At 43.3% G+C, this 71,408-nt stretch overlaps 4 protein-coding genes and 1 pseudogene across 5 annotated transcripts in view; 3 read left to right on the forward strand and 2 right to left on the reverse strand.

Moving 5' to 3' along the window:
• Positions 1–6,561, reverse strand: part of Setd4 (SET domain containing 4) — a 23,792-nt gene extending 17,231 nt beyond the window's left edge. The window contains exons 1-2 of the mRNA XM_026393511.2: positions 5,329–6,561; positions 3,541–3,645 (exon numbers count right to left, since the gene is read on the reverse strand). Of these exons, the coding sequence (XP_026249296.2) occupies positions 3,541–3,645; positions 5,329–5,374 (151 nt within the window). The 5' untranslated portion in view covers positions 5,375–6,561. The remainder of the gene's footprint in view (positions 1–3,540; positions 3,646–5,328) is intronic.
• Positions 6,562–16,572: 10,011 nt separating this feature from the next.
• LOC113186194 (carbonyl reductase [NADPH] 1) lies at positions 16,573–21,524 on the forward strand. The gene is made up of 3 exons (XM_077795048.1): positions 16,573–16,981; positions 17,680–17,787; positions 19,207–21,524. The coding sequence occupies exons 1-3, from the start codon at positions 16,693–16,695 to the stop codon at positions 19,641–19,643; spliced, it is 834 nt and encodes a 277-aa protein (XP_077651174.1). The 5' UTR covers positions 16,573–16,692; the 3' UTR covers positions 19,644–21,524.
• Positions 21,525–35,929: 14,405 nt separating this feature from the next.
• On the forward strand, positions 35,930–39,270 carry LOC113178681 (carbonyl reductase [NADPH] 1-like). The gene is made up of 3 exons (XM_077795049.1): positions 35,930–36,325; positions 37,014–37,121; positions 38,563–39,270. The coding sequence occupies exons 1-3, from the start codon at positions 36,037–36,039 to the stop codon at positions 38,997–38,999; spliced, it is 834 nt and encodes a 277-aa protein (XP_077651175.1). The 5' UTR covers positions 35,930–36,036; the 3' UTR covers positions 39,000–39,270.
• Positions 39,271–46,877: 7,607 nt separating this feature from the next.
• Positions 46,878–50,809, reverse strand: LOC113178364 (nucleoside diphosphate kinase 6 pseudogene; annotated as a pseudogene). Its single transcript, XR_013343250.1, has 4 exons — positions 50,589–50,809; positions 49,355–49,437; positions 48,725–48,808; positions 46,878–47,774 (listed from the first exon to the last, which is right to left on the reverse strand). The product of XR_013343250.1 is annotated as a nucleoside diphosphate kinase 6 pseudogene (transcript).
• A 17,636-nt stretch (positions 50,810–68,445) lies between these two features.
• Positions 68,446–71,408, forward strand: part of LOC113177576 (carbonyl reductase [NADPH] 1-like) — a 4,420-nt gene continuing 1,457 nt past the window's right edge. Inside the window, exons 1-2 of the mRNA XM_077795050.1 lie at positions 68,446–68,858; positions 70,587–70,694. Of these exons, the coding sequence (XP_077651176.1) occupies positions 68,570–68,858; positions 70,587–70,694 (397 nt within the window). The 5' untranslated portion in view covers positions 68,446–68,569. The remainder of the gene's footprint in view (positions 68,859–70,586; positions 70,695–71,408) is intronic.

Here is a 71,408-nt window from a genome sequence, read left to right on the forward strand (position 1 = left end):
AATCCAGAACAACAAAATGAAAAAACAATAAAGAAATGAAAACAGTTCACTAGAAAATGCTGATTTCATACAAAAGAAAACAGTATAGAAGAAGTACTGGAACAAAAGCAAAGATAGGAGACACACAGAAAACAAAATGCAAAGTGGCAAATGTAAATCCACATCTATCAATAACACCAAATGTCAATGGATTAGGAAATTTGGGGAAAAGCAGAGTTTGGTAGGCTAGATAAAAACAAAATTCAAGTATATCCTGTCAACAGAGACATTCAGATAATGCAAGTAAAGGATAGAAAGCCCCAGAGGATGCACAGCACCTAGGAAGCAGAAGTGACTACTCCAACAAAAGACCAGAAAGACTTTCAAGCAAAAGTCAGTAGAGAGAGACATTTATAACAATGAAGGGGTTCATCCATCAGGAAGACATAACAATTACACACAGATAGAAACCAAACAGCAGAGCCCCAAATATTGAAGCAAAAACTGGAAGAATTAGAGGGAACAGTTGACAATTCTACAATAATCACTAGAGACTTGAAGATCCCGCTCTCAATAATGGGTAGTTAAGCAGAGGATCAACAAGGAAGGAGAGAGAGCACAAGGACCCAGCAGAATGGAAGGAGAGCTGCTAAACACATTACCCACAGCAGCAGAAAGTGCATTTCTCTTAAATGCACAAGAAGCATTCAGGATAGATCACATTACAGACCAACAAAAGTTGGCAAAACTGGGACTCTCCCAAACTGCTATGGGAGTATAAAATATACAATCACTTGAGAAACTCGCCCATGCTGCAGTTTCTTACAAGTTAGAAAGAAATTCCCACCTCCACTCCTGCCTATGTAGTTATTCAAGGAAACAAAGGCTTAAGTCCATGCAAAGACTTGCACACAAGTGTATGCAGCAACTTCACTTGCAATGGCCAAAACACAAATGACTCCAGTGCCCAGTTGGGGGAAGCAAAACATGAGCTCTACAGTAAGGGTCTGGGGGTCTGCAATTACTCTGGCAAAAGACACACTACCAAGAAAATAAAGACAGAATTTTATTCACCTGTACACACAGATATTCACAGAAAAATGCAACTCAAGGAGGTGGTTAAATTGTGGGGCTTCTGTACCATCTCATTAGGGTACTTTGGTGGGGGAGAAGGCACTTATGGGGATATGAATGGCCTTAGAAAGACACAGGCCCTCAGAAGAGATGAGAAATATGATAGTCTTATGATGATACTTATTAAGGTGACTTCTCATCCCAGTGCCAGGTTCTCATCTCTAGTGATAGGAATCAATCTTCTCAACTTCCAAAACTTCTGGGCAGAATCATGACCAGTGAACACCACTCAGAGGCTTTGATTTTAAATAACAAGTGAATGAACTCAAGGAAAAAAGAAAAACTTACACATATACAATATATTATACATCCTTCCATCATCAACAGGATGAACAAACAATAAAGGCATTCAACAATAAAAGAGAAAGAACGAATATAAATAACAATGTGAAATTATTTCAAAATAAAATAAACCACATTTTTAAGAACAGGACACACTGTGTGATTCTAGTTACACCCAACTCTATAAAATGCAAACTAATCCATTGTGACAGCAAGTATTTAAGAAGTTACTCAAGATGTGGGTTACAGAGGGTTCAGCCAGGGATGGTAGGAAGTGATTATTAAAAAAAAAAAAAAATGGAGGGCCGGGGTTGTAGCTCAGTGGTAGAACGTTTGCCTCTCATACGTGAGGCACTGGGTTTCATCCTCAGCACCACATAAATAAAGGTATTATGTCCATCTACAGCTAAGAATATTTTTTAAAAAATGGAAATTTTATAGCATAATGACTTCATTTATGATACACATACCAAATTATATACTTTAATTATACAATATTCATTATGAGAATTATACCTCAGTAAAATCTTTTTTAAAAATGCACAGGCATGGTTGGGGCTGTAGCTCAGTGGTAGAGCGCCTGCCTCGCATTGTGAGGAACAGGTTCGATCCTCAGTACCACATAAAAATAAAGATTATGTCCAACTACAGCTAAAAAAAAAAAATGCAAATGCTAAGCCTTCCAACGTACGTAATCAACAAACAAGGAAATAGATCTTGTGGTAAGAGCAATAAATTAACAAGCATAATCATTTTTTATGTGTTTATTTTGAAATGTGGTAGCACTGTGTTGCCTAAGTTGGCACTGAGCTCCTGGGCTCAAGTGGTTACCCACTCAGCCTCCCAACAGCTGGAACTATAGGTACCCACCAGTATGTCAGGTTAAATGAGAAATTTTTTATTTTTAAGTTATAGTTGGACACAATACCTTTATTTTATTTATTTTTATGTGGTGCTGAGACTCAAACCCAGAGCCTCACACTTGCTAGGAGAGCGCTCTACCGCTGAGCCACAACCCAGCCCTTAAATGAGAATTTAATGAGCAACTTTACACACATAAATACACACAGATAAAGACACAGCTTTATGGTAGCCTCTATGAAAAAAACATACACCATATTGCTGACCCTCAAAAACTAGTCCGGTTTGGAAACAAGAGTTTCAGGAGAAAGCTTGGAAAAATATTAGATCCTCAAAGAAGCGTACACCTAATAAGGATGATTGCAAAGACTAATGTCAATGACTAGTAGAAAGAGCATTTTCAAAAATATAGGACCTCAGCTCAGTTCTCAGCACAGGAGAGAAGGCAAACAAGCTGGGAGAAGGAGAGGAGACGTTCTAGGCTAAGGAGAGAGATCGGCAGAGCTGGAAGTGTGGGGCCCCAGAAGAGGTGAGCAGAGATGACGTAGTTCCAGGATATTGAGCAGCCAAATTGGAGCTCCACTGGTGAGAGACACGAGTGCCAGGCAGGAGGTGAGATCTCACACAAAAGGCATGAGGATCCCACGACACACCTAACCAAACAGGCAACACAGACATAATCCCTCAGGAAAGCTGCACCAACAGTGACAAGTAGACAGCAAAAGAGGATGGAGGCAAAGGAGCGGCGGAAATCATCCCGGGGGCAAAGGTAGAATGGGAACAAAGCTAAGAGAGATTTAGTTGGCCACAGGCTATGGAGGGCCAAGAAGCTTGAGGAGGCAGCGATTGCCTCAAAATGGTGCTGACATGCTTAGGGTCAACTAGGAAGAGTGTAACTAATTTTATACAGAAACGACTTACATTTAAACAGCACTTTTAAGTTGTCCAAGCACTTGCACATACTGTATCTCCTTCAGGCTGGTTACATAGATTGGGAGTGATGAATTTACACCCACACTTTTATACCCTACACATACCTAAGGTCATGGCAAGCCACAGATCCTGGGTCATCCCAGAGAAAACTACTGAAGCAATAACTGAAATATATTCATATAGTCCCCAGGGTTGGAAAGAATACAAGAGCACCATTTTAAAAAAATGCTCTTTAAGAAACAGTACTTTGGAACAATATCTATCTACATGGCTTTGAGAAAAGCTATGTACATCACTGGACGCTAGACAAAAAGGAGTTCTGTTTTACTAATAAAAAAACCAAAACCATACCTCCTCTTGATTCAGAACTTCTGAGGTGTTTTCGCCTCCTGATCCGGCTTGTTCTCCCTCTTCCCTTCTGCATACTAAACTGGAGTTTCTGTGTAGGTGCCCAGCCTAAAATACAAAGCCGGTCTTTGTCTTACTTTCCAGCTGCATGACAGTCACCACCCTTGCACTGCTGAATATGCGAACGTACATTTGGGTAAGCTGTTTCTCTAATGTGCTTTTTGTTCAGGAAATGTTTGTGCCATGAGCTAAATCAAGATCTCTTCCATAAAGGAGACCCCATCATATGGGTCCCTCTGAAACAGTTTCAGCTTGAGGCCTTAGTAAATGTTGATTAATGACAGAAAACTTCATAACTGATTTTTTTTTTTTTTTTTTTTTTGGTATTGAGGACTAAAGCCCTTTTTTGTATTTCATTAAGGCAGAGTCTCAGTAAGTTACTTAGCATCTTAACTGTTGCTGAGGCTGGCTCTGAACTAGAGATCCTCCTGCCCCAGCATCTGGAGCCACTGGGATTACAGGTGTGTGTCACCATGCCTGGCTCATAAACAGGTGCTTTGGTGACCTGTAAGATCTCTATTTTTTCTTACAACTGCTTATATTTTATCATTACCTCATTAAAAATTTCCATTGGAAAATCACCTTGAAAGGGCAACATAGTTAGAATCGGCTCTGTGCAAAAGACTTTCGGGCAATGATGCAAATACCTTATTTCTGGACTGCCCAATACAGTGGTCCCTGACACATGTGAATCTTGAGTACTTCCAATGTGGCTACTGAAACTGAAAACAGAATTTTTTTTTTTTCCTGGTACAGGGATTGAACCCAGGAGAACTTGACTACTGAGTGACATCCCAGCCCTATTTTGTATTTTATTTAGAGACAGAATCTGAGTTGCTTAGCTCCTCTCTATTGGTAAGGCTGGCTTTGAACTCCTATGATCCTCCTGCCTCAGCCTCCAGACATGCTGGGATTACACCATGTGCCACGGTGGGCTCATAACTGATTTTATAAACGAGTGCTTTGGTGACTTGCATATCGCAGTCGTAATCAACATTTACTAAAACACCAATTTGAATTAACCATACTTAGAACGCGCAGAGCTGTGAAACTCCTGTTCCATTAAAACTCTTCGACAAATCAAAAACTTCGCTTTCAGTGGCACAGTTCTGTAATCCCAGAAAATGAGAGGACACTGGCAAGAGAATCACTCATTTGTTCGAGGCCAGCCTCACCAACTGAACCCCATCTTAAAATTTAAAATAATAACAATAAAAAGCGCTGGGGGTGTAGCGCCATGGTAAAGAATCCCTAGGCTTATACCCAATACCAAAAAAAAAGTGTAAAGTAAAACATGCGGCTTGTCTTAGCTAACACAGTCTTGGAATAAACAACTTTAAAGAGGTGTTCGCAATAGATTAGGGAGAAAACACAAGTCAAAAAAGCAGACAAGCCAAGGTGGCAAGATGAAGAGTGGCTACTAGAATTTCTACAAGCTGCTTCCATACAAGCAGCGCTCCGCGCCCCGCAGGGCTTTCCTCTAGGGCTCGGGGTGGCTCGAAGGCCCCCTGCGCACCCGCGACGCCGGGCCACCCTCCGGTCCCCGACGCGTTCCACCAGGCCCGCCGCCTGCCAGGGACACCCAGGCCGCACGCCCAAGGGAACAGCCCGCGCGTGCGCACTGCTGGGACGGGCGGCGGCCACGCACGCGCGTCTCCGCCTACGCCCAACTCAAGAGAGACCTTCCTGCAAGCCCCAGCCGCCGCCACCCGGGCAACGCGCGGCTCTGACCGGAAGTCCCACGGCTCACCCGCAAGCTCGCCACGGCCTCTGACATTGCACGGGCCCGAGGGCGACCCAACCCTCACAGTCAGAGGCTGAGAGCCACCACGCCCGCCTCTGGCCCTCGGCCGCCCAGACGTCAGTCACTCGCGGAGCCCCGCCCCTTCCCGTCGCCGGTGTGCGCGCATGCGCAGCTCCCTCGATTCGCCGGTTGCGCCCAACCTTGACCGCTGGGTTGGGGCTCGGTGTTTCGGGGGCGGCTACGACCCTCCGAGGAGCCTAGCTGCCCAGGCTTGCCCTGTGCTCCACTAGGACGCAGCTCCTAGGACGCCCCTCGCCGCCCGCAGGCCCTACCGGGCTGACGCTACCTGCTCCCCACCCCGCTCCACTCCTCCCCTCCCACGGCCGGGACACGGTCTCCGTCTCCCCACCTGTCCCGCTCCACGTGGATACCAGTTCTAGGAGACGGAGCTCCGTTTCTACCCACCACCTTGGATGTGGGCTGTGCTCAGTAAGCGGATTCCTGAAAGTACAACGTGGAAGAGGGGCTGGGTGGGAACTAACCTGGCAAATACCGCCTTGGCCAGCTGGTCAAGGTGACAGCATCCGGAATAAGTCACATAGACAGCATTTCCCTCCTGTATTCCTCCCCAAACCCATAACTCGCGTTCTTCCTTGAAAAAAAAAAGAAAAAACCAACCCCAGGATTCCTAAAATATCTTTTCTGTCATGAAAACCAAACTCTGACAGGCTGTCATAAACAGAGAGACATGACCATTAAATGCAGTGTGGTATCCTGGAGAGAGCCATTGCCAAGTAGGAATGACGCAGCGAAATTTCCTTGCCAACGTACCCCATGTTGCTTAGAGGAAGGACTCTCCATTGTGGAAATGGGCTTGTCTTAGACTCAGGTCATTTGCAGTGACATTGCAATTATGCTTGAGTAAGGTGACCTTGCCCAAGGACCAGGGCGGATCCGGGTCAGGAGTATCCCGCTCCTTGGGTTTAGGGCGGTTCCAGGTTTAAGGTGTACCCTGCTGGGGATAGTGCATATCCTGCTGCCTCAGGCACACCCGATCCTAGAGTTCCTGTTGAGTTCTCGTGGGATTCAGAAAGTATTTGGGATTCAAAGCCTGGTGGAGTACGTGAATTTTGCGGCAGAACTTGGATTTCCCCAGAACTTGTTTGTAGAGGGCCGGTGTGAGTTCGGGAATAAAGAATTGCTGTTTGAATCTACAAGGCTGTGAGTGGCTCATGATTTTGTGCCCAGCCAGACTGCGGCACTGGAATAGAAAAGGGATATTAGGAGGAAAACAAGTGAAATCCAATAAAATGTGGAGCTTAGTTTTTGCAGCTGCTTCAGTATTGAGTTCTTGTGGCAAAAATACTACAGTGTTAGGTAATGTAGATATGAGCAAGGTCACTGGAAGGGACAGGGAAGATAAGCAGACCAAAGAGAGGGATCCCAAAATCTGCTATCAGAAAGGCTATAACCAGTTGTGGTCAGAATTATTGGGTCTCTTGGTAAACAGCACACCCACACTGTCAAACAGGTCTCAGGCATGCTCCCTAAACTGCAATATGTTCAAGATAACCCTAAACAAATTATCAAATAGCATTCTAATATAATTAGCATTGCAATCCCCTCCTTGCCATTGAATACATATTGTAAACCTAAGAAAACTCTATGGCAATGTAACATGGAAAAATTGACAAATAGGACAAATAGGATGGTGGGAACAAAGGGTTAAGAGAATATAAAATGAGCCTACTTTGCCAAAAAGCAATCTACCTGCAGCCTTGCCTATCCTGAGGGGTCAGGAAATGTCACATTCCTCAACAAACTGAGGCAGGGGGCCAAAAGCCTGGCAGTCAGTGTAGATAATGAATGATGGGGTTTGAGGAGATGAAGACTGGTTATCCCTGGGTTTCTAACAGCTAACCTCCTTGACAGCACTTCCCAACACAAGGCATTACCTTCTGTGCTGCTCCTTCCTGCCCTTAGGTGCTTGCTGCGCCCCTCCCCTGACTCAGGCAATGGCAAGGCCCTACTGAGGTGGATGGCGCAAGGCGTCCATCCTCTGGAGGAGCGCAGTATGTTTCTGGGAATGGGCTGATTTGTTTTTGTATTCCTTTAATAAGTATAGTTGCGATTTCTCATATGACCATTAAGTATGAAGGAAAAATCATGACTTTCCCAATTAATGCAACTACTTCTAAAGCATAGATCTGTTTGCTCTAAATGCAATGATTCAGCTGTGGAGTGTAAATTGTTAATGTCTAATGAAAAACTCCCTGTATTCCTGTCAAGGAAGTTTTTGAGAAATTAAATTAAAATCTAGAGAAGAAAAATTAATGTTAAGAAGATAGATTAGTGCTTAGTACTGGGCAACTTGTTCTTGTTCCTGTGCACAATGGTTTGTGCTCTTACTTTTGTTTGATTAAAAGTAATAACAAATCAACCACTTGCTGTAACCATGGCACCGGTTCCAGTCAGTAAGTCAAGAAAGAATAGTCAAGGTATAGGCCAATAGTTTGGGACATTTGTAACTATTATTAAAAGTTAACTAAGCAGAGACAGCTCAAAACAAAACGAGAACTGAAAGTACAAATGCTTGCTTATGCATAAGCCAAGATACATTCTTCTATTCTAATTGTAGCTAGGTAATATTTTGTTTCTTTGAATAATGATTCCTGTTTTGTAACCACAAAGTACTGTGAGCCTGCCAAAATGAAAAGTATATATGATCAACTTCACAAGTAAAGATTGGGATCAACACCTTCACTTTGGTGTCTGTGTTGTTTCTCCACCCCCTCTTTCGCCGACTCCTCACCATCCGTTCATCTCCTGAGACCCCCTGTTGGAGCTGGTCTCCGACAGGTGCTTATATGGAGAAGAGAAGGTGGTGGGATTCTGGGGGTCTATAAAAGAGCAAGATACATCCACTCCTACTGGCACCCAGCTTTGGGCCCCATTTTCAGGAAGGAGATGCCTGCTGAGGATCTGGGAAATGAATATCTCCTAAATCAACAAATTAATCCTAACACACCATCAGGGCACCCTGGGACTCCTTACCAGAACACACCTGGAAAGTAACCCTTGAATTTCCTTTAAAACTAACTCCCTGTCCCTCCTGATCTGGAGAGTCACAGCCTTTGGGATAGTCCCCTGTGTTTCTCCTTTGCTAGTAAAGCAATAAACATTTACCTTTTTCTCAAAACCATGTCCTCATTATTAAATTGGCATTGATTGGCACTGGGGACAGAGACCAACCTTTGCTCAGTTACAGAGTTTCCTGGGGCAGCATATGAGCTCTTTGCCTGTCAATCACTTGCCAATCTTGTGGCATAGGGACAGGGGAGGAACCAAACTCAAACCAGATTGAACAGGAAAACAGACAACCCAAATCCAGGGCTTCCTGCTCTCTTGAGACAGATCAATCACTCCATGTTCTCTGGACTGTACTTTTTGTATTGTAAGATAAAACTGTTGTGCTTATTTACTCTATGTGCTCTGTGTCTCCTGACTGAAATCCAGGGTGGATCTCCTCTCTGATCCAACATACGCTGCTCTGAGAGTGTATTCTTAAATTTTTAAATAAACTTTGCTATACTTTTCTTTATTTTTTTTTTTGTACTGGGGTTAGAACCCAGGGGTGCTTTACCACTGAGCTATATATCCCCAGCCCTTTCCCCTTTTGTTTTGTGACAGTATCCCACAAAGTTGCTGACTCTGGCTTTGAATTGCGATCCTCCTGCCTCCTTCAGCCTCCTGAGTACCCAGCTATTTTTGCTACTTTTCAAGTCTTGCCTTAAGTCTTCTCTGGTGGGAACGCATAACAGAGGAATAAAACTGGATTACCAGTAACAATAGTGGTAAGATATTAATAGAAGAAGCCAAGTTAGAGGTATACTTTAATTCTCTGTATTACACTTGCAATTTTACTCTACATTAAACAATTATAAACTTAAAACTTAAAAAAAAAAAAAGATGTGTGGGCTAGAAATAGATGTTTCCAAGCATGGAACTGTTAAAATAAACTGGTAAAGTTTTTAAGGAACTAACTTTATTTGAGCAGGGATTCATGAGTGGGGCAGGATGCAACTGGAATTCCTTTTGATCTCTACTTGGAAAGAGTACCAGGAGGTAGCTTTTATAGGGTGAACATGAAAGTGTAATGCCAGATTCGTGGGGCCCCAATAGACCTCCAGGAACCGAATCCGATGCAATCACACAAGAGTCTTTATTACAAGCTTGAGCCTGGAGTAACAACCGTTTCCGATGCAGCTGTCCCGAGGAGTGAGTCCCGGTCTTCTGTCCAGTGAGATTTTATAGGTTTTGGGGGGATACTCTATGCGTCACAATATCACACAGCAAATCATTCCAAATAACTCTTAACATTGATTAACACATTCACTGGCGGGAACAAGTTGGGTAGGGGTGATTGGTTAGTACAAGAGGGGGATTCCTTTGAACTGATTGGTTTAGGCCATGAGGGGTGTACGTGCTAAACTACATGGTTTCCCAACGTGTTATCAACCACCATAAACTACTGAGGGGTCATCTGGCATCCCTGGTATTTTCCCTGTCTCATGCTGATTGGTGGTTGCCAGGTGGGTTGCTATGGGTCTTCACCTAGCCTAACTGAGTCAGGAACACCTGGTGCTGCAGATCTCTCCTGTTATTTACAGACAAACAACTCAGCAGGGTGGGTATCTGCCTAGAAAGGCTCTGTGGGTTTTTCTAAGGACAAGGGTCACGCCCCCTTCCTTAGGACAGGCCTTGAGGTAGAAGCTGCTGTTATTTATTTATTTTCAAAAATGGAGTCACATCAGTTTCTCAAAAGCAAAGCAACAAAATTGAATTTGAACCACAAAAAAAGCCTTATTTGAACTGTTTCCATGGGAAGTTCAAGGAAATACAACTAAAGCCCAGTTGACCACCTGTCATTGGCTAGCCTGAGTTTCATTTTCTTTTAAAGTGTGTGTGTGTGTGTGTGTGTGTGTGTGTGTGTGGCACCCACACGCATGCACATGTTTTGCTGGTAATCTCCCCAGGGGCTTGCACATGCTCTTGTTAACCACTAGCCAATGTCCAGTCCTCATGTTCTTTTACATCTCAGTCAGATTTGGGTTTATATAGGAATCTAGGGCATTAGAACTATTTCAATCTAATGGTCTTTCATGTCTTTTCTTTGTTAGTTGGTTGGCCCACTTAATTACTGTATTTAACAGATTGAGACATGGTGATGTCTTTAAAGTTCAACCCTTTTTCTAGCTTTCCATATTACCATCCCTGATGTAATTGGCTATTCAATACACTTTTTGGTTTGTTCTCTCATGATCTCAAGGCAATTGCTACAGCTCTGGGTATCACATACACCTGCCCTCTAGACAACAAGAAAAGCAGCATTGAGCCAGGCGCAGTAGCGCACAACTGTAATCCCAGGGGCTCAGGAGGCTGAGATAGGAGGATCATGAGATCAAAGCCAACCTTAGCAAAAAGCAAGGCACTAAACAACTCAGTGAGACCCTGTCTCTAAATAAAATACAAAATAGGATTGGAGATTTGGCTCAGTGGTCGAGTACCTCTGAGTTCAATCCTCAGTACCAAAACAAAAAAGAAAAGAAAAGCAGCATTTAAATAAGAACTTTCTTGTTATGAAGGTCAAAAATAATGTATGATCTCACTTGCTGCATAGGAACTGATAAAGGTTCTCTCCTCGACAGAACTATAGCCAGATTCCTGAGTTAAAACTTGTTCTATGAAAACTACAGACCCTCAGCACAAACAATTTTGTCCATCTATGTCCCCACCTCAAACAACTTAAACAGTAACATAGTTTCTTTTTTTTGAGAGAGAGAAAGAATTTTTTTAATATTTATTTTTCAGTTTTCAGTGGACACAACATCTTTATTTTACTTTTATGTGGTGCGAGCATGCTACTGCTTGAGCCACATCCCCAGCCCCTAACATAGTTTCTAACAGCTCAAGACTCTATCCCAAGAATAAGCCTAGCCCCTATCCCTTTAAGCACCTTCTTGATAATGTTCAAAGCTGCAAAAAAATTTACTATTGATTCTAGACAACACTTGACATTAGGCCCCTGACCACCCTTTAAAGAATGTACTAAAAAGGGGCTGGGGTTGTGGCTCAGCGGTAGAGCACTCGCCTAGCACGTGCGAGGGCCTGGGTTTGATCCTCAGCACCACATAAAAATAAATAATTAAAATAAAGATATTGTCTCCAACTATAACTAAAAAATAAAATATTTTAAAAAAGAATGTACTAAAAAGATCTTAGTACTATGAATTCGTCTCCTGTTCCTCTGAGATATATCTCCCGCAAGGCAGGAATGTACTCCTCAGCAATCATGCTGCATGTGGTTTAAATGAGATGATCAAAGGGTAAGTAAGTCCATGAATCAAACACATATTGCCATAGAGAAGTTTTCTAGTTTTACAATACTTAAGGAGAGGGGGTGGGGACAATGTGAACAAACCAGAAAGACAAGTTATGTTAACCGCACAGCAAGGTCCAAAATTATTCAAGTCCATATGCTCAGGATGGAGGCAGGCCTCCTTGCAAAGAAATATCTAATTAAAGTTTGAGATGAAACTGAGTGACACTATGCAAAAGCTGGCCTGACCACCACACATGGATCCTCTGTGACACACAGGGCACTCCCAAGAAAGATGTTGGTGCTGGTGTGGACAAGTCAGGCAAGGAAAGGCCCGAGGGCTTCATGATTTAGGATTCAGCAATAGTCTTTTCCAGCATGTTTTCACAGACACCATGAAAGTGTGTTCTTTAAGAAAATTAAAAATTTGTTTTAAACCAATAGATAGTAAAGATGTCAATTTACTCCACAAGTTGACAGATGGGATGAAAGTCTCTCTCCAAGATCCCACAACTCTGACTCTCACCACCCATGCCAGTCTCCCAACTTAGCCAACGGCAGGAAGAAGGAAGATCCAGAACCTCACCCTGCTCCTTGGGTTTATTTCTCAGACGTTTGGAACCCAGACAAAGTGCTTTGTGCTGGGGTAGCCCAACAAACAAATCAGAACCCAGACCCAGAGCTGGGGACATAGCTCAGGGGTGGGACAGACCCTGGGTTCCAACCACAGCACGGGAAAAAGAAAAACAAAGCAAAAGAAAAACATGATAATAATAAAATACAGGGGTGGGGATATGGCTCAAGTGGTAGCACGCTCGCCTGGCACGCATGAGGTACTGGGTTCAATCCTCAGCACCACATTAAAAAAATAAAAAATAAAGATGTTGTGTCCACCCAAAATGAAAAAATAAATATTATAATAATAATATACATAACCAAAATTTGAAAGAAAAAAATATATAAAAATAATTGAGAGGAAAAAAAGATCCAAGATTCAAATACCACAAAGGAAAAAAAATCCTTCAAATAGAGATCATTTTTCAGGTTTTTAAATACCATGCTTTCTAAAAACAAATGCTTGAAGTTTTCCATAGGTAGCTCTGTCAGTCCTTCATGAGTCCTCTCCTATAATTATCCTTATAAAGTGCTTTTCCCAGGTTGAAGGGACAAATGTTATGTATTTCTATAGTTATTTTATGGCTGCATTAATAAATCAGTTCCGTTCTCTGTCTTTGGAAATTATTTAGTGTATGTTTCAGGGTCTACTTTTCCCCCCTCAATCATTACTTCCTTGCCTTAGCACTGATTTTGAATGATCCTTCCAGTGCCCCACTAACTCTTGATGCAACCTTTTTCATATACTGATGAAACCAAAAAGAAAACCCACATAAAATCTCCACCTTCACGCACTTTTAGTTTCTTGCTTTTAGTAGACCTTGAACATCATGAGTTTTGCCAGGCTCGGTATGCCTGTATTCCCAGCAATGGGGGAGGCTCAGACAGGAGAATCACAAGTTCAAAACCAGCCTAGGCAAATTAAGGAGCCCTTGCCTCAAAATAAAATATAAACACGGCTGGAGATGTAGTCAGTGGTACTGTGCCCCTGGGCTAAGTCCTCGGTGTGGCACAAAAAAGGGGGGAATCATTTCGGAGGTCACACAGCTCGGCATATGTTATTAGTCTCCCACTTTGCAGTAGCGGGGACCTTTTAAGAGCAACCTATAATGAAAACAGTGGCTGAGGTTTCCCTCCAGGGACTTAAAGGCTGCCTTTGTAAAAGCATTGGCTCTTCACTTGGGCCTCTGCAAGGGTCCATTGGGGATTTTTTCTTTCTTTTTTCTTCTTGCACTGGAGATTGATCCCAGGGGTGCTTTATCACAGAGCTATATACCTAGCCCTTCTTATTTTTTTTTTTTATCATGAGACAACTTCTTGCTAAGTTGCTGAGGCCAGCCTGGAACTTGCCATGCTCCTGCTTCAGCACCTCAGCTTCTGGATTCACAAGGATTACAGGACTGTACCACCTCTCCTAATTTTATTTTGACAATGGGAAGTCCACACTGCACCCTCCACTCCTGCTAATGCCATTATCTGAACATACATCCCATGAAGAGACATAAAGGTTGATAATGCATGCTCAGATCACGGATTACTTCAACTCCAGCCATATATGCCCTTTTGCCGAACCACCCTCTTGTTTGTCTCATAAACTTCCCTAAGCCCTACTGCGGGAGTGGTAGGACTTAAGACTGGGTCAACCCTGCACCACACCCAAGTAAACAAGCTCATTCTCTTTTACCAAAGTTGCCCCAGCAATTGGCAATGAGAAAAACAGGGCTGATGTAACAGCAACGTCTTATTAATACTTGATGGTTCCTATACTGCATTTCCTGGAGCGTTTAGCCCCATTGAACTGTCAATGTCGTGTAGGGACCAGATCTGAAAGCATAAACAAACCAGCCTGAAAATCGTGATCCAGGGCCCTCTCTCAGGCACTGCCTTTTTAATCAGCAGGTGCTCTCATGTTCCAAGCTCCTGCACCACCAGACATCAATGAGTGGCCCTCCTACCCAATCTAACTCAGCCCACGTCCTTAACCCACGTCCTCCTGCACTGGCTCACCACACCTACAGAAGAAACCAGGAGAGGAGAGGCCACCCAACCACAGACCAAACCTACACTCGGGTGAAGGAGAACACACAAAGCCACTTCCTTAGTCAAGTGAAAAAGACAACCCAGAGGGTTACATTTCCTAGGCTTCATCTGTGTAACAAGTATCCAACAACAACCTGGAGAAAAGGGGAGCAGATGCCTGATTGACAGGGGATAGACTGGGTTTGAGAGCAAGAGCAGAGAATTTGGTTATACAACAGCAACAACAAATGCCCTTCTGCTCCTGGAAATGCTGTGTCTTCGGCAGGACCCCTATACAATCTGCACATGTGATGAAATCATACAGAAGTAACTGTACACCCATGAGTAAGGTCACAAAACAGAAGAACTCCAAAAATGACTTGTACATCCTTGTGTGATATCATACTAGAGACTGAGGGAAACTGGGGGACCCGTAAGATCTCTCTTGTTTTTTTACCACTGCTTGGGATTTTATTATTACCTTAATTTTAAAAATCCATTGAAAAAAGCAAGGTTCTTCAACTTATTGTTAAATCAACTGCCAGGAAAGTCACTTTGAAATGGCAACACAATTAGAATCTGTGTAAAGCAGCTTTGTACAAAACTCTTTTGCAATGATGAAAATACCTTACAGTTGCACTGCTCAATACCATGGTCACAGACGTGTGAATCTTGAGCACTTCAAATGTGGTAATTGAAGTTGAAAAAAAAATTTTTTTTCTTTACATTTTTTTGTATCCAGGATTGAATTCAGGGGCACTTGATCACTGAGCCACATCCCCAGCCCTGTTTTTGAGACCCTATCTCACTGAGTTGCTTAGCATCTTGCTTTTTACCGAGGCTAGCATTAAACTCATGATCTTCCTGTCTCAGCCTGTTGCGCCGCTGGGATTACAGGCCTGGCGCACAGCTAAAAAATCAGAATTTTTTCTTTAATATTTATTTTTTTAGTTATAGGTGGACACAATATCTTTATTTTATTTTTATGTGGTGCTGAGGATCGAACCCAGTGCCTAATACATGGTGGGCAAGTGCTGTACCCCTGAGTCACAACTCCAGCCCCAAACAGAAATTTCACATTAATTGCAAAATTAAGTTTGCATTAATTATAACTTGCATTAATTGTACATCAATTTCAATTTAGATTTAAATAAACACTGTGGATACCTATGGGACAGGACAGAAATGAAACTTGATCTAGACCCCTCTTCCCTAGTTGTAAGTTCCAAGGAATGAAGAAAATTCATTCAAATCACGGAACCAACTTATAAACCTTCTCAGCAGGAGTCCATTCCTTCATCTTAAAATGGGGAAAGAAAAGTACATCCTGACATGTGATTTGTGTGTGTGTGCTTGTGTGTGTGTGTGTGTGTATGTGAATGAGAACACTGCAGCTCTCAGAGCCAGGTAGGATGGTATTTTTGCAAATACAAAGTGAAATAACAGCTGATTTAGTAAATACTTCTCCATTCTCTAAAAGGACAGGCGAGTAGCTTTGCTTTTATATACTTAGGGTGAAATGAACAGAAATTTGATGCCCTGGACTGTTCTTTCAGTTCATTCCACAACTCTAGTTTGAAAGACTTCAATTGCATAGATAAAGGACAGGGAAGTTCATACACAAGCCACATGTCTTTCAAGCACAATTGTGCATAACTGGATACTTGGGGGTACAGAAAGCAAACCTTAGAAGACCAGCCCTGGGAGTCAGTCCAGATGTAGTCACATGACCAATCCCAATGGTTCTTCCCTACCAGGTAGGCACCTGCCAGCACCCACCAGCTCCCACTGGCCTGTGTGGCAAGGTAAGGGCCTTTCTTCTTGAATCCTTTCCTTTCCCAGGGCTCTGCACAAAGTCTACTTGGCAAACCGCTCCAAAAATCCTTCAGCAGAAAGTCCAAGCCCTCAGCGTGGTTCCCAAGGATGCCAGTGATCTGCCCCAGCCAACCTCCAGGTTCACTCTGACTCCCCCAAAACATTCCTCATGTTCCTCTACAAAAAGCTACTCGATTTCACTGTTTATTCCTCCAATCGCGAAAGGAAACAACAGTTGAACAATTCATTAAGTACACACCAATAAAACCAGGAAGCGAGTTTTCCAAAGATTACATTGCGAAGCACAACTTTAATCTCCACCTCCCGGTCTTTGACCCCCTAAGGCGACTCCAGGGGACTCCAGGCGGGCTACGCCTTGCGTGGGGCGGGGCTGCGCCTGCGCCTGCGTGGTGGGCGGGCGGTCCCGGGCCAGCAAACTGCGGGTGCTCCACTATTGCGCTCCAGCGGTGCAGAGGTTCTAAGGTCCGCTCTCCGCGCAGGTGTTCCGCGCAGCCCACCAGCCATGTCGTCCTGTCGCCGCGTGGCGCTGGTCACTGGAGGCAACAAGGGCATTGGCTTTGCCATCGTGCGCGACCTCTGTCGCCAGTTCTCTGGGGACGTGGTGCTCACCGCGCGCAGCGAGGCGCGGGGCCAGGCAGCGGTGCAGCAGCTGCAGGCAGAGGGCCTGAGCCCGCTCTTCCACCAGCTGGACATCGACGACCAGCAGAGCATCCGCGCACTGCGCGACTTCCTGCGCAAGGAGTACGGGGGACTAGATGTGCTGGTCAACAACGCGGGCATCGCCTTTAAGAGTAAGCGGTCGGTCGGGGTGCAAAGCTTGTACCCCTGGGGGACCACCTTCTGCAAGCGGCTCAGGGGCGGGTGCCCTCTGCTTTGTGGGATCCAGAAAGTCTCCCTAGAAAGAAACAGAACAGCACAGACAGAAGTCATAGGGAAAGCAGAGACCGAGAAGTTCCAAGCCAAAGGGACATTGTGTTTGGGCAGCTGGGACTCATTGGGACCTTTCCAGGTATTCTTTATAAAAAAAATTTATATTAAAGCAGTTGAGTAGACTTTTGACTAGTTTTGAAATAAATAATTGCAAAAAATTGATTACACCAATATAGTAAATAGACATTACCCATGACTCAGACTACCCCAATACTGCCATTCTACAAAAACAAAGAATGTTATGAAACCAGGAGGTTGACTTTTTTTCCGCTTTCAAGATTTTTTTTTATTGTTGCATTAGAGCAGTACATGATGATGGGATTTCATGCTACATGTTCATATAGAAGAAAATACAATATAATGTGGCCACTATCTGAAACACTTCCCCACTCCTTACCCAACTGCTATACCAGGTTCCCAGGAGATCTCAAGTGTAAACAACCCTGCGCTAGACATAAGACTTTACTTGGAGGGTGCCAGATATCCTGTGCACTCTTTTGTTTCTGAGAAATTGTACACCATGGCAACTGTTTATTGTTTTCTCTTTTTTTCTTAAAAGTGGCTGATCCGACACCCTTTCATATTCAAGCAGAAGTCACAATGAAAACAAACTTTTTTGGTACCCGGGATGTCTGCACAGAGCTACTCCCCCTCATAAAACCAGAAGGTGAGTGGGGTGGGTGATCTGGCCCTGCCCTCCTACAGTCTCAGCTCCTTGCCCCTGGCCTCTCCTGCTGCAGCTGTGCCCCTGCCTTGCTGGGCCTCCACCTGCCAGGTGCAGCTCTACTTCCCCTGGCCCTTCTCCAGTGGCTCCCTGCACCTGGCTCTTTGGTATCCTCAAGTGCCTGTTCAAAAGTCTCCTCAGAGCAGATCTTTATTTCTTCTTTCCCTCCTACTGACAAAGGCCCTAGGATTCCATTCTCTGCACCCTCATTCAGACTCATGGACTAGGACCACCTCTCAAGACCCAGCCCCACTAAACCTGTCACCTGCCCAAAACACTCCCAGACCAACTCACACATATGGATGTTCCTGATCCTCCATAACTCCTGATACCCCCAATCTACAACTGACACTTTCAGAGGATGTCCATCCTTCCTCTAAATCATCCTGGCCACCCACCATCATGGCCACCCTGGAGGTCACGAGGCTCTGCCCCCACATCAGCAATGTCCATGTGCTAAGATTGTGCCCACTGAGCTGGGCATCATGGGACACCCCTGCAATCCCACCAACTCAGGAAGCTGAGGCAAGAGGATTGCAAGTTCAAGGCCCACCTCAGAAAATTACCAAGGCTCTAAGCAATATAGAAAGAACCTGCCTCAAATTTCAAAGAACAGAGCTACTTATGTGACTCAGTGTTTAAGCACTTTCTAGAATAAATCCATGGTATAAAAAAATTTCAAGTAAAAGGTTGTGCCCACTGAGAGTCACCCGAATCCCTCATCCCAGCCCTAAACGGGCCCTCAGCTGACCATGCACACACCTGCAAACCCTCCTGAGAGGCCTCCCTTCTTGAGTCATGCCCTTTCCCAGGGCTCTGCACAGTGTCTGCTTCTGCTGAACCTGTGCCAGGCACTCCCAGACTCCTTCAGGACACATCCAGGCCCTCAGCATGGTTCACAGTGACGCCGTGATCTACCCCTGTCTCCATCCTGGCTCATTCATCTCCCAGTCAAAGTGTTTCATGCTGTGCACGGCACAGACTCTCCTAGTCTTCCACTGAAAACTGCCCTAGCACTCCTCCACTCAGCGAGACCCACCTCTCATTAAGGATACACCAGCAGCCAGCCACCTTTACAACAATGAGATGTGTGGCTTAGAGTTGTCACTTGAGTGTACAGCTTCCTTGCAACTTCTGTGCTTAAAGGCACCCTGTGATCCCAGAATATTCTTTATGGAAATTCGTTATACAACCACCCAACAGTCCATGTCTGTTTCTCCTAAAGCTTATACTGGTAGTGCTCTTTCAAATGACAATTTTATGTTCTAACATCTCAGTATAATTGGTCTTCACTGTTCTCATGTAGGTTTTATGTTACATGTTCATACAGATGAATGTATGATGGTTTGGAATGTATTTTAGGCAGAGTGGTGAATGTCTCCAGCATGGTGAGTCTGGCCAGCCTTAAACGCTGCAGCCCAGAGCTGCAGCAGAAGTTTCGAAGTGAGACCATCACAGAGGAGGAGCTGGTGGGGCTCATGAACAAGTTTGTAGAAGACACAAAGAATGGAGTGCACGAAAAAGAAGGCTGGCCCAATTCTGCCTATGGAGTGTCCAAGATTGGCGTCACAGTCCTGTCCAGAATCTATGCCTGGAAACTCAGTGAGCAGAGGAGAGGAGACAAGATCCTGCTGAATGCCTGCTGCCCAGGGTGGGTGAGAACCGACATGGCAGGACCCTCAGCCACCAAGAGTCCAGAAGAAGGAGCTGAGACCCCCGTGTACTTGGCCCTTTTGCCCTCAGAGGCAGAGGGGCCTCATGGGCAGTTTGTTCAGGATAAACAAGTTACTGAGTGGTGAGCTTAACTCACACCTCCACCATGGTCCCCACTTGGTATCCTGCACTGATGTGACCCAAAGGACATTTATGTTTTCAAAACTATCCTTAGACCAAAAAAAAAAAAAAAAAAAAAAATCCCTCAAGGCATCCTTATCAAGTGCTTAGGTGTCACATATCACAGGTGGAGCAGGGAGCTCACTCAGGCACCACTAATTCCCTGAGGTCTTTTCTGATTCTGCTTTTCAACACAGGGAGAGAAAAGTGAAATTGCTGAAAATAACTAATGCAAATGAGAAGGTGAATAAAGGATTCTTGATAAATGTCCACTCTGCGGACTGTTTTCATGATGAAGCAAACTCCATGCCAGGAGCTTGGTCACTGTAAAAGCTAGGTCAAGGGGAGGGACAGGGGAACTCAGGCGTGGTCAGACCTAGTAGGAGCCAGGCCTTAAACACCTTGCTCTGTGGGCTATGCAGTCAGTCAAACAGGAGAGCAGACACACTTAGCAAAACAAGCATCAGAGTTGGATGTGGCCCCTGGACTATGGCTTACCCCTCCCCCAGGAAAACACTACCACCAAGGCAAAGGCAGCTGCCCTGGTGGCTTCCCAAAGCCTTGGTCATTGTGTGAAAACAACGAGCAGCTTGAGAAGAGTGAGTGGGTGCTGTGTGTGTGGTCACTTATGACTGAGCTGAGAGAAGTATTATAGAGACCCCTGGATGTGAGTGTTCCTAAGTAGGAATGAAGTATCCTACAACTGTAATACTCCCATGTGTTCCAAAATACAAAGAAGTAGAAGAGCATAACAGGATGTTTGGAATTGCAGACCACAGATGTATATATAGACATTGATTACCATTTTTCCACTTTTTTGTTTATTGTGAGCTTTGAAAACTTGGGGAGGGTGAGGGTGTGGCTCGGTGGTAGAACACTGGCCTAGCATGGGTGAGGTCATGGGTTCAGGTCCACAGTTCAGTACCACAACAATAAATAAAAATTAGAAATGGAAAAGGAAAGCCCAGAACCTGGCACCTTACTTAGCAGTGGCTCAAGCAGAGTGGCCACACCTTGCTGTGTCTGGGTTTCTTTAACTGTCAAGCACTCATGGGATGACACGTCAGTGTCAGTGTTGAAAGAGTAATATTGCAGAGAGGGAAATTAAGCACAGGGGATTGAGTCAGCACTGGCTAGCAGCTTCGGAGGTCCTGTTGGGTTTGTGATTGTAAATCTCAAGAGTGCCCAGTCAGCCCCTGTGATTCCCTCCTCCCCAGTGTCTTGCTGCTAGTCAGGCTGGGTGTGGTGGTCCACACCTCAACTCTCAGGACTTCTCACTCTGCCCCAGGGGCTGCCATGCCTGGCACCTGAAGAGGGAGCACCCCTGAGAACCAGCTCTTCTTTTAAAAGGGAGATTTGGGGGCTGCACTTGTAGCTCAGTGGTAGATGTTATGCAAACAACTACATTTGAATTAAAAGAAGAGTCACAAACAGTTTCCAAAGCTGGGAGGGAAGAGGTAGCAAGAAAATGTATTTACTTTTTATTCACGAAAGTACAGCCAACATAGTTCACAGGCTATATACAATCCACCCTTTATAAAATTCAAAAAATTTTAGTATAATCAGAACTACCATCATAATCTAATTTTAGGAAATTTTCATTCCCCCCAAACAAACAAACCCTATACCCATCAGCAATCACTCCCAGTTCCCCTTATTCCTCTCCCCACTGGGGAGATCTCACATCTATTTCTATCTCTAAATATTTGCCTGTTCTTAACATTTATGTAAATGAAATCATATAATAGGTGATTCTGTGTCTGGCTTCTTTTGTTTATTTGTTTATTTTAAAATAAATAATAGCAGAATGCATTATAGTTCTTGTTACACATATAGAGCCCACTTTTTCATATCTCTGGTTGTAAATAAAGTATGTTCACACCAATGTGTGTCTTCATACGTGTACTTTGGATAATAATATCTATCACATTCCACCATCCTTGCTAACCCTCTGCCCCCTCCCTTCCCCTCTGCCTTATCTGGAATTATCAATTTCTCCCATGCTCCCCCTCCCTACCCCACTATGAGTCAGTTACCTTATATCAGAGAAAACATTCAGCATTTGTTTTTTTTTGGGATTGGCTAACTTAGCATTATCTTCTCCAACTCCATGCAAATGCCAAGATTTTATTCTTATTGCCAAGTAATATTCAGTTGTGTATATATGCCGCATTTTTAATCCATTCATCTACTGAAGGGAATCTAGGTTGGTTCCACAGTTTAGCTATTGTGAATTGTGCTGCTATAAACATTGATGTGGCTGTGTCCCTGTAGTATGCTGTTTTTAAGTCCTTTGGGTATAGACCTAGGAGTGGGATAGCTGGGTCAAATGGTGGTTCCATTCCCAATTTTCCAAGGAATCTCCATACTGTTTTCCATATTGGCTGCACCAATTTGCAGTTCCACCAGCAGTGTATGAGTGTACCTTTCCCCCCACATCCTCACCAAAACTTACTATTGTTTATATTCTTTATAGCTGCCTTTCTGACTGGAGTAAGGTGAAATCTTAGAGTAGTTTTGATTTGCATTTCTCTAATTGCTATTGATGATGAATATTTTTTCATATATTGGTTGATTGATTGTATATCATCTTCTGAGAAGTGTTTCTTCAGGTCCTTGGCCCATTTATTGATTGGGTTATTTGTTTTTTTGGTGTTTAGCTTTTTGAGTTCTTTATATACCCTAGGGATTAGTGCTCTATCTGATGTGTGAGGGGTAGAGATTTGCTCCTAAGATGTAGACTCTCTATTCACCTCACAGATTATTTCTTTTGCTGAGAAGAAACTTTTTAATGAATCCATTAAAGGGATTAATTTTCATCAGAATATATTTCTCAGTTTTTGCTGGTTTTGACTTGGTTAGGAACATCTCATCCATAGATTATAGGCTTTCTGGTTTCTTCCTAATGTTTACATTTTTAAATGATTAGTTCTTTAATCTATCCAGTATTTGTCTTAGAGTATGCTATGAGGGAGGGAAGTGTAACTTAGTTTCTCTTAATAAATATTTAATTTTTGAATACCATTTGTTTAGTGATATGATCCATATCCTTTTCCCAATGAATGGAAGCTCTACACAAATGAAAAATGTATATAAGAGTGTTTGTAAACTGTTTACTTTTGTTGACTTGTCTGTTCTGTCTAACAGCATACTCTTTCATTAATGCAGATTTGAAGCATTTTGATACTCAATGGGAGTTCTCTTTAATTTTTTAAAAATATTTGATTGTTTGACATTCTTTCTCCCTGATGTGGAAGTTAAAAGTTAACTTTCTGGCTCCAGAAAAAAATTTTTTTCGGGTGGTGATTCAGATTGCATTGAATTTATAGAATAATTTGGGGAGAACTTATAATCTATGATTTTTAATTTTCCCATCCAAAAAGGTTTTATTTGCATCATTAAAAACAACAGGATTATATTTTATAATAGAATTTTTATCCTAGTTGTACATATTAAACGCATAGACTCCTCTTGGGAGACTTTGATTTAATTAGTTTTGTAGTAATTTCAATATGTACCCAGGGAATAAAAACATTCGTGTGTGTGTGTGTGTGTGTGTGTGTGTGTTTTAAAAAATTAGTTCACATACATTTTTCATTAGACTTATTACAAGGTCTATTATTATCTATTTATGATTAATTATATTCCTAAAATCTTAGAATCCTACTTTATATCTTAAGAATTATACCATATAAGTAAAAGAACTAAATAATAGAAAATAAAACTATAAAAGTATTAGAATATAATATGAGAGGTATTCAGTTCGCTATTAGTTGTCAGAAAGATGTTGACTTTGTATCTGAACTTATTATTTTTAATACCATAAGTAGAGAAATTTGAAACTTTATTGTTTTCATTTATATTTCTTCTTTATTTCTCTTTTCTGGCTTTTTAGATAGAATATATAGGACAGTGGTAGATGATAATTGTGATAGCCAGTGTGGTTGTCTTCTTCCTAACCTTAACTGTCTAATCTTTTACTATTAAACATGATCTTTTCTGCAAGTTTCCCTATAGGCTATATGATTTCATATCTAATTTCTTAATATAATAATAATTTATTATTATAATCTAAAAATCACTCATTTGTTGAGATGGTCAAATTCATTTTTATATAGTGTTCTTTCCATTTACTTAAAATTCCATATCTAGAACATTTTTTCTCTCATTGTTAGGTTGTTAGTTACTATTTAAAATCAAGCATTTTGACTTCATGCCCCAAACAAAACCAGAAGCTTACTATGTTTTCGCTTCATTTCCATTATCCTTCCAACCCTAACATCTCCCATGTGGAGATCTCCTGGGATTTAAGTTGCAGAATGTTGTTAAAAGACTTTAAATATATTTCCACATTATGTTCCATTGGTTTCTCTGTATACTTTTGATTCCTGGGTCTCTCATGTGCCCCGTTTTGAATTTTTTCTCTTTGTGCTTGTTTAATCTATTGGAGAAGGTCTGTGTGGGAAGGGTTAGCATTCACAATCTTTCAACATCTGAAAATGCCTTAATTTGTTTTTCCTTTTGAGTGCTAATTTGGACAGGATTCAGATTCTCCATTCAAATATTTCCTTCTCAGAAGATTTAAGGTATTACTCTATTGTCCCTTAGCATCAAGTATTGTCAAGAAGAAATTTGATGCTGGCTAGATTTTTTATTTATTTATTTTAGGTAGTCTGTTTGTCCTTTCATGCAGCAGTTAGGATTTTCTCTTGATCTGTGAACTTCCCAATTTTACAAAAGTATGACAGACGGCAGATCTTTTTCAAGTGATAGACTTTTAAAAGTCATATTTTACTTTGGTCCTGGAAAATTTTCTATAGTTTTCTAATTATTTGTTATTTTCCATGTCAAAATTTTTCTCTTGTCTAGAATTTTTGTTAGATGGATATTGGTAGTTGTGCTTTTTTTTTTAATAAAAGGTCTTTAATTTTTTTCCTTTTGGTGACATAATCTTAAATAATCTATTGGCTCAGTTTTCCAGATCAATAAATTACTATTTGTGAACTTTTTGCAATTCTGTTCATCTAACAGGTGTTCTATTATCTGAATCAGTTTAAAAAAATTCTAAGATCAACCTTTCCTATATCATAGCTGATTCCTAATTTATGGATGTGATAGCTGCTCTCTATTTCCAAAATACATACATCACTTACGTTAATCCTGTTGGCTCTGGGAGTTGTGGTTCCTTTGATACCATTTCTTTTTTGCAGTGGCTTTTGTGCCTCTTTTTCCTTCAATCTTTGATTCTCTGTTGTCTGCTCATTTTGTTTTGTGAGTCTTATTTGCCTCTGTGGGTGCCAGTTCTGATCACAGTTGCTTGCTGTCGTCTTGAGACTGGGGTTGGGCATGCTGAACTTTTGGAAGGAGTTTGCAGCTTTTCTTAGTTTCTCTTCCAGATCCATGCTGCATCCTAACTTACCTTGCTCTAGGCCCAAGAGGCTGATCCCTGCATTGCTGGGTTCTGTGGCCTGCTGCCTTCCAGTTACTGCAGCCAAAGGGTGAATCCAGCTGAGTGCAGAGGACAGAAGGAAAGGTTGGAGTGTGGATCCCATCTCTCTCGCCTTCCTCTGTCTCTGGTTCTGCAGTGGTGGTGTTTTTCAGTCTGTTGTCAGAACTCCTATTGTCAGAATGCGAGTACTCTCTATTGTGGCTTCTGCTCTCCCTGGTTTCAGGTAACTATCCTCTCCCACTTCAGAGCTGGGGGTGTTGTTTTCCACTGTGCTTAATGTCTGAGAACTTCTCTCAGTCCTATTCTGGCCTCTTAAGATAGTCCATTTATGAATTTTTCTTTAGCTAGACCTTTGGGCTGGCCAACCATTTCCTTTCAGTACCTTGACTGAGATGATTGGAGATGCTGGGAAGATATTTTCTTCTGTGGCCACATTCTCTTGGGTCATCCTTGGCCATGGTATTAATTGTATAACTCATGTCAACTGTAATAAATAACCCAAGAATCTTAATAGTTCAATAAAGATTCATTTTTTCTTTCTCAAAGGCCCCTGTTTTTTTCCCCTTCCATTTTGGGGCATTGTCCCCATCCAAGGACTCCTTATAGATAGTAATTGGATCTTTTATTTTTACAGAGGAAAGAATGAGGAGGATTGTATGGGACACTTATGACCAGGCCTGGAAGGGTTACATTTCCTTGCTAAACATTGGCTAGAAGCTAGTACCTGATCTCAGAACTGCAAGGTAACTGGCAAATGTAGTCTTCTGTGTGCCCAGGAAAGGAAGATGGGCACAATGAGCATCTGAACACTTTCTGCCGTATCTTCAGGTGGAATGATGCCTTTTAGGCCCAAGTATCCTAGCCTCTCAGGTTAGCCTGTTCACTGTGTTGCCGTTGGTCCCCACTTAGTTCAAGAGGGGGCAGGAGGGAGGAGCTAGAAGTGGCTACTTCAAACACAGTGACTAAGTGAATCCCCTGTGTTTTCTGTCCATGCACCCCTTGCTTTTTGGATCATTGCCTCAGAGCTGGGACACTGTGTGGCATGCCCTACAGCAGACATCGTTGTGCATTTCGCCTGCACTTTGCTCTGACAAATTGATTTACCAGTTTATGTCTTTTTGCTTTTTGTCTCAAAATTTCCAGTTAATATTGGGTGCTACTCTGCTGTGGGGAGCCACTCTGAATGACTCGCACCTTGCATCCTGAAGGAGAGGCTTTGACCATCATCACCACATTTCCTAGTGATCTGTGCGTTGCCCCAGTTCAGGAAGTTGAGGGCGGGTCTTCAGAAGTAGGTGATGCCCCTTGGGTTGAATTGCTCTCACCTGTCCCTTGTAACCCTGCCCCTTCTGGCCTTTTTTGGATGGAACTTTCTAAGAACAAGGGTCCTCCCAATAAAAGCCCACTTCTGAGTGTGCTCACTTCAACCGCGCGACCAGCACGCTAGCTTCATACTAGAGGTTCTAAGCATAGAAGTTAACTAGTGAGATCAAAATAAACACACATAAACTCAATTTACCTTTTTCTTTGACCAGGTCTGAGACGGCTCCCCGTCTGGCTCCTGCCTCGAACCACCCTGTGGGGCAGCGAGGTTTACACAAGAGACTAGCAGGAGAGAGAGAGAGAGCACGCCAGAGAGTGGCCTTTTATTGGGGAACAAGAAATTCAGGGGAAAATTCCATCCAATGAAGGTCGAGGGGGACAGCATTCCAAGGTCAGGGTCAGTGATTGGTTTCAGGGTCAATGGTCAGTCACACCCCCACATGGATGGGCTCTCGCACCTAAAAAGGGTGGGGATTAGTTCTGAGATAGTTTAGCTCACACCCAGTCAGGGAGGTGCCCAAACCCGTGCGAGAACGGCTTCCCACACTCACTGTCTCTCGCCAGACTTTCTCCTGCTCTCCCATTTGGGGAGCCTGAGGCCCAGAAAAGAGAAGCCGACCTGACGCTTGTTTAAAGGTAAAGTGTGTGTCTGTGTTTTATTTGGTGTCCCTGGAAAGTCACACGAGCAGGTCAGGGGCAGCACTATTCCTTGTGTGACATAGTTTTAAACCTTCTCTTTTGCCATTTCTAAGAATACAGAGAAGGAGAGGAAGTAAGTGAATATCGCACATTGGCCACTTGAGTCAATGTCTTCTCCTTTTTGTGATCTATGTGGTTGATGGAATGACTGGCATGGAGTGCTTCTAATGTGCTGTGTGAAAGCCTTGCTACCAGAAAGGCTTTTTGTTGATAGATATGTATTGATACCAAAATGATTTGGAATGAATTTATACTCTCCTATTATCTGGAACACTATTTCTAGGTATGGATATTGACGAAATGGAGTTTATCAGTTCGAACACATCTGTGAAGGTGATTATTCTGGCAGAGTCATAGGTAATTGTAGAAGCAACCAGGGATATTTTGCATGGAGACTAAAATGTAGAGTGGGAAGGGGGTGTGTGTGTCAAGAGGTCCAGGTTTTATGCTGTTCATTAATTTGCTCTAGATTTTAAGGGACTTGATATTAAGTATTGTGGTTTCTGCTATGAATCACTTGTACCCCTTTTAAATTTGAGGCAATATTTACCTAACTCTATTCCTAAACTCTTCTCCTAGTCCCTAGGGTGATCAACAGTGGCTAGTAATCTACTTAGAAGATTTCATAATATATTCCTCCTCTTCAGTTTTGGAAGTTCCATCAAAATGGTGAAAATGTACTCTTTTTAAAATATCCTTTGAAGTTGCACTGCCATGGGGAAGAGTGTGCTGGGTTTGGCTCAGGAGAACAAGCTGCAAAGTGGAAGGAGAGAGCAGAGCCTTCTACAGCACAAAATGACCTTGTTTGCCCTGTGTGGTCTTTGGGTAACACTGGTGGAAGGCATGGATAAGCTTCTTTATTATGCATGATTCTGTGAAGAAGTTTCTTGTAAATTAGCCTTTCTTGGCATATGTAGCCATCAATCCTTCCATATATCGATTCATTCAAGAAATATTTATTTTGCATTCTTCTTACAAGCCAGGCATTATTTTAGGCACCAGAAGCGCAGCAGTGGGCAAGACTTATTACTGTCCTCGTGGAACCTTCCATTGGCATGTGAAAATACACCAAATGAACTGACAAATGTAAGTGTAACAGAGAGAGGAAAATAAACCAAGTCACCCAGTTTAGAGTGCACGTCCCAGCCAGAGCATCTGAATGGTGATGAGAGGCCACGTGACAGCCTCCTCTCCAAACAGGAGCTAATGGGTGCCCGCAGGTTCAGCTTCTGTAGAGATGCCCTTGCCAGTGTGTGTGGGAGATGTCTCCAAAGAATGGAAAGGGAGTTAGATGCTGGATAGTTAAATTTAGGGCAAAAGAGTTTTAAGCCAGTCCCCAAAGGTTTATGTAATCCTTCCTATAAATTGGTGCCAGACCAATCTAGTTTCAGGGTCTAGACTTGCATCTCAGAATTGTTTTTCCAGTAACCTCTATTTGGTTAGCATTGAGAGAAGAAGCCCTTCACCACTTTGTCTTTAGTAGTGTTGTAACTGAGATTTAGAGTACGCTTTTTTGGGGGGGCGTGAGGTGGGGCATGTTCTGGGATGAAAGCTCCCTTTTAATACTAGTCACACTACCAAGGAGGTTTCTGAAAAATATATAACATGCATATTGTGGGGATGCTTAGCCTGAGCTATTGGAGAGAATGTAGAAGATAAAGACACTGTCTCTGAACTCTGAGCTAAGTCACCATTTATGGCTGAAGGTGTGGTATTGGTGATGCCTACTATTGGGTAAGGCAGTGATTATTTCTATTGTGAAGCATTGTCTTTTGTTAAAATAAACAAGATCATATTACTCTCATTTTTTGTAGCAGTACTTGAAAACACTGGGTGAGCCCCTGTCTTTGCTTTTAAAGGTGAACCAAGAACTCCTATTCCATGGCACTGTTGCCTTTAATGAGGTCAGAATGTCTTAGGACAAACATGTTTATGCTTAAAAATATAGGCAAGACCACTGTGAAGGAATTTTAATTGTTGAGAGGAAGAATGCAGAGTTGTTAAGAGTTTAGGTCCAGGACCTAGAGTACTTGGATTTGAATGTTTGTTCTGCCACTTAAAAGATTTCTTATTAATATTTATTTGTTTTTAGTTGTAGTTGGACACAATACCTTTGTTTCACTTATTTGTTTTTTTGTGGTGCTGAGGATCAAACCCAGGGTCTCAGCACATGTGAGGCGAGTGCTCTACTGCTGAGCCACAACCCCTACCCCAATTAAAAAATTTTGAGTAAGAGATTTGACCTCTGTGTCCCTTGGTTATGTAGATTACAAAATAATCAAACTATTGTTTGATTAGATTGTTGAGAATTAAGTGAGTTAATATATACAATATTAGTGCAGGCAGAACATAAGTTTTCAGTAACTAATAGCAATTTTTATTGGTAATAAAAACAATCTTTTTTCATAAGTGAATGTTAGAAAGATAATCAAGGTAATTCTTAGCAGGGCTTCCTTAGGATTAAGAGAGATTCATTATTAGTTGCTTCCATCCAATACATAAAGGCATTTTGTTTATTAGGGAACACCAGCCCCTGGCTTTTTGGGTGGAAGGGTTTCTAGGACTCATGAAGTCAGGTTTTTTTGTGGGGAGGGGTGAAAATAAAGCAGCATTGTAGTAGAAGCTAGTGATGCTACTGTATGTAGTTTAAAAAAATTAAGATATCCCCTTCCCACATCTTCATGAGACAGCCTTGGGTATTGCATTGGAGTTCCATTCCTGGGGCCCAAGTAAACCCAACATCAGACCCAAGAGCCATTTTGTATTTGCACCAAGTACCCAGGACATAGCCCTGTGAGCAAGAGAAGTGATCCTGGCAAATCTTTAAAAGTTAACTGTATAATCAAAGGCATTTCTTTATATCAGCAACAAAACTTCTGAAACGGAAATGAGGAAAAACACTCCATTCACAATATCCTCAAAAAAAAATAAAATACTTGGGAATCAACCTAACAAAAGAGGTGAAAGATTTATACAATGAAAACTACAGAACCCTAAAGAGAGAAGTAGAAGAAGATCTTAGAAGATGGAAAAATATACCATGTTCATGGATAGGCAGAACTAACATTATCAAAATGGCGATATTACCAAAAGTTCTCTATAGGTTTAATGCAATGCCAATCAAAATCCCAACGGCATTTCTTGAAGAAATAGAGAAAGCAATCATGAAATTAATATGGAAAAATAAAAGACCCAGAATAGCAAAAGCAATTCTAAGCAGGAAGTGTGAATCAGGCGGTATAGTGATACCAGATTTCAAACTATATTACAGAGCAATAGTGACAAAAACAGCATGGTACTGGTACCAAAACAGGCGCGTGGACCAATGGTATAGAATAGAGGACACGGAGACTAATCCACAAAGTTACAACTATCTTATATTTGATAAAGGGGCTAAAAGCATGCAATGGAGGGAGGATAGCATCTTCAACAAATGGTGTTGGGAAAACTGGAAATCCATATGCAACAAAATGAAATTGAATCCCTTTCTCTCACCATGCACAAAAGTTAACTCAAAATGGATCAAGGAGCTTGATATCAAATCAGAGACTCTGCATCTGATAGAAGAAAAAGTTGGCTCCGATCTACATATTGTGGGGTCAGGCTCCAAATTCCTTAATAGGACACCCATAGCACAAGAGTTAATAACAAGAATCAACAAATGGGACTTACTTAAACTAAAAAGTTTTTTCTCAGCAAGAGAAACAATAAGAGAGGTAAATAGGGAGCCTACATTCTGGGAACAAATTTTTACTCCTCACACTTCAGATAGAGCCCTAATATCCAGAGTATACAAAGAACTCAAAAAATTAGACAATAAGATAACAAATAACCCAATCAACAAATGGGCCAAGGACCTGAACAGACACTTCTCAGAGGAGGATATACAATCAATCAACAAGATTATGCTTAGTGAAGCTACCCAATCCCTAAAAAACAAATACCAAATGCCTTCTATGATATAATGAGAACAACGATGATCAGAGCAGGGAGGAAGAGCAGGAAGAAAAGATTAACATTAAACAGAGACATGAGATGGGAGTAAAAGGGAGAGAAAAGGGAAATTGCATGGAAATGAAGGGAGACCCTCATTGCTATACAAAATTACATATAAGAGGTTGTGAGGGGAATGGGAAAATAAACAAGAAGAGAAATGAATTACAGTAGATGGGGTAGAGAGAGAAGATGTGAGGGAAGGGGAGGGGGGATAGTAGGGGATAGGAAAGGTAGCAGAATACAACAATTACTAATAGGGCATTATGTAAAATTGTGGATGTGTAACCAACGTGATTCTGCAATCTGCATTTGGGGTAAAATTGGGAGTTCATAACCCACTTCAATCTAATGTATGAAATATGATATGTCAAGAGCTTTGTAATGTTGTGAACAACCAATTAAAAAAAACAATAAAAAAAAGTTAACTGTATACTTGTGTTTTGGGAATCCAGCATGTGTGTTGTATTGTGTAAGTGTGTGTGTGTTTGTGTGTATTTGTGTGTGTGTGTGTGGCACTGGGGATTGAATTCAGGGCCTTGCAAGTGCTAGGCAAGTGCTTTCTATTGAGTTACATCCCCAGCCCTTTATATATTTTTTGTTTGTTTGTTTTGAGATGGGATTTTGCTAAATTGCTCAGGCTGAGCCAGAACTTGGAATCCTTCTGCCTCATCCTCCCAAGTAGCTGGGATTATGGGCCTGTTCTACAATAACTGGCTTGGATCTCTTTTTTCTTAGGACAGAAGACGGACAGCTTGCCCTTTTGCTACTTGTTAGTACCCATATTCTGGCTGGTCAATAGCTGGGTTGGGACTGGGAGTCCAGACTTCAGATGTGGTTGGCTGATCATTGTGTCCCCAGGGTTCCGTAGCTGCGTCTCAAGTGAGAGCGCCAGACCCACACCTCTCCTGCTTCAGCCCCAGAAATACTGCTCCCTGCTGCTCTGATGTGAGATTGTGCCTGGACCATCCCCTGCTTCACGGGCACACCTGGGATGTTCCCACACTGGTTCATCAGCCCAGGGTTCTTTATTCTGTTGCCCACAGACTGCTTGGGTTTCTTGTTAAAAATGTCATTCTGAGTTGAAAAATATACTAAGATTCTCATGATTTTAAATAACACCAACAAAGAGCAGTTGCCATTACCTGGAATACTTTCAAAAGTCGATGATGGCACAGATATTCCCTAGCTTTCCTTTGTAGACTGTTTTGAATGTGCTATCTGTGGATTCATTGAACTAACTTTTCCATGTGTTTAATATTCAGGCAATGAATGTTCAGGCAATGAATATTAATCAGTAGGTCACTACTACTTCTTCTCTCTCCTGCTCCTCCTCCCTACTGTCAACGCAATTTCTAAGTATCGAGGACATAATGTATACCAACCTGGGTTGGCATAATGAGACTCTCAGTCGTGTTGGCATCCCAGTCCCCAGAACCTATGAATCTGTTTTCTTGTATGGCAGAAAGAACATTGTGAATGTGATTAATTTTAAAGATATTGAGGTGGACTAGCTTGGTGGGCTCAATTATATCATGATATGGTTTGAATATGCTTTTCAAACTCATGTTGAAATTTAATTGCCACTGTGTTTATATGGGAGTTGGGACATTTAACAGGTGTTTGGGTCATGAGAACTCTGCCCTCTTGATGGATTAAAGTCGTTATTGCAGGAATAGGTTAGTTATCCCAAAAGTGAATTATTATAAAGACAGTTTGGCTTTCTTTATCTTTTTGCTCTCACCTTCTTGCTCTCTTGCAAGCTTTTTCTTGCCAGATAATGTCACATGATACCTTCTACACATTATGATGCAGAACAACTGTGACTTGCTCATGTGCTTTCCCTGCTAAGTTCATTGGCCCTTTCATTATCCCTTGAAGATCTTTTGCACGAAAATTCTGTGAGGTGGTAAAAGAAGAGGTAGATTGCCGAGTGTGACTCCTGGTCTGCAGCAGTGTGGGGGTTATCAGCCACCAAAATAGACAGCAATGGGTAGTGTATTTCTGCAGAGCTCCCTGCCCCCATGTTGAGGCACCTCGTACACAGTCTATGTATCATGACCTGGTAGCCAGCTCTCAGGAACTATGTGTTTGATTTTTTTTTTAAACTGGAATTTGAAAATGGATGATGTTCTACATTTAGTTAAAAATGACATATCAACCATAGTTCTGAGCTGACTTTAAAATTTGGCTTGTTGTCTAATTCAGGTTCCTGATTTGGGGTGGGTAGGACCTGGATGTAGAGAGTAGGAGGCCTTGTCCCTTGGACTCCCTGCCTAGTCCAGCCCTCCCTTGCCATAATCCTGCATTGTGGTCACAGTGTTGTTGCGTCAGGATGTCCTCTCATTTCTTTACTGAGATCTTGTATCAAGGCCACTAGAGTTGCCTGGAGGCCTTGTGATTTAATCTCTAGAAAGAAATGGGGGGCTGCCTCTTTCTGCTTCTCCTCTGAAAGATCTCTCTGAATGGTTCCTCAGCATCCATTAGGCCAACACAAGAAAATCTAAAATGTCCTCCTCCTACTGCAAAACCAAGGATATAATTTTATTTAGGCAGCAGTTTAAATTTTGGGCCATTTAAAAAGTTTAACTTGGAAGTGATGATTTCAAAGACTAAGAAAAAATACTCCTTTTCAGTGATCTCCACTAAAAGGGAACCTGGACTATTGACCTGAACTTCAAAAGCTGTAAAGCTGCAAACCAATTGCCAGGAGGAGATAGGCAAGATCAGAAGAAAAGCAATGGAACTACCAAATTCTGTGCAAAGTTCTCTAGCTCAGTGCTTGGTCTTCAGTTAGAATAGTACTCAAGATACTCTGGACATGTGAGTCCGCATCATGAGAAAGTATTTCGTCTTCAGGAACTTATGTCTGTGTATTTATCATTTTTCGTAATGAAGAAATTCTTCCTTGGCCCTCACACAGCAGATGAATCTCAGGTCCTCTGATTTGGTACATTTACTTTACTTTACAGTAAAGCACTGGGTCTGTGACTGGTTAGGTCTGGTGAGAGAAAGGTCAAGCACTCCTTGGGAATTTTATTCCTTTACATTTTTTTTAAAAAAATATTTTTTAGTTATGGATGGATAATACCTTTTATCTCTATGTGGTGCTGAGGACTGAACCCAGTTCCTCGTACATGCCAGACAAGTGCTCTACCACTGAGCCACAACCCCAGCCCTCCTTTCCCTTCTTTCTTGGTCTTCTCCCCACAAAATGCTTCTCACTACCTTCTCTCTGAACTTCCCCTTACTCTGACTTCTTTTTATGTTTTAAAATCCCCCTTTATCTTGAAGCACTCCTACTTTGACTTTTGCCTGATTCATTGTCTTGGCAGTCTTCTTCCATGGGGATCCTTGCAACCAGACTTGTGTATGTTAGGCTTTTTCTGTCTTGCTAGGAGGTGCTGAGGAGCTCTGGCCCAGTGTTCTGGGGCTTCAGGAAATCACTTTTTGGCCCCTTTGGCTCTACTTTGCACCTCAGGTCTGCTCACTAGCTGCTACACCATCTTGGGAACCTTATCGCTTCTTGAAAGCCTGCCAGGCACTCTGTCTCCTCATTCCTCTGGCACTATAGTACTTTCTACTTGCCTTTGCCAGTTCTACCCAGGGACTGGAGTCTTGCCCCTGAACCAGAGTCCATTAGCAGGATCTCTGTTACTACTCCACTCCTCTGATGCTATGTGGCTGTCTTTCAGCTTATGTCCTACAATATTCCTGTTCCTGTTCCTGCTCCAGTTTACTTGTTGGAAGACTTCATGGTTCACTGTGTTAACAAGTGTACTCCTTCCCAGCCCCTCCCCCTGTGCAGTGCTCCCTGGAAGATGGTTGGTTAGTTGTTGCCAAACCCTGTGGATATTAGGCCTGACTCACTGGATTGGATTCCAAGACAGAGTCTGCCTATCCCCACCCTAGTGAGTTCTCCATGGTCTAGGTTGGGAGCCTTCACATCTTTTCTGTCCTATTGCAGTTAACCAGCCATTGTTCATACATTTCCTGTCCCCAACGTTCACATTTGTCTTGATTCAATTCTTCCCATTGTATAATTTCTCTACCCTAGTCTTGCTAATGTGATTTCTCCTTTGTGGTGTATATTTTGAAGCTGATATGAAGTATAATTGTTGATGATTATCCCTTCCCTGGTTACTGCTCCTTTCTCCATTGTTACTATAAATATGTTTCCCAAAGAGATCAATGACTCCCTCTTGAGAAGATTCTTGGCTGTGTCTCAGTTTTCTTTTTCTCTTTCTCACTTTTTCTTCTAACACTTGGAACAGCTGACCATCCATTCTTTCTTAGAACACCTTCTTTTGCTGGGAATTCCTTCTCCCATTTCCCTCCTTGGTGTCTTTGACTGAGGATACCCATGATGCTATTTTTTTCTCTGATTGTTTCTGCCCTTGATGGTTTCTATACTGTATTTTCTGGAACATTTAGCCCCATTGAACTGTCAACTATTGTGTGGGGACCAGTTCCGAAAGCATAAACAAACCAGCCTGAAAATCATGATCCAGGGCCCTCTCTCAGGCACTGCCTTTTAAATCAGCAGGTGCTCTCTTGATCCAAGCTCCTGCACCACCAGCCATCAGAGAGTCCTTAACGCATGTCTTCCTGCACTGGCTCACCACACCTAGAGAAAAAAGCAGGAGAGGAGAGGCCACCCAACCACAGACTAAATCTACACTCTGGTGAGGGAGAACTCCAGGCAACTCTGGGCAACTCAGAGCAACTCCTGACAATTCCAGGCGAGCCACGCCCTATAGAGGGCGGGGCTGCGCCTGCGTGGTGGGCGGGCGGTCCCGGGCCAGCAATCTGCGGGAGTTACGCTTTTGAGCTCCTGCAGTGCAGAGGTTCTAAGGTCCGCTCTCTGTGCAGGAGTTCCGCGCAGCCCACCAGCCATGTCGTCCTGTCGCCGCGTGGCGCTGGTCACTGGAGGCAACAAGGGCATTGGCTTTGCCATTGTGCGCGACCTCTGTCGCCAGTTCTCTGGGGACGTGGTGCTCACCGCGCGCAACGAGGCGCGGGGCCAGGCAGCGGTGCAGCAGCTGCAGGCAGAGGGCCTGAGCCCGCTCTTCCACCAGCTGGACATCGACGACCAGCAGAGCATCCGCGCACTGCGCGACTTCCTGCGCAAGGAGTACGGGGGACTAGATGTGCTGGTCAACAACGCGGGCATCGCCTTTAAGAGTAAGCGGTCGGTCGGGGTGCAAAGCTTGTAGCCCTTGGGGACCACCTTCTGCAAGCGACTCAGGGGCAGGTGCCCTAGGCTTTGTGGGATCCAGAAAGTCTCCCTAGAAAGAAACAGAACAGCATAGATGGAAACCATAAGGAAAGCAGAGACCGAGAAGGTGCAAGCCAAAGGGACATTGTGTTTGCGTGACTGGGATTCATTGGGACCTTTCTAGGTTTTCTTTACAAAAGTCTACATTAAAGTAGTTGAGTAGACTTTTGACTACTTTTGAAATAAATAATTGCAAAAAAATTGATTACACCAATATAGTAAATAGACATTACCCATGACTCAGACTACCCCAATACTGCCATTCTACAAAAACAAAGAATGTTATGAAACCAGGAGGTTGACTTTTTTCCGCTTTCAACATTTTTTTTATTGCTGCATTAGAGCTGTACATGATGATGGGATTTCATGCTACATGTTCATTTAGAAGAAAATACAACAATATAATGTGGTCACTATCTGAAACACTTCCTCACTCCTTCCCCAACTGCTATACCCGGTTCCCAGGAGATCTCAAGTGTGAACAACCCTGCACTAGACATAAGACTTTACGTGGAGGGATATCCTGTGCAATTTTATTTCTCAGAAATTCTACCCCATGGCAACTGTTTACTGTTTTCTCTTTTTTCTTAAAAGCGGCTGATCCTACACCATTTCATATTCAAGCAGAAGTCACAATGAAAACAAACTTTTTTGGTACCCGGGATGTCTGCACAGAGCTACTCCCTCTCATAAAACCAGAAGGTGAGTGGGGTGGGTGATCTGGCCCTGTCCTCCTACAGTCTCAGCTCCTTGCCCCAGGCCTCTCTTACTGCAGCTGTGCCCCTGCCTTGCTGGGCCTCCACCTGCCAGGTGCAGCTCTACTTCCCCAGCCCCCTTCTCTAGTGGCTTGCTGCTCTGTGCACTGTTCTTCCACACCTGGCTCTTTGTTATCCTCAAGTGTCTGTTCAAAAGTCTCCTCAGAGCAGATCTTTATTTCTTCTTTCCCTCCTACTGACAAAGGCCCTAGGATTCCATTCTCTGCACCCTCATTCAGACTCATGGACTAGGACCACCTCTCAAGACACAGCCCCACTAAACCTGTCACCTGCCCAAAACACTCCCAGACCAACTCACACATATGGATGTTCCTGATCCTCCATAACTCCTGATACCCCCAATCTACAACTGACACTTTCAGAGGATGTCCATCCTTCCTCTAAATCATCCTGGCCACCCACCATCATGGCCACCCTGGTGGTCACCAGGCTCTGCCCCCACATCAGCAATGCCCATGTGCTAAGATTGTGCCCACTGAGCTGGGCATCGTGGCACACCCCTGCAATCCCACCAACTCAGGAAGTTGAGGCAAGAGGATTGCAAGTTCAAGGCCCACCTCAGAAAATTACCAAGGCTCTAAGCAATATAGGAAGAACCTGCCTCAAATTTCAAAGAACGGGATGGGGATGTGGCTCAGTTAAGCACCTTTAGGTTCAATTGCTGAAATGAAAAAAATAAAATAAAATAAAAAAGATTGTGCCCACTGGGAATCGCCTGAATCCTTCATCCCAGCCCAAAACGGGCCCTCAGCTGACCATGCACACACTTGCAAACCTCCTGAGAGGCCTCCCTTCTTGAGTCATGCCCTTTCCCAAGGCTCTGCACAGTGTCTGCTTCTGCTGAACCTGTGCCAGGCACTCCCAGACTCCTCCAGGAGACATCCAGGCCCTCAGCATGGTTCACAGTGATGCCATGATCTGCCCCTGTCTCCCTCCTGGCCCATTTCATCTCCCCATCAAAGTGTTTCATGCTGTGCATGCCACAGACTCTCCTAGTCTTCCACTGAAAACTGCCCTAGCACTCCTCCACTCAGCGAAATCCACCTCTCATTTAGGATACACCAGCAGCCAGCCACCTTTACAACAAGGAGATGTGTGGCTTAGAGTTGTCACTTGAGTGTACAGCTTCCTTGCAACTTCTGTGCTTAAAGGCACCCTGTGATCCCAGGAGGTTCTTTATGGAAGTTCCTTATGCATCCAACCAACATTCCATGTCTGTTTCTCCTAAAGCTCATACCGGTAGCGCTCTTTCATATGACAATTTTCTGCTGTAACATCTCAGTAAAATTGGTCTTCACTATTCTCATGTAGATTTTATGTTACATGTTAACACAGATGAATGTATCATGGTTTGGAATGTATTTTAGGCAGAGTGGTGAATGTCTCCAGCGTGTTGAGTCTGGTCTACCTTAAACGCTGCAGCCCAGAGCTGCAGCAGAAGTTTCGAAGTGAGACCATCACAGAGGAGGAGCTGGTGGGGCTCATGAACAAGTTTGTAGAAGACACAAAGAATGGAGTGCACGAAAAAGAAGGCTGGCCCAATTCTTCCTATGGAGTGTCCAAGATTGGCGTCACAGTCCTGTCCAGAATCTATGCCTGGAAACTCAGTGAGCAGAGGAGAGGAGACAAGATCCTGCTGAATGCCTGTTGCCCAGGGTGGGTGAGAACTGACATGACAGGACCCTCAGCCACCAAGAGTCCGGAAGAAGGAGCTGAGACCCCCGTGTACTTGGCCCTTTTGCCCCCAGAGGCAGAGGGACCTCATGGGCAGTTTGTTCAGGATAAACAAGTTACTGAGTGGTGAGCTTAACTCACACCTCCACCATGGTCCCCACTTGGTATCCTGCACTGTTACAGCCTCTTTTAGCCCCTTCACTGATTTGAAAAAAAAAAAAAATCCCACAAGGCATCCTTATCAAGTGCTTAGGTGTCACATGTCAAAGGTGGACTAGGGAGCTTACTCAGGCACCATTAATTCCCTGAGGTCTTTTCTTCAACACAGGGAGAGAAGTGAAATTGCTGAAAATAACTAATGCAAATGAGAAGGTGAATAAAGGATTCTTGATAAATGTTCACTCTGCGGACTGTTTTCATGATGAAGCAAACTCCATGCCAGGAGCTTGGTCACTGTAAAAGCTAGGTCAAGGGGAGGGACAGGGGAACCCAGGCGTGGTCAGACCTAGTAGGAGCCAGGCCTTAAACACCTTGCTCTGTGGGCTATGCAGTCAGTCAAACAGGAGAGCAGACACACTTAGCAAAACAAGCATCAGAGTTGGATGTGGCCCCTGGACTATGGCTTATCCCTCCCCCAGGAAAACACACTTCCACCAAGGCAAAGGCAGCTGCCCTGGTGGCTTCCCAAAGCCTTGGTCATTGTGTGAAAACAACGAGCAGCTTGAGAAGAGTGAGTGGGTGCTGTGTGTGTGGTCACTTATGACTGAGCTGAGAGAAGTATTATAGAGACCCCTGGATGTGAGTGTTCCTAAGTAGGAATGAAGTATCCTACAACTGTAATACTCCCATGTGTTCCAAAATACAAAGAAGTAGAAGAGCATAACAGGATGTTTGGAATTGCAGACCACAGATGTATATATAGACATTGATTACCATTTTCCACTTTTTTGTTTATTGTGAGCTCTAAAAACTTGGGGAGGGTGAGGGTGTGGCTCGGTGGTAGAACACTGGCCTAGCATGGGTGAAGTCATGGGTTCAGGTCCACAGTTCAGTACCAGGACAATAAATAAAAATTAGAAATGGAAAAGGGAAGCCCAGGACCTGGCACCTTACTTAGCAGTGGCTCAAGCAGAGTGGCCACACCTTGCTGTGTCTGGGTTTCTTTAACTGTCAAGCACTCATGGGATGACACGTCAGTGTAAATGTGGAAAACGGTGCCTGGCATATGTACCACAAGGCGTGTGCTTTTGTCACACCTGGGATCAGAGCAATGTCACTCCTGGTGGCAGAGAGAAGCCCTTGTTCACTGCCCATCGCCCAGCTGGCTCCAGAGGGCATCAGGAAGTGTCCACTGTCCCTTCCCTCCCACAGCCTGGCTCCATGCTGTCCACGCCTCAACTCTCAGGACTTCTCACCTGCCCCAGGGACTGCCATGCCTGGGGACCTGAAGAGGGAGCACCCCTGAGAACCAGCTCTTCTTTTAAAAGGGAGGTTTGGGGGTTGGGGTTGTAGCTCAGTGGTAGAGTGCTTGCCTCGCATGCTTAAGGCCCTGGGTTCTGTCCCCAGCACCACATAAAAATAAGCAAATAAAGATATTGTGTCCATCTACAATTTTAAAAAAGCATTTAAAAAATAAAAGGGAGGTTTGGTTCCCAGGTTTGACCCTTCAACAGGGTTGTTCATTTCCTCCTAGTTATTTTGTTTTTGTAAACTGACACCAGAACATACACAATGTCTAGGTCAAGACTATGATTCAAGTGCTGGCTTAGAAATGTACATTGAAATGCAAAGATAAATCTCCTTAACACCTTAATGACATCCGGCTTCTTCAAGAGCTCTGAAGAAATCATCATCCCATATTCAGGTTCCTGGGCACCTCTGCGGTGAGGGAAAGGACATTCAATCCTACTGCTAAGATTTATTTCTCAACCTGAAGAGTAAGGTACATGCTGCTAAAATAAAATTTTCAGAAAATGTAAAATTACATACAAAAATAGCATTTCTGAGAGGTGTGTGCAGTGGTGCACACCTGTTGTGTCACTGCTTGGGATGCTTGTGCAGGTTCAAAGCTGGAATCTAAGTGTTCAAGACCACATGAGAGTACATAAGACCCATTCACAGGGAAAAAGAAAATCAGAAGAGAAAGAGAAACTGAGTCTCATATTGAATATAGGATATGAAGGATTCAGGCAGATGTTACAACCAGCTCATCTGAAAAGCTAAAGGGGCTCAGATTTAAGTGGAATAAGGGAAGTTGAGATGAACTGCAAATGGGACCAAACTGGGGTTGGCACACTGGACAGGAAGTTGATTATATCTGCTAGACAACTCTGGCAGCGCACACACCCCCACTGCAGACAGTTACAAACATGCCCCATATCTCAGAGTGGGCGGAGGGAGCCTGGGGCTCCAACTCTTCCCTCCTTATACTACACTCTTGTATGAGCCCAGAAAACACCAACCCTCCAAAGGAACCACCACACCCAGCCTGACTAGCAGCAAGACACTGGGGAGGAGGGAATCACAGGGGCTGACTGCGCACTCTTGAGATTTACAATCACAAACCCAACTGGACCTCCAAAGTGGCTAGCCAGTGCTGACTCAATCCCCAGTACATAATTTCTCTTTCTGCAATATTACTCTTCTTTCCTCAGGTCTCCCAAAGTAATAGAGGTACATAAACATTCCTTCCCTCATGGGAGCTTTCTGGGAATCAGCCCTACCTGTAAACACACAAAATTACAATAATTTTTTAAAATATTTGTTTTTTAGCTATAGGTGGACACAAAGTCTTTATTTTCATTTATATGTGGACTGAGGATTTATATGTGGTACTGAGGTACAAACCCAGTACCCACACATGGTAGGTGAGTACTCTAAACTCTGAGCCACAACCTTGCCCCACAAGACTTTAATTGTCTTTTGTTTCTGGTTATAGAATAAGGCAGCATTTCATGCCATAAAAAAGAATGAGGGATCCCATGGGCTGATCAAGGAAGGGTGGTTTTATAAGAACAAAAGCATTGAGGAGAGTGAAATTGGTGTTTTCAAACTCTTTTCTCTTTTTGTTATTTTAAGATATACACGACAGGAGACTGTATTTTGACATATTACATATACGTGGATCATAACTCCGCATTGTGTAGAACCACAGAATGGGAGGCTACTCTCAAAGCCAGTTTTCTTACTCTGGTTCAGGCACAGGGGAGCTCCTTGTGCTTCAAGCACACAACTTGAGGTGGAGCAACTCTGTTCTGGTCTGATCATTTGGCATTTCCAGTCCCAACATGTCACTGATGTCCTCGTGATCACAGGTTTGTGCTGCAGGCTACTCGGCCCCGGGTCGAGCGGGCTGGCTGAGCTCCGCTTTTGCCGCTGCTGCTGTCGCTGAGCACTGCCTGCCGCTGAGCACTGCCTGCCGCACCCCTGCTGAGCGCTTCCCTGCTGGGCTGTCAGTGCACGCCGGCTTGCAATCTTGCAACCCGGTTGGGCACAAAAACACAAGCCAGTCAAACTGAGACAAAGTTTTATTTTTTGAGAGGCCGTGTGCGTCCCCTAACAAGTGGGTCCACCATGTGTGTTCTACCTGAGCGGGGGGGGGGGGGGGGGGGGGGGGGGGGCTCCACTTCCCCCAGAACACCCTCCTACCATCCTATCCCAACCAATGGGAACTCTCCCATTACAAGAGTGACATGAGTAACCTGAGTCCGGAAACGGGCCTAGGTAAACAGCAGGAGACAATTACCATAATGTAACTTAACATAATCATAATCTGAATGGCTGGTTGGCAGTCACTAAACCCAAAGGTGCCTGTATCAATATTTTTGCTGTGGCTCCTAGCAGGTTTGGAGAGCTTCCATGATTCTATCTGAAGAAAAACAACTTCCTGTCAGGACATGGGTCCATGTGGATATTTCATAACTTTTCAGAGGACACAGTGTACCAGGCAGACGACTGTGACTATCAGAGGATCATACCATTAGTTTAAAATACAGCCATTAGCCACGGTCTCCCTGAGCAAAACCAAAGAATGAGCCCAATGAGGGTCAAGGCATTTCAACCAAGTCACTGGCTCAACAACTTCTGGCACCTGATGCTACACAATACCCAGAGGTATTATTCCATGTGCCACAAGGAGTCCCAGCAACTGCCCAGGCTCCTCCCTTTTCAGCCAGTAAGTAGCAATTCTGTTATCTAGTATCCTATCACTGGGTTCCAATAAAACAAGGAGAGAGAACAAACCCGTCTAGGAGGCTGTCTATTGAAGGGTCCTCTTCACCACTGGAACACAGTGGCAGAAGGGCTGTCGTGAAAGCTAGCCACCAGCTAGACTTACAGATCATTTATGTCATGTCAAGCTTTTTTGACATCACAGGTCCCCTCTGTCAAGGGACCCGAAGAAGCCACTGATGTGAAAAGCTAATGACAGCATCTTCCTGCCAAGCGAAAGACGTAGGCATAAGCAAGGAGAGATGAAGAGGCTCACAAAGGGGAGTCTTCTCTGGCCATCTTGGGGAGAGCTGTGCACAGCCTCAGGTAGTCAGCCTCCAGTGGGGTCTGCAGTCCAACAACTGCTCAAGGCGGCATCAGGGTTTTTGTGGAGCTCTCTGTGTGGTTCGCACACCCACCATGAGACGTGTCCCTGTGCTCCATGTTGCATTGGCCAGCCTCAGCTCCTTGGCCTTCTGTGACAGGGAAGCCCTTCTTCTTAGGGACTCTGTGGGAGAAATCTGTATTGGTTGAACCCCAAGAATTGAGGACCCAGTCCAGTCAACAGGCAGATAACAGACTCAAACACAATGAGCAGAGCTAGGGCCTCATGACAGGTAGCCTTTCTCTAAACATCCTCCAGGCTAAGTTGCTTGCAAAATAAATACAGCTTCATTAAACATGTCCTTATTCCTTCCATAATGCAGCAAGAATAGAGGTGTAACTACCACATTTGATCTTTGCTGGAACTTCTGAAGGAATCGCAGATTTGGTTTTTTTCAAAAGTCTTTCAAGGCCTGGAAGCCATAACAAAATTCCAAGTATATCCCATTACAAATGCACCGTTTTTATTAATGTTATGCAAACAACTACATTGCAATTAAAAGAAGAGTCAAAAACAGTTTCCAAAGCTGGGAGGGAAGAGGTAGCAAGAAAAAGTGTTTATTTTTCATTCACAAAAGTACAGCCAGTATAGTTCACAGGGTATATACAATCTGCCCTTTATAAAATTCAAAATTTTTAGTATCATCAGAACTACCATCATAATCTAATTTTAGGAAATTTTCATCCCCCCCAAACAAACAAACATACCCCATACCCATCAGCAATCACCCCCACTCCCTTATCCCCCCCACCCGCACCCCACCCCCTGGGGAGACCACACATCTATTTCTGTCTCTGTAGATATGCCTATTTATTTATTTTTATTTTTTTTTTAAAGAGAGAGAGAGGAGAGAGAGAGAATTTTTAATATTTATTTTTTATTCTCGGCGGACACAACATCTTTGTTGGTATGTGGTGCTGAGGATCGAACCCGGGCCGCATGCATGCCAGGCGAGGGAGCTACCACTTGAGCCACATCCCCAGCCCAGATTTGCCTATTTATGTAAATGAAATCATCATATATTAAGTAATTCTTGTGTCTGGCTTCTTTTACATAACAATTTTTTCCTTATTCCACATGTATTAAAATGTTTCTAACCAGTGACAGAAATAAAGACAATTTTAAGAGTTTATTATTTAACGTTCCCAAGAAGAAAGGACACACCCACATGGGGAGGGAAGTATCAGAGTCATTCTGGAGCCTCAAAGAGGAAAATATGGCCCAGAGCCTTTGTTGTGAGTTCTGCTGAAAGGAATGTGTGAGGCAGGTATGCAAGTTTTGATGCTTTGATTTGATTTGATTTGATGCTTTGCACAGTTTCAGTGAGCTGTGGGATACAGAGGATTATCAAGTTGTCCAGTACCTGGCTCTGGGGTGACTGAGGGCAGAACATTCACTTAGTGTGTGAGAGTACGATAAGGAAGATATATAGGGGTATGAGCTCTGGATTGGTTAAAACATCAAAGATGTGCTCATGGAAAAATATTTGCAATCTCTAGGAATTAGCAAACTCTATGAAGGCCTGCCTAACCAAGCCCCCAAGGTGGCAAAACATCTTAAAATACAGGAAAATTAAAACGTGATTAACACACTACATTGGCCCTGGCCTACAGCTCAGTGGAAGATCTCATCTGAGCCTGCTCGAGAGCCCTAGGTTAAATCCCTAACCTCTAACTTCCCCACAAAAACCTAGCTTATTTTAGCATCCATTAGTACTTCTTTATATTGCTAAATATCTCAGTGTATGGATATATCACAATGTTTTAGCTACCATTTGGTGGACATTTGTCCTAATTTGGGGTTATTATGAATAATGCTGCAATTGTTAACAAGGAAAACCTAAATAAATTCTCCACTTTCACTTGCTCTTAATTGAAGTAAAAATCACTAATTTTGGAGGGCTCACAGCTGGGCAACACATTATCAGATTTACACTAGTATTTCCCTCTGTGATATATGGGTTACAAATATAACAACTACTACATTACCCATTGGGTAACTGTGCTAAAAACGGCACCTCTTAAGAAGAACAGGAACAGGATGCACAGGTCTGGCATCTCCACCTTCGTATTGAGTCTATCTCCTTTGCTACTTAACCTTTGGGTCAGATTCTATTCAACTCTGCATGTTGACATGTTGAGCAACTGAAAAACATTTTGTCCAAAACTTTAATACAGGGTTAAGTGGACCCAGCCTTGCCTACTCTCTCTCCTCAACTGAAGGCTCAAGACATCTACCAGATGTCACAGTGGGAAATTCCAGAGCATGAAAGGATTGAAAAAAAGTGGCCCAACAATTTCCTGAATATTCTCTACCTATTCAAAGATATGCATGTCCTTCCCTTCATTAGCCTGTCCCTCTCACTTATTATTCCTGGTCTAAGTCTCTAACCCCTCAATGTGCATGCAGTTCAGAAGCTGATTTTGAACAAAGCTCTCGCTCTCTTTCTTTCTGTGGCCACTGGATAAAGCTTCGCTTCCTTCCCAATACTTTTTTCTCGGGACACTGGTTTTTCCATGGAACGAGGCTCCAAACCTGGGTTCAATAAATCCTATCTGCATTCACAAAAAAGATTTTATGTGAACACATATTCATTTCTATTGGACATACTCAATGACTGGAAATACATTATTTTATCACAACTCTATGCCTAACTATTTGAGAGGCTGTGAGTGGCTTCATTATAAATTGCCACCAGTGGCCAAGCATGGTGGTACATGCCTGTATCTCAGCAGCTTGGCAGACTGAGGCAGGAGGATGGTGAGTTCAAAGCCAGCCTCAGCAAAAGCAAGGCACTAAGCAACCCAGTGAGACCCTGTCTCTAAATAAAACACAGAATAGGGCTGGGGATGTGGATCAGTGGTTGAGTGCCCCTGAGTTCAATCCCCAGTACCCCAAAAAATAAAAATCCCCACCAGCAATAGATGAACGTTCCAATTAGACCATATCCTCAATAACACTTCTAATGTCTATGCAGTATATCACTGCCATTGTGATTTGCTTTTCCCCAATGACTAATGATATTGACCATAATATCGTGTACTGATTGGCCATTTAGATATCTTTTCTAGAGAAATGCTAATTCAAGTCTATCCATATTTAAATTGGGTTATCTATTTTATTATTGAGTTGCTTATTTAGAGTTCTCTATAGGGTTTTATTTATTTATTTATTTGAGAATTCACAACACTGACTTTTTTTTGAGAGAGAGAGAGAGAGAATTTTAATATTTATTTTTTAGTTTTCGGCGGACACATCATCTTTGTTGGTATGTGGTGCTGAGGATCGAACCCGGGGCGCGCGCATGCCAGGCAAGCGCGCTACTGCTTGAGCCACATCCCCAGCCCCAACACTGACTTTTATTAAGGAAGAAAAGCTAAATACTGTTTATATAGTCACTGTATTTTCCAGGCAGGTCAATTGGGCAAGCTCTTCCTTGAAGAGAGATGAATACTTCTCAGTCAAAAAAAAAAGAATCACTTTTTTTTAAAAAACAAACCATGAACATTCTAGGGAAGAGTTAGATAGCTAGATTCTGGAGGCTCTGCAGTGATGACCTAGGCCCTCTAGCAAGTAGTGATGCCAAGTAGAAATAACACCATGAGCCCAGGCTTCCCTGGTCCCATGAGAATGTTGTGGACCAGAGATCTAGGAGAAAAGTCTGGGCATTGCTACCAATCTTCACGTTTGATAGGCCCTCTTTGGGCTGGTCCTGGGCCTCCTGTTCAAGCTACACTGGATGCCTCCCTCTGTGTAGCACACAGGACCACAGCACAATTGGGGCTCTTCCTCCTCATACCAGCACTTTCACTGAAGTCAGGAAAGAAGGCTGCAATCTCTCTGCTGGCTAAAACCTCTGAGTCTGAGCCATGGGTGGTATTGCGCGTGTCTGAGATGCCCAAACTCCTACGAATTGAATCTGGGGACATGTGGCATGCTCGAAACACTATGGTGGGTCCCATCAGTGTCCTCCAAAACTGGATGGCATCCTCGTGAGCAAGGATATAAGCTCGGATTGGTCCACTGGCCATGAACACCACCAGTCGCTGATAGAAAAAACGCTCTTCATGTTCTTTGTAAAACTTCTGGCAATCTTCCTTTCTCCATAGTAGTTCTCTCATTCGTACAATAAGGAACTTGTTGCTCAGAATCTGCTGATGAACAGCCTCCAGAATCAATAGGTGAGCAACTGCATCAGGCTTGATCAGGGCTAGAGTAAGCTGCAGAGCCTTAGGGCTTCACAAAATTGAGGTCATCTCACTCCCAGCCAGGTCGACTTTCACCTGATCCTCCAGCAGCAAAACTAAACCTCTATAGGGTTTTAAAACATGAAAAGTTGAAGAAGTATACTAATTAAGAAAAAACTACTCCAAAACACTTTGGACTAATTAGAAAGTTTATTCTTACATATGCTTAAAGGGAAGGCAGGTAATGAGGCTCCTGCCAACTCAGCAGGTGCCTGGCTATATCCCAGGGCCCACAAGGAATGCAGAATCCGGGCCCTTTCTCAGGGCCTGAGTCCACCTACATTTAACACATTCCCCAGGTGGTTAGTGTGAGAAATAAAGACTGAGCAGTGCTGGCCCAGGCAGGTGTGTGGTCTATACACAGGTGGTCAAGGATCCTGGGCGCACAAGGGAGCTCTGAGCCCTCCACACAGAGCCCCCAAGGTTGAGCACACTGCTGTAGCCTCAAGTGTTGCCCTGTCCAGTCCACAGTACAGGACAGAGGGATGCCCCACCCTCACAGGCAGCTTTCTCTTAGATGAGGCAGTTCAGAGGGACCTCACATCACTACCACTCAAATGCCCTTGGTTCCAGACAAATCACATGACCATAGCCAACAACAGAAGGCTAGGAAATGTCACCCAGAGTGGGCAGACCCACACACCAAAAACTCCAGTGGCTCTGGGTGAAGGAACCCATGCTCACTGCTCCCCGAGGGAGGCCACCAGGAGTCCCTGCCAGTTGCCAGCAGCAACTCAGAGTCAGACTCTCTGGGGCAGGCCCACTCACCAGGCCTTCACATCAGGATGTAGCTCCTGGCAGTTCAGAGCCCATAAGGGATTCCACAAGGTACAGCCCTGCCCCCCACACTCTGGCTGCAATAATGGAACCAGAACAGAGACAGCCAATCCCTGTGGGAAAGAAGGAAAGCCACTGTGCAGAAGCCACCAAGGGGCCCTAGTGATAGAAAAACTCTTTGGGGCAGACACTGGGAGGACGGCCTGCCCTGACGGTGAGGCAGGCTTCCTGACTCACCTCCAGTTCTGCACCACGAGAAGCTCTTTGGTTCCTTGTTATCCTCCATGGCCACAGCTGAAGTTGGTGAGGCTCCTGGTTTTCCTAAAGATACAGGTCCTTCAGAACTTTGCTGATTTGCACACAACAGGTATGGCCCCCCTAAGGCCACACCTGTTCTGAAAAAACAGATCAGTAAAAGAATGTTGCAGAAGAAAATGACAACCTAACCTCCATAATAAGCTCTTCAATTCCCATATCAGAAGTTGAACTGCCTCAGCTCAGGTAACTGTGGAGCCTTTAGCACTGCCTCAGCTCAGGTAACTGTGGAGCCTTTTGCCGCTACCCCTCAGCTCCTCCTCCAAAACACAAGAGCTGCACAGCTGACAGCCAGCCAAGGGACTGAGGCACCTCCAGGAGCCACACCACCCAAGAGAACAAGCATCTTAAATGGCTGGCTGAACCCTCCCTTGCCTAAGGAAAATTACACCATGACATGGATAATCCCATCAACCTGCATACTTTGGAAAAATCCCATGAAACTACCACAGGAAAGGTGACAAGGGTCACAGCCAGATATTCCCCACAGGTCAGGTCCAGGAGACCCACATTCACGGCACTGGGCCTGTCAATTTAAGAAACATTACTTACGAAGCATTTTTGCCTCCTGATCTGGCTTGTTCTCCCTCTTTCCTTCTGCATACTAAATTGGAGTTTCTGTGTAGGTGCCCAGCCTAAAATACAAAGCCAGTCTTTGTCTTACTTTCCAGCTGGATGACAATCACCACCCTTGCACTGCTGAATATGCAAACATACATTTGGGTAAGCTGTTTCTCTAATGTGCTTTTTGTTCAGGAAATGTTTGTGCCATGAGCTAAATCAAGATCTCTTCCATAAAGGAGACCCCCATCATAGGTCCCTCTGAAACAGTTTCAGCTTGAGGCCTTAGTGAATGTTGATTAATGACAGAAAACTTCATAACTGATTTCACAAATGAGTACTTTGGTGACTTCCCCATCACAATCTTAACCAACATTCTAAGAGCACCGATTTAAGTTAACCATACTTAGAATATGTAGAGGTAAGGGCTGGGGTTGTGGCTCAGCAGTGGAGCGCTGGCCTAGCGCATGCAAGACCCTGGGTTTCATCTTCAGCACCACATAAAAATAAATAAAAACAAAGGTATTGTGTACAACTAAAAGAGATTAAATTTTTAAAAAAGGAATATGTGGAGTTATAAAATTCCTGTTCCATAAAGAGTCTGACAAAAGAACAACAAAATAAGGCTTTCAGGGACTGGGGTTGTAAGTGAGCGGTAGAGAGCTTACCTAACACACATGAGGCACTGGGTTCGATCCTCAGCACCACATACAAAAAAAATTAACAAAACAAAAGTATTGTGTTCACCCAAAAAAAATTTTTTTAAAGACTTTCAGTTTTAACAGTGATTTCTCTTAGATACCAGAATCTTGAAATAAATACTTTAAACGGGTGATTGCAGTAGATTAAGGGAAAGATGAGAGTCAAAAAAAAAAAAAACCCACAAATTAAAGGTCATCCATCATAGGATGAAAAATGGCTACTAGCGTTCTACATGCTGCTTCCATAGATGCATAAAAACGAAATCCACTGATCACTCTAGCAGCGTGCCATTTATAGGAACTAGTATCAGCAATTAACGGCCACCAATATCAAAGATTCAAGGCATGCTAAGTAAAAAGTAAAGTTGCAGGGCTGGGGTTGGGGTTCAGTGACGGAACGCTTGTCTAGTATGTGTGATGCACTGGGTTCAATTCTCAGCACCGCAGACAAATAAATGATCCAACAACAACTAAAATATATATTTAAAAAAATAAAGTTGGAAAACATCAGAAATGACATGAACCTTTTGCTCTGGAGCACTCTATAAGCGTTTATATGCCAAGGGAACTAGTACTATTCTTGTCTGCTCCTACAGTGACGTTCGTTCGAGGACACACGTGACTACTTTTCTATACTTTAACCACCAGACGGAGGTTTCGCTGTCTCCTAATTAAACACCTAGCATTTACAGATGAAAACCGCGGGGCGCTGGCGGGTCACCACCAGGTGGCGACTCTGCCCAGAGCAAGGCGTCTGCACGCTCCCTGCGCCTGGCGGGCCACTGAACACAGCGTGGGCCTCAGGTGCGACGGCCTGTCCCCGCCTCGCTGCTCCGCTGCCGCCTGCCAGGGACACCCACCGCCAGCGACCGAGCCGCACGCCCAAGGGAACAGACCGCGCGTGCGCACGGCTGGGCCGGGGCTGGCGGCGGTCACGCACGCGCGTCTCCCCCTACGCCCAACTCAAGAGAGACGCTCCTGCAAGCCCCAGTGGCCGCCACCCAAGCCACGGGCGCTCTGACCGGAAGTCCTCCGGCCCACCCGCTCGCCAGGGCCTCTGACGTGAGGCGGGCCCAGAGCGGCCCAACCCACACAGTCAGAGGCAGAGGGCCTACACGCCCGCCTCTGGTTCTCTACCGCCCAGACGTCAGTCACCCACGTAGCCCGGCCCCTTCTCAGCGCTGCTGCGCGCGCATGCGCAGCTCCCTCGACTGCGTCCAACCTTGACCTCTGCGTGGTCGCCCGGGGTCACGCGGGCGGCCACGGCCCTTAGAGGAGACAAGCTGCCGGGGCTTGCCCTGTGTTCCGCTAGGACGCAGCTCCTAGGGTGCCCTTAGCCGCGAGACCGTGTCCCGGCCGTGGGAGGGGAGGAGTGGGCCGGGCTGGCGCTACCTGCTCCCCACCCCGCTCCACTCCTGCCCTCCCAGGGCCGGGACACGGTCTCGCCCGTCTCCCCACCTGACCCGCCCCCGCTCTCTGCCCAGCTCCCGACCCGCCTTGCAGGAGGATTCCAAATAATCCACGTGGATACCAGTTCCAGGAGACGGAGCTCCATTTCTACCCACCACCTTGGATGTGGGCTGTGCTCAGTAAGCGGATTCCTGAAAGTACAACGTGGAAGAGGGGCTGGGTGGGAACTAACCTGGCAAATACCGCCCTGGCCAGCTGGTCAAGGCAACAGCATCCAGAATAAGTCACATAGACAGCATTTCCCTCCTGTATTCCTCCCCAAACCCATAACTCGCGTTCTTCCTTGAAAAAAAGAAAAAACCAACCCCAGGATTCCTAAAATATCTTTTCTGTCATGAAAACCAAACTCTGACAAGCTGTCATAAACGAGAGAAAACCAGAGAGACATGGCCATTAAATGCAGTGTGGTATCCTGGAGGGGATCCTGGAATAGAAAGGGGATATTAGGAGGAAAATGAGTGAAATCTAACAAGGTGCGGAGCTCAGTTATTGCAGCTGCTTCAATGTTGGTTTCTTATTTCTTACAAATAAACTATACTGGTAAGATATTAATAAGAGAAACTAATACAAAGCATATGGTAATTCTCTGTACTACACTTGCAACTTTACACTAAAACAAATTGTTCTAAAAACTTCATTTTAAAAAAAAAAGACAAGTGGGCTGGAAATTGATGTTTCTAGATTGGAACTCCTTAAAAATAAACAGTGACATTAAATTTTTAAGAGTTTATTTAATAAGGGATTTACAAATGAGGCAGTTTTAAGCCAGAAGTGTTTCTGGTCACCTGGAGTGGACACAGGAAGGCTTTTGTCTATGAGTGTGAAAGCCAAGCAATGAAATTGATTTCAAACAAAAAAGATTAAGTAATTTCCTTGGTCGAACAGTTCCCATGGGACGTTCCAGAAAATGTATGTTCTTTTCACCTATGACCAGCTGAGCTTATTTTCCTTCTTTCTATTTCTATTTCTTTTTCTTTTTCTTTTTTTTTTCTTTTTTTCTTTTTTTCTTTTTTTTTTTTTTTGGGTGCTGGTGCTAGAAATCTATCCCATGACCTTGCATTCACATGCTATCTTGTACTGATGGACATCCCCAACCCTCATTTTCTTGTAAATCTGAGTTAGGTTTTGGTTTACTTACAGGATCCCAAGGCATTAGAGCTACTTCAGTCTAATGCCTTGTATGTTTGTGTATATTCACTTTTGTTTGTTGGCCTGTTTTAATCCAATAGATCATAAATATGCCAGTATATTCCTAGTTATATTTTAATTGTCTCAAGGTTCAGCAATGTTATCAAAGGTCAACCTTTTGGTGTTCATCAGAATCGTTTCCATATTACCATCCTTAGGGAGTTGGCTACTCAACAACATTTAGGGTTATTTCCTCATGGTCTTGAATAATCACCTTAGCTCTGGACATCACATTCTTATACACCTGCACTCTAGATAGCGTGAGAAGAGTCAGTGAAATGAGGACTTTTGTTTAATGAAGGAGAATTAAGCATGATTCTATTTACCATATGGATATGAATAATGATTCTCTCCTTGACATAACTCTAGCCAGATCGCTCTAAGCAAAAACTTGTCCTATACAAACTATAGACCCTCAGCACAAATGATTTTCTCCACTCATTTCCCATATCAAACAACACATTAAACAACTATGTTAGTGTTTCTAACAGCCCAAGCCTACATCCCTGGGTTGAGCCACCCCACCCCCACTTTAAGCATCTTCTTGTCCATGTTCTAGTTAACTTCTGATCGTAGGCCCCTGACCAACTGCCGCAGTCTGGCTGGGCAGAAATCACAAGCCACTCAAGCAGGAACAAACTTTATTTCCAAACTCCCATGAATGCCACCCACGCGGCCTTCTCCTGGACACACCACACACCAACCAACCCAAATTCTCCAGGAATCCCCACGAGAGCTCAACTGCGAACTCTCCAGGAATTCCTGCAAGAGCTCAACCGGAACTCAACAGGAACTCTGCGAGAACTCAAAAGTACTGGCAAAATGCTAGGCACCATCCCGACTTGGCTATGGCTCTCAACATCTCCCCCCTTCTGTTTAATTAAACAATAAGCAATGTGGCTTAGGGACCGGGCTTCTCTTAGGTTGTCCAATACTATATATGGTCCTTACCTGTCATCGGATAAGCTGACCTCAAGGCGTCAGCCTCCTGTCTTATGTTGGTACCATTGTAATTGGATCTTACCCGTCATTGACTACAGGTCTAGCATACAGCCATACTTGTGGATAGGCCTTTGCACCAGTGGGGGGGGTGAGGTTCTTTGCCTCACCTCTGTTGGCCCCCAAATTTTAGACCATCACAAGCAGAAGGGAGGAGGATGCAAAATGCCATGACACCAAGCCAAATGACGGCTCTTTTTGGAAAAATTGTACCACCAATGACACCATCAGCAAAGATGCCCCAGCACGACCACAATTCACTGCACCAACAGATAGTTCACATTGCATACAAGTGATACATAGTCCAGGCAAGTTCTTCAAGCAATTCAAAGCAGAGGAATCCATCAATATGTCCATTTCCTCCCAAAGTAAATCGACTCCTTGATTGAGCATCATTTGTTGAGTTATTATTCATTGATGCATCAGTTTATACAGTTTGTTGTGATAGCTACCGCAGAAGCTGTAGTTTGGTTTTATCTTTGTCTTCACAGGCACTGGGATGAAGATAGGAATTCTGGCAATGATGCTAGAAAAAAAAATTATGTAACATTCCAGCAGGCACTAAAAGAAATAATTTTCTAAATAATTTACATTATCCTGAACAGAATTATTAAATATAATGAAAAGGAAAGGTGAAAGTAAACAAACAGATCTGTTAACCTCCTTATTTGTTCACATTTTAAAACAATCCTCAACAGCTGTTTACCTAATTTAAATTAAACCATTTAAATCACGTGAATAAAAAAAATTTGGATCCATTTTTTCATGAGCACTCCTTATATACGATATATGGACATACGCACATACAGACATACAACACAAAACACAAGTGTGCACGCATAACATACAACACATAAGACAATAGTAAAGGCCTTGTGGCTTTACAGAGGTGAAATATCCATTGCAATGTTTAAAAACTCCACAGTCAAAAAATAGAACTGATCAGAAAAACATTAACCTAGGTCTGTATGAGCTCAAAAAATAAAATAGAACTTCATGATGTGGGAAAAGGCAATAATAAAATAGATATTGAAAAAAGCATCCTAGTTTCATTAGCCTCCAGGTGTGGGAGAACTACTGTCGCAGATGTAAGGATAGCCAAACTGGAGTTCTGGATATCAGCTGTTATGGATTTGAGCCAAGTCATCTTCTTTTTGGTCTGTAGAAATCGCTTTAGTTAATCTCTCTGGAATCCAAATCGGCTGCTGTTCTCCCTGTGGAAACACACAAACAGACCCCCAACTCCAGACAATCACTGGGTCAGGACCTTTCCATTGTCCTGTTAGAATATCCTTCCAAAGTACCTTGGGCTTATGTACATTTTTTGGACACATATGCTTTTCCGCAGCACTGAGCCCTGATGAATCAAAATTTTAAAAGTTTAGAGTAAAAAGGGTTATTTTAAGTTTATCTTTGGGGGATATATACCCCTTCCCAATTCCCTCTTTTTGCTGTAATAAGTACATTTTAATAGTTTGATGAACTCTTTCAACTATGCCTTGTCCCTGTGGATTGTATGGGATTCCTGTTATATGAGTAATGCAAAATGATGAGCAAAATTGTTTAAAAGAGGTAGAAGTATAACCAGGGACATTATCTGTTTTTAACTGTTTTGGAACACCCACAGTGGCAAAATTTTGTGAGCAATGAGCTATAATATCTTTAGTTTTTTCTCCAGCATGAAGGGAGCCCATCAAAAATCCAGAAGAAGTATCAACTGTAACATGCAAATATCTTAATTTTCCAAATTCTGGCAAGTGTGTGATGTCCATCTGCCAAATATGGTTAGGTATCAGTCCTCTAGGATTGACTCCAAGATTAACTTGTGGCAAAAAGGTCACACAATTTTGACATTGTTTTATTATTTGTCTAGCTTGTTCCTTAGTTATTTTAAAATGCTTTTGTAAAGTATTAGCATTGACATGGAACCTTTTATGAAAATTTGTAGCTTCTTCTAGTGTAGAAAAAATATGTATGTCATGTGTAGTTTTATCTGCTAAATCATTGCCCAAACTGAGGGCTCCAGGCAATCCTGTGTGTGCCCTGATATGTCCTATAAAGAATGGATCTTTTCTGCCCCAGATTAAACTTTGTATAGTGGAAAACAAAGAGAAAAACGTAGAGGAAGGGGAAATCCTACCAGCATCTTCAAGGGATACTATAGCATTAACTATATACTGACTATCGGAAAATAAATTCAATACAGAATCTTTAAACATCACAAAAGCTTGTAAAACTGCATCAAGCCCTACCTTTTGATCTGATTGTTTGGGTACTAAAAATGTAAAAGTTTGATCAGGGGTAACTACTGCTGCTGTACCATTATTTGACCCATCAGTGAATACATTTGGAGCATTCATGATAGGGGTTTTTTCTTGTCAATTTTGGAAAAACTTCAGGATGCAAAGACCAAAAAGACAACAAAGGATTAGATGGTAAGTGATTATCAAATGAAACATTAGATTTACACATGATTATTGTCCAAGTATTTAACTCATTAGCTAACTCATCAATTTGATCCATTGTATATGGAGTAATAATTTTATTGGGAGAAATTCCAAACACTCCCTTTGCTGCTTTTATTCCTTTGAGTATTAATTGTCCTACAGCCTCAGGATACCTAGTAAGAATAGTGTTAGGAGAATAAGATAAATGTATCCATAAGAATGGACCTTCTTGCCAAAATACTCCTGTAGGAATATATTTTGTTGGTAGTACAATAAATAATAAAGGCAAACTTATATCAATTCTATGCAATTGCATATTTTCCATATATGTTTCAATGATTTTTAATGTCTTTCTTGCTTCAGACGATAACATGTGGGGTGAGTTTGGATCTGATGGACCTTTTAGGATATCAAATAAAGGTCCCAACTCTCCTGTTAGTATGCCTAGATAAGGCCTTATCCAATTTATGTCTCCTAATAACTTTTGAAAGTCATTAAGTGATTTGTGTTGATCTACTCATATTTGAATTTTTGGTGGATGGACCATGGTTGAGGATAATAGTACTCCTAAATAATTAATTGGAAAATTTAATTGTACTTTATCTATTGTTATCTCTAGATTATAATTTTTAATAAGTTTGTAAGTGTGGCATAACATTCTAGCAATGTGTTTTTATCTTTGTGTGCTAATAATACATCATCCATATAGTGAAATATTTGTAGTTCAGGATTTTGATTTCTAAGTGGCTGGATTGCTTTGGTAACATAAATTTGACACATAGTTGGGCTGTTAGCCATCCCTTGAGGGAGTACTTTCCATTCATATCTCTGATCAGGACCTTCATGATTCAATGCAGGGATAGTAAATGCAAAACGTGGACTATCCTCAGGATGAATTGGAATTGAAAAAAAAAAACAATCTTTAATATCTATAGCTAAAACATACCAGGTTTTTGGCAAAGCAGACAATTGAGGAATCCCCGATTGAGCAGGTCCCATAATAACCATCTCATTATTAAGGGCTCTTAAATCTTGCAATAATCTCCATTTACCAGATTTCTTTTTAATGACAAAAATGGGAGTATTATGGGGAGATACAGAAGGTTGTATATGTCCTTCCACTAATTGTTGTTTGACCAGGTCATGGGCTATTTGTATCTTTTCTTTAGTCAGGTGCCACTGAGGAACCCATACTGGTCTTTCTGATTTCCAAGTAATTTTTATTGCCTCAGTGACCCCTCCCTCCTGAAAACCCAATCGATATCTGTCTGTTCCTTGATCTATTTGTATTTGGTGCTGCTATACCTTGTTCTTGTTCTCTAAATGCCCCAGTCTGGCTGGGCACAATTCAGGAACCCTTGTCAAAAGAAACGAGCTTTATTTTTAGAACCACACAGGCCAAACAAAAAAGCTCCTCAGGAAAAACCCTCAGAGCCAAACTGCCACCACCGGCTTCCCACAAGCCCCTCACACAAACACAAGCCCCACCTCCCACAATCCTCCTGCTCTTGAGGCCGATTGGCTGGGTCGCGTGTGCAGAGCCAAAAAAGTCCCCCAATAAGCAGCTCTGTGGTCTGAAAGGGCAGGGAAACAGCCCAATGAGCATCACTGCAGAGGAGCCAATCAGCTAGATGTTGCTGGGGCCACTGTGAGCCAATCATCAGCTGGCAGTCTGAAGGGCGGGGAAACAGCTCAATGAGCATCTCCAATGAGCATCACTACAGAGGAGCCAATCAGCTAGATGTTGCTGGGGCCACTGTGAGCCAATCATCAGCCGGCAGCTGGAAGTTTGCTGACAGCTGGAAGTTTGCTGGGGCCCCTTCAGCTGTGGCTCTCAACATCTCCCCCTCTCTGTTTAAACAACAAGCATGTGGCTTAGGGACCGTGCCTGCCTTAGGTTGTCCAATAGTACATATGGTCCTTACCCGTTATCAGATGAGCTGACCTCAAGGCGTCAGCCTCCTGTCTTAGGTTGGTACCATTGTAAATGGATCTTACCTGGCACTGACTACCAGTCCAGTATACAGCCACACCTGTGGAGAGGTCTTTGTACCAGCGAGAGGGTGAGGTTCTTTGCCTCACCTCTGTTGGCCCCCAAATTTTAGCTGAACGATCATGACAAGCAGAAGGGAGGAAGATACACCAAGCAAATTGACGGCTCCTTTTGGAAAAATTGTACCACCGATAACATCATCAGCAAAAATACTCCAACACTACCACAAGTCGCTGCACCAACAGATAGTTCACAATGCAAGGGGAGTTCACAATGCATACAAGTGATACATAGTCCAGGCAAGTTCTGCAAGCAGTTCAGTGATGGCTATTGCAGAAGCTGTAGATTGGTTTTATCTTTCTCTTCACCAGCACTGGGATGAAGATAGGAATTCTGGCAATAATGGCTAAAGAAAAAATTATGTAACATTCCAGAAGGCACTAAAAGAAAACAATTTTCTTAACAATTCACATTATCTTGAAGAGAATTATTAAATATAATGAAAAGGAAAAGTGAAAGTAAACAAACAGAACTATTAACCTCCTTTTTTGTTCACATATTAAAACAATCCTCAACAGTTGTTTACCCACTTTAAATTAACCATTTAAATCATGTGAATAAAAAAAATATTTGGGTCCGTTTTTTCATGAGTGCTCATCATATATGACATATGGATATACGTACATTCAAACATATAACACAAAACACAAGTGCGCACACATAATATAATACATACAACACATAACATAATAGTAAAGGCCTTATAACTTTTTACAATTGAAATCTTGATTGCAATGTTTAAAAACTCTATAGTCAAAAACTAGAACTGATCAGCAAAACATTAACCTAGGTCTGTATGAGCTCAAAAAACAAAATAGAACTTCATGATGTGGGAAAGGGCAATAATAAAAATAGATGCGATGACCAAAAAGACAATAAAGGATTAGATAGTAAGTGGTTATCAAATGAAAAATTAGATTTGCACATGATATTGCCCAAGTATTTAACTCATTAGCTAACTCATCAATTTGATTCATAGTATATGGAGTAATAATTTTATTGGGAGAAATTCCAAACACTCCCTTTGCTGCTTTTATTCCTTTGAGTATTAATTGTCCTACAGCCTCAGGATACCTAGTAAGAATAGTGTTAGGAGAATAAGATAAATGTATCCATAAGAATGGACCTTCTTGCCAAAATACTCCTGTAGGAATATTTTTTTGTTGGTAGTACAATAAATAATAAAGGCAAACTTATATCAATTCTATCCAAATGCATATTTTCCATATATGTTTCAATGATTTTTAATGCCTTTCTTGCTTCAGGCTTTAACATGTGGGGTGAATTTGGATCTGATGGACCTTTTAGGATATCAAATAAAGGTCCCAACTCTCCTGTTAGTATACCTGGATAAGGCCTTATCCAATTTATGTCTCCTAACAACTTTTGAAAGTCGTTAAGTGATTTGTGTTGATCTACTCGTATTTGAATTTTTGGTGGACGGACCATGGTTGAGGATGATAGAACTCCTAAATAATTAATTGGAAAATTTAATTGTACTTTATCTATTGCTATCTCTAGATTATAATTTTTAATAAGTTTGTAAGTGTGGCATAACATTTTAGCAATGTGTTTTTATCTTTGTGTGCTAATAATACATCATCCATATAGTGAAATATTTCTAGTTCAGGATTTTGATTTCTAAGTGGCTGGATTACTTTGTTAACATAAATTTGACACATAGTTGGGCTGTTAGCCATCCCTTGAGGGAGTACTTTCCACTCATGTCTCAAAAGCATTTGAGTGGCTTGTTGTAACGGCCAATGTTTTGGCCATTCTTGACGAGAGATGATGCTAAGGTCTGCACCTGTATCCAGTAGCCCATTAAATTCATGTCCTTGAATATTTAGTTTTAGCATGGGGCGAGAATCTAAATTTAAAGAAAGCATAGCCCAATCTACACCTGTGGATCCTAATCCCCTGGAATCTCTTTCTATAGTACAGCTGGAAAATTTATCATGTAGGCTGGGTATTATTACTAACTGTGGTATTCTATCTCCTGGTGAAATTACTGATATACCCTTTGGAGAACTGGCTATAATTTTTATTTCACCTTCATAATCGGGATCAATCACCCCAGGACTTATCATAAGTCCTTTTAGAATAGAAGAACTGCATCCCAATAATAAGCCTACTGTTCCTTGGGGAAGAGGTCCTTTTACTCCTGTGGGAATGATTTGAACTCCTATCTCTGGAGTTAGTACTGCTCTGGCAGAGGCGCAGATGTCCAATCCTGTGCTCCCTCTGGTTTGTCTGATGAGGGATCTAATGGATTTGTGTCCTGGGCTCTACCCTGATGGTGTTGCTGGGTTCCTCCAGTGCCCCTTATATTTGTGGTCGTGTGCCCCGGAGCATTGGGCCCCCCTTTCCATTTTTTGGCGATGGAGCCCGATGCTTTTCTCCATGATATTGTGGGTAAACACCTGTTCATTGTCCATTTTTTGATAATGGAGTATCCTCTATGGTGGTTTGAGAACGGCATTCATTAGCCCAATGTCTCCCTCTACGGCATCGTGGGCAAATACCCGGTATTCTACTCCTTTGATACCTAGTTTTGTTAAACCCTCCTCCTATGGGGCAATTCCTTTTAAAATGTCCTGTTTGTTCACAATTGTGGCATGTTTTTGGCCTGGCATCTAAAACCTGTTGTACTGCAGCTGCCAAGACTTTCCCTTGTTCATTAATGTCTCTACATAATTTAATATATGTGTTTAAATCTTCATGTTTCCATGGTCTAATGGCCTCCTTGCACCATTGATTTGCTTGCTCAAAGGCTAGCTGTTTAATTAATGGCATTGCTTGTTCTGTATCCCCAAAACTCTGGTAGCTGTTTGAATAAGCCTATCTACAAATTCAGTGTAAGGTTCATTAGCTCTTTGTATTACCTTAGATAATTGACCTTGTAAATCTTCATGTCCTTGTAAAGTCTTCCATGCCCTAACCACATCTGCAGCAATCTGTGAGAATATGGCAGGATCATATCCAATTTGTTGCTGCTGACCCTCATAAGGTCCCTTTCCAAACAACATATCTAGATTTCTCTGAGGATAACCGGCTGCTGCATTTCGCCTAGCCGTCTCCGTGCAAAATTCCTCATTGGCAACCTTCCATAACAGGTATTGTCCTCAATTTAGCACAGCTTTACACATACTAGTCCAATCTGCTGGCGTCATGTTCAAGTTGGTAATGGATTCGACCATGCTTACAGTGAAGGGTGCTTGAGGACCATGGATGGTTACAGCCTCTTTTAGCTGCTTCACTGTTTTGAAATCTAAAGCATGGTGAATTCACTGATCTCCTGCCAACTCAAATACAGGGCATGCTAATCTTTGAGGTCCTATCTCAGGATACCATCTATCAACTACAGGGGTTGAGAGCCACTCAGCATATGTTGTCTCCATAGGTGGAGCTGTTGGTTGGACACTTACGCCCTCTGGTGATAGAAAGGTGTTAGTAGCAGCCTCCTGTTGTAACTTTTCCCCTGATTACTTTTTCTGTTCTAAACTTTCTTCCCCTTTCTGACTATCTCAAGAGACCTCCTCTTTTTCCTGATCTAATATTTCTTCTACCATAATCTGAACTGAAAGCTTTGGACTAGGCAAAAAAAATCGTATCATCATCCACAATGGCAATGTGCCAACTGGCAGAGTTCCTGGGTTTTTCTTTTCCCTGTCCCTTAAATCTTCACCATGATGGTCCCATTGTGATATATTCAACAACTCCTCCTTAAAAAGCCATGGGCTACATTTTTGTATTGTATCAACGTATGCCCTAACTGCTCTTGGTTTTACTGGGGTGCCTCCTTCCTCTAGCATTTTACTTAACACTCTTTTGGTTTGTTTTTTACTAATTTCTAATCCCATATTTGTGCTACAAGGATAACACAACCCAACAAAATAACACAAAACAAAACCGAAACAGAGTGAAATAAAAACGGAACAAAAAATCATTGTATCAATTTTCCTATTTTCTTGAAATGTATACTTGTGGATAGATAGATACTCTCTATCTCTTCCTCAGGGGCAAACCACTTCAAACCTTGAGCCAACCATTTTTCCCAGTTTGCCTGAGAAAGTTCTAGGGACAGGCAGCTTGAAACAGAAACAAAACAAATCAAAACAAGAACACATTGGTTTTTGAAATTGTCACCCATTCTCTCGCCTTTCCTCAGGGGCGAGCAATTTTACTTACCCCCAAGCTTCAGGCGTCCCCTGCATGGGCCACCAAATGCCGCAGTCTGGCTGGGCACAAATCACAAGCCACTCAAGCAGGAACAAACTTTACTTCCAAACTCCCATGAACGCCACCCACACGGCCTTCTCCGGGACACACCACACACCAACCAACGCGAACTCTCCAGGAATCCCCGCGAGAGCTCAACCGGAACTCAACGGGAACTCGGTAAGAACTCAAAAGTACTGGCAAAATGCTAGGCGCCATCCCAACTCGGCTGTGGCTCTCAACAACCAACCTTTCTCAAAGCACTCACAAAAGCTTACTGCTGCCAATGCGTCCTCTGACCCTGAGATGTACATGTATGTCCCACAGCTTCCCAAGGCTTGCATTGTGTATGGGGAACTTAGATTTCCAGAGCGTGAGCTGAAGAATTGCCTGCTCTACTGCCATAGAAAGAGAAATTTCTCAGGTTGACAGTGCTCATAGAGGGAGAACAGTGAGAATGAACCTCACAGGGAATACACTTGGTAGACAAGGTACACATCAGCCACACAGTGAGGTCCTGTGAGGATGGACTGAGGCCTGAACCTAGGCAACTTCATTTTAAAAACTTCAGTTTGAAACCTGCAGTCTCACCAGGTGTGCCTAATGGAGCCCTCCAGTGTGGCCCTCAGACATAAATAAGTCACTTCTCCGCACCCTGGTAAACAGAGCGAAGCCTCTGGCAGGCTGTCCTCACCTGATAGGAGGGAAAGGCGAGAAGATCAGGATGGAGACCACCAGACCAGATGTTTTAACCCCAAAGTGATGATGTCCAGTGGTAACTGATAAGGACTGAAAGGGGGGTCAAAAAGCCCCAAAAGTTAGTATAAATAATAGAGCAAGTGAACAGACATTCAGCCAGGTGAAACAAGGATGCACTAGAGCTGGAGGGCCTGATGAGGACCTGGACAAACATCCCATCACTTGTCATCATTTGCCTGATCCTCTGAATGATCCTCACCACTCTCAAACTCTACCATCTCATCTGGACCCTGGTGAGAGCTGCAACTTCTCCCTACGACCCTCTCCTCAATGGCCGTCCACTCCACGCCAGGAGAAGCCTACCTTGTTTCTGGACGTGATTGCCATGGTCTGAGTGAGTGGGCATCTGCTGGATTTAAAGCCTAAGGCTTGAGACTTTTGAACTTAGCACACAGAGGGAATGTCTGTCATTAGTCTGTCATGACTAAGTGTGTTTGCAGTGCTTAGCATTAATCTAGAGTGGTTTTCTGTGAGTTAATTATGTCTATTGCAGTGTCTAGCATTAAGAATTGTCATTTTCTTGATTAAGAACCTATAGAGTGAAATCGTGTTGAGTGATTTGAGTGAATAAAGCATTGAAAAAAGGCAGAAGCACGTAGACATTCTTTATTTCTCCCCCTCGACTGCATACATTGCAACTTTGCCCTCAAGAGTTACATAATTATTGAACTTCAAATGCACAGCTGGGACAAAGCAGGCTCTATAGAAAGGAAAATCTAAAGTATGAGGTGCACCATTATTCAGGTAGAAGGAGGTATGGTGCTGGCATGATGAACACAGTGCAGAGCCTCCATGACACACAAGATCCTTATGTGATGTGGGATGGGGGTCTCTGTTGGCTGGCAAAGCCTCAGATCTCCAAGGTTATCAGGGTGTCATGATGTCACAGGTGGGCTCTTCTCTGGCAGACAATCATAGAACAAGGTATAGTCATCAAAGGACACCAGCTAAGCTCACAAAAGCGTATGTCAGACTCTTGGGTTAATACGTATTTTGCAATCCAGAAGTAGAGGTCAGTAACTAACATGTGAGTGGGGTCTGATACTGCTTGAGGTCACATTCCTGAGACACAGGAAGGTTCACAAGAGGTTCTCAAATAGGAGTCTGCTATGATGTAGGCCACACCCCTGAAGAAAGGGGAGTTCACTGCAAGTTGTTCATATGGGGGTCTGAACAAATGTCCCACTCTCAAAGGAAGGGGCAAACACACTCTGAAACATCATGTAGCAAACTATGTGTTTCGAATCATTTCATAGCTACAAAAGGGACCTGAAAACCATTTCTTTGAAATGTAGCCATTAGAAATGAAAGTGTATTATGTCTTTCAGTCTTTTGAATGACAGGAGAGGATCTTAATTTTCACAATTGCTGGTTAGCAGACACAGCTGGACTAACAGGCATTTATGCTGAGTACATTTCTGTGATGTTTACTTTCCCTGACTGCTTAAGGCACTGTTACCGTGATCTCAGCCCTCACTGTCACTTTAATATGCACAGTCATCTTGGTACAAATGAAAGTGGAGTTAGGTTAACACTGGACCTTTTCTCTAGTATGATAACTCATTATAATTGAAACTTTCCTTATTACTTTGTCCAGCTTTGTTTATCTTCAGCAGATTTAAGTAAGTGCCTTAGGGTTTCAAGATTACTAAGCTGCCAAGACACCACTTGCTTCCAGGAATCAAGGTCATGCTATATTCTTTTAGCAAGGTATATTGAACCTACTAAGCAAGTATAACACGCCAGAAGGCAGTTCTGTAAGGCTCAATCATCATGGCATGGAAAGACCCTGAGAACTTCAAAATGTGTAATTTAACAACAGATTTTTCCTACATCTTTTTATGGACACCAAGGAAGTATGTTGGGGGGGGGTTGGGGGGGTGTTAGTTGTAGATGGACACAATATCTTTAGTTAGTTTATTTATTTTTATGTGGTGCTGAGGATCAAACCAAGTGCCTCATGTGTGCTAGGCAAGCTCTCTACTACTGAGCCACAACCACAGCCCCAGAAGTGTGTTCTTTAAAAAAAAATAAAATACCTGTTTTAAACCAAGAGATAGTAAAGATGTCAATTAATGCCTATGCTTATAAGGTCCTTCACCCAAATGGAAAATATAGATGTTATTTTTTATAATATGTTTTTATAGTTGTTTTGTACTTGCATTTATAAGTCGATTTTCTTCTCTGTCTTTGGAAGTTATTGACTGACTCTTGTCAGGTGTTAATTTCTATTTCCAATCGTGACTCCCTTTCTGAACTACCAATTTAGGAATAATTCTTTCTTTCCCCAATTGATAGTTAATATAACCTTTTTCATATGCTAATGAGACTGAGTGGAACCACAATAAATCCTCTAGCTGCACTTGATTTTAGTTGCTTCCTTTCAGTTAAACATCACTCATTTTGGAGGTCACAGTGCTGAGCAATATGGTATTACTCTCCCACTACCCTTGCTATAGGTAAACCTCTGACAAATATGATAAGGGTTGCTGAGAATTCCTTTATAGGACTAGAAGATCACTTTTGTCAAAAACGCTGTCTGACAGGCATGTTTGGACATCAAAAGGCCCAAAACTGCACCCTCTTCTCATGCTAACAACCATTTGAACATACAACCCATGAGGAGACATAAAGGTTGATTATGCATACTCAGAACACTGATTACGTCAACTCCAATCACATATTCCCATTTGCCAGACACCCTCTTCTTTATCCCATAAACATCTCCAAACCCTACTGTGGGGGTGGCAGGACTTCAGACTTGGGTCATCCCGTGCACCAGAGCCAAGTAAACAAGCTCCTTCTCGTTTGCCAAAGCTGTCTCAGTGACTGGCAATGAGAAATACAGGACTGATGCAGTAACAGAAACTTTTTTTAAAAAATTTTTAAAATGTTGTCAATGAACATATATTTTATTTGTTTATTTATATGCAGTACTGAGGACTGAATCCAGTGTCTCACACATGCTAGGCAAGCGCTCTTCCACTGAGCTACAACCCTAGTCGTGCAACTTCTTATTAATACTTGATGGTTCCTATACTGCATTTTCTGGAGCATTTAGCCCCATTGAACTGTCAACTCTTGTGTGGGGACCAGTTCTGAAAGCATAAACAAACCAGCCTGAAAATCGTGATCCAGAGCCCTCTCTCAGGCACTGCCTTTTTAATCAGCAGGTGCTCTCTTGTTCCAAGCTCTTGCACCACCAACCATTAGTGAGTGACGCTCCTACTCAATTGAACTCAACCCACGTCTTTAACCCATGTCCTCCTGCACTGGCTCACCACACCTAGAGAAGAAGGCAGCTGGCAGTGTGGAGAGACCACCCAACCACAGACCAAACCTACACTCAGGTGAGGGAGAACACACAAAGCCAGTTCATTAGCCAAGTGAAAAAGACAACCCAGAGGGTTACATTTCCTAGGCTTCGTCTGTGTATAAAGTTTCCAACAACAACCTGGAGAAAAGGGGAACAGATGCCTGATTGACAGGGGATAGACTGGGGTTTGGAGTAAGAGCAGAGAGTTTGGTTACACAACAGCAACAGAGGTCCTTCTGCTCCTGGAAATGCAGAGCTACCACCCATAAATAAGGACACAAAACAGGAGACTCGTGCATTCTTTTGTTGTCAATGTATGTGTGAGGGCTGGGGCTGAAGCTCGTTGGAGGAGCACTTGCCTACCATGTCTGAGGCACCACATGGAAATAAATAAATAAATAAAGGCCTGTTGTCCATACACAACTACAAAAAAAAAATATGTGTGATATCGTACTAGAGTTCGCAGACTGAGGGAAACTGGGGGACTTGTAAGATCTCTATTGTTCTCTTACAAGTGCTTGTGACTTTATAATTACCTCAATGAAAATTTCCACTGGAAAAAAGCAAGATTCCTTGACTTTTTGTTAAGCTACTGCCAGGAAAATCACCTTGAAATAACAACAAAATTAAAATTTAAAATTTGTGTAAAGCAGCCCCATGCAAAAGACTTTTTTGCAATGATGCAAGTACCCTCTATGTACACTGTGCGATACAGTGGTCACTCACACGTGTGACTCTTGAGCACTTCAAATGTGGCAACTGAAACTAAAAACAGAATTTTTAATTGCCTTAACTGTGCTCAACTTAGATTTAAATGGCCCTGTGGTTAGTGGAACAGGACAGAAATGAAACTTGATCTAGTCCCCTCTTCCCTAGTTGTAAGTAGCAAGGGATGAGGAAAATTCATTCGAACCACTGAACCAACTTATAAACTTTCTCAGCAGGAGTCCATTCCTTCATTTAAAATGGGGAAAGAAAGGTACATCCTGACATGTGATGTGTGTGTGTGTGTGTGTGTGTGTGTGTGTGTGTGTGTGTGAAGGGCTGTGATGTGCCCTGGCACTTGTACACTGCAGCTCTCAGTTGGTGTTCTTACAAATACATGATGAAGTAACTGTCGATTTAGTAAATATTTCCCTCCCTCCATTCTTGAAAAGGACCTGCGAGTAGCTCTGCTTTCATATACAAAGAGTGATATCAACAGAAATTTGATGTCCTGGAATTTTCTTCCAGTTCATCCTACACTTCCAGTTACAAAGATTTCGGGTGCAACATTAGAAATTAGAAAAAGAAAGAAAGAAAGATAAATCTACATAGAAGCCCCATTTCTTCAAGCACAACTGTGAATAATCAGATAGTTTGGGAAGAGGCGAAGTGAACTCTACAGGCAGGACGGCCGCTGGGGAGTCAGTACAGATCCAGTCACACAGCAAATGGGAAAGGGCTGTGGAACCCCTCAGCCTTCCACTGGCAGGTTTCGCAAAGTCTTGAATCTTCCCTTTCCCAGCGTTCTGCACACGGTGTGTAGGGGATTTCACTCCCCAAAACCCTTCAGGATAAAGTTCAAGCCCTTGGGTGGTTCAGAGAGGTGCCTGCGATCTGCCCCGCCTGCCTCTGCGCCCATTTCGACTCCTCCAGCCTGTCTGTTCCGCGCACCATAAACTGTTGTATTTCTTTAATCGTAAACTGCTCTGATACTTCCCTCAAGAAATGGCACAGCAGGTGACACCGTTCCTTGAGTACACACCACTAAAGACAAGCAGCGACTTTTGCAAACAAAATGTGTGGCTGAGAGCTTGGCTCTTTGCACGGACGCAAAGCCAGTCATGCGTCCTTGGCCCAAACTGGAGTTTTTGGAGTGTCTCACTGCGCCGCCACCTGCTGGGGTTGGCCTGCGCCTGCGCCTGCCTGCTGGGCGGGGGATGCCAGGTCCCCGACCTGTAGGTGTGCCTCACGCCATCTGATACTGGAAGAAGCTCTAAAGGGGCGCGCGTCTAGGTGCTGCCGCTGCCTCCACTCTCTACACAGGTGTCCCGCGCTGCCCACCCGGCCATGTCGTCCCCCCGCTGCGTGTCACTGGTCACCGGAGCCAACAAGGGCATCGGTTTTGCCATCGTGCGCGACCTCTGTCGCCAGTTCTCGGGGGACGTGGTGCTCACCGCGCGCGACGAGGAGCGGGGCCGGGCAGCGGTGCAGCAGCTGCAGGCAGAGGGCCTGAGCCCGCTCTTCCACCAGCTGGACATCGACCACCCGCAGAGCATCCGCGCACTGCGCGACTTCCTGCGCAAGGAGTACGGGGGTCTCGATGTGCTGGTCAACAACGCGGGCATTGCCCTCGAGTGTAAGCTGCGGGTGCGCACAGGGGAGTCCTGGCAGGCCGCACCTAGGTCCAGAAAAGTCTCCCTAGAAAGAAGCAACCTAATCTGGGAGCCCTAGGAAAAGCAGAGCCCCGCAGAGGCGGGGAAAGTGCAGGCCAAATGGACATTGCCTTTGCCTGGCTGGGACTCCTGGGGATCTTTTCCAGGTTTTCTTTACACAGTTTTTCTTTCCTTTTTTATTCTTTTCATATATACATGACCATAGAGTGTTTTTTGACATACATACTTGGAGTTAACTTATTCTAATTAGTATCCCAGTATTGTGGTTGTATATGATGTGGAGTTTCCCTGGTCATGTATTCATGTATTCATATACAAACCCAGGAAAGTTACATCTGATTCATTCTACTGTCTTTTTCATTCCCATCCTTCCTCCCTTCCCTTCATTCCCTTTGTCTAATCTAAGGAACTTTTCTCTCTCTCTCTCTCTCTCTCTCTTATACACACACACACACACACACACACACACACACACAAACACACACACTTACTGTGTGTTAGCAATCACATATCAGAGAGAACAGTTGGTCTTTGTTTGGGGGAATTGGCTTATTTCACTTAGCATATTTTCTCCAGTTCATCCATTTACCTACAAATGCCATAATTTCATTCTACTTTAAGCCTGAGTAATGTTCCACGGTGTATATGTACTATGGTTTCTTTATCTATTCATCTGTTGAAGAGCACCTAGGTTGGTTCCATAGCTTAACTTTTGTGAACTGAGCTGCTATAAACATTGATTTCGCTGCACCACTGTAGTATGCTGATTTTGAATCATTTAGGTATGTAGCCAGGAGTGGGACAACTGGGTCAAATGGGGGTTCCATTCCAAGCTTTCTGAGAAATCTCCATACTGCTTTCCAGAGTGGTTGTACCAGCAATGTATAAGTGTGCCTTTCCCCCCCCACATCCTCACCAACATTTATTGTTACATGTATACTTGATAATTGCCATTCTGAATAGAGATGGAATTTCAGTGTAATTGTAATTCACATTTCTCTAATTGCTAATGATGTTAATCAGTTTTTATATATTTGATGACAATTTCTATTGCTTCTTCTGTGAGGTGCCTATTCAGTTCCTTTGCCCATATATTAATTGGGTTATTTGGGGGGTATTGGGGGGGGTGTTAAGTTTTTTTAAGCTTTTTACATATCCTGGGTATGAATGCTCTATCTGAGGTGCAGGTGGCAAAGATTATCTCCCATTCTGTAGAACCTCTCTTCACATTCTTGATTGTTTCCTTTGATATTTACAGTTTTTCTAAGATGGGACATTAGGACACAGGATGGACTTTTAACTGGTTTTTAATATAGAAAATGCAAGAACAATGAATTACACCAAGATTCTGCATATGCATGCTTGTCTGTGCCTCTTTCATTATGTCATCTGATAAAAATGGAAGAACATCATTGAACAAGGAAATCTGACTTTTTAATACTTAATTTTTAGTTATAGATGGACACAATATCTTTATTTGATATTTATGTGGTACTGAGGATAGAACCCAGTGCCTCACGCATACTAGGCAAGTGCTCTTCCACTGAGCCACGCGCCAGCCCTGACTTTTGGACATGCTACACAAGACAGAAGACTTTACTTGGAAGGCACCAGATATCCCGTGCACTTATTCTAAGAAATTCTACCCCATGGCAACTGTTTATTGTGGTCTCTAATTTCTTTCTTAAAAGCGGATGATCCGACACACTTTCCTATTGGAGCAGAAGTCACACTGAAAACAAATTTTTTTGGTACCCGAGATGTCTGCACAGAGCTACTCCCCCTCATAAAACCACAAGGTGAGTGGGGTGGGTGATCTGGCCCTGCCCTCCTGCAGTCTCATCTCCTTGCCCCTGGCCTCTCCTGCTGCAGCTCTGCCCCTGCCTTGCTGGGCCTCCACCTGCCAGGTGCAGCTCTACTTCCCCCCCCCCCCGCCCCCTTCTCCAGTGGCTTGCTGCTGTGTGCACTGTTCTTCCACACCTGGCTCTTTGGTATCCTCAAGTGTCTGTTCAAAAGTCTCCTCAGAGCAGCTCTTTATTTCTTCTTTCCCTCCTACTGACAAAGGCCCTAGGATTCCATTCTGTTCACCCTCATTCAGACTCATGGACTAGGACCACCTCTCAAGACACAGCCCCACTAAACCTGTCACCTGCCCAAAACACTCCCAGACCAACTCACACATATGGATGTCCCTGATCCTCCATAACTCCTGATACCCCCAATCTACAACTGACACTTTCAGAGGATGTCCATCCTTCCTATAAATCGTCCTGGCCACCCACCATCATGGCCACCCTGGAGGTCACGAGGCTCTGCACCCACATCAGCAATGCCCATGTGCTAAGATTGTGCCCACTGAGCTGGGCATCATGGCACACACCTGCAATCCCACCAACTCAGGAAGCTGAGGCAAGAGGATTACAAGTTCAAGGCCCACCTCAGAAAATTACCAAGGCTCTAAGCAATATAGGAAGAACCTGCCTCAAATTTCAAAAACAGGGCTAGTTATGTGA

Source organism: Urocitellus parryii, chromosome 2 (assembly GCF_045843805.1).
Source record: "Urocitellus parryii isolate mUroPar1 chromosome 2, mUroPar1.hap1, whole genome shotgun sequence".
NCBI lineage: Eukaryota > Metazoa > Chordata > Mammalia > Rodentia > Sciuridae > Urocitellus > Urocitellus parryii.

Excerpts from the sequence above, each read along its gene's own strand:
- LOC113186194 (XM_077795048.1), top strand. The coding sequence starts at position 16,693 with ATGTCGTCCTGTCGCCGCGTGGCGCTGGTCACTGGAGGCAACAAGGGC. Across the intron at positions 16,982-17,679 it reads CGCGGGCATCGCCTTTAAGA|TGGCTGATCCGACACCCTTT; the intron begins GTAAGCGGTCGG and ends TTTTCTTAAAAG. Across the intron at positions 17,788-19,206 it reads CCCCCTCATAAAACCAGAAG|GCAGAGTGGTGAATGTCTCC; the intron begins GTGAGTGGGGTG and ends AATGTATTTTAG.
- LOC113178681 (XM_077795049.1), top strand. The coding sequence starts at position 36,037 with ATGTCGTCCTGTCGCCGCGTGGCGCTGGTCACTGGAGGCAACAAGGGC. Across the intron at positions 36,326-37,013 it reads CGCGGGCATCGCCTTTAAGA|CGGCTGATCCTACACCATTT; the intron begins GTAAGCGGTCGG and ends TTTTCTTAAAAG. Across the intron at positions 37,122-38,562 it reads CCCTCTCATAAAACCAGAAG|GCAGAGTGGTGAATGTCTCC; the intron begins GTGAGTGGGGTG and ends AATGTATTTTAG.